Source organism: Lactuca saligna, chromosome 2, assembly GCF_052625555.1.
Source record: "Lactuca saligna cultivar CGN05327 chromosome 2, ASM5262555v1, whole genome shotgun sequence".
NCBI classification, from domain to species: Eukaryota; Viridiplantae; Streptophyta; class Magnoliopsida; order Asterales; family Asteraceae; genus Lactuca; species Lactuca saligna.
In genome coordinates this window covers 190,312,875-190,384,963 of record NC_136418.1, presented here as the reverse complement: position 1 = coordinate 190,384,963, position 72,089 = coordinate 190,312,875, and the positions used below count along the sequence as shown (strand labels likewise).

At 32.3% G+C, this 72,089-nt stretch overlaps 3 protein-coding genes and 1 pseudogene across 3 annotated transcripts; 2 read left to right on the top strand and 2 right to left on the bottom strand.

The window, feature by feature from the left end:
* The first annotated feature begins 20,656 nt into the window (after nucleotides 1–20,656).
* LOC145028611 (uncharacterized) lies at nucleotides 20,657–23,971 on the top strand. The gene is made up of 3 exons (XM_078977304.1): nucleotides 20,657–21,207; nucleotides 22,900–23,046; nucleotides 23,139–23,971. The coding sequence occupies exons 1-3, from the start codon at nucleotides 21,052–21,054 to the stop codon at nucleotides 23,877–23,879; spliced, it is 1,044 nt and encodes a 347-aa protein (XP_078833430.1). The 5' UTR covers nucleotides 20,657–21,051; the 3' UTR covers nucleotides 23,880–23,971.
* A 1,379-nt stretch (nucleotides 23,972–25,350) lies between these two features.
* On the top strand, nucleotides 25,351–26,266 carry LOC145028610 (putative membrane-associated kinase regulator 6). Its single transcript, XM_078977303.1, has one exon. It carries the CDS (start codon nucleotides 25,405–25,407, stop codon nucleotides 26,020–26,022), a length of 618 nt encoding a protein of 205 aa, XP_078833429.1. The 5' UTR covers nucleotides 25,351–25,404; the 3' UTR covers nucleotides 26,023–26,266.
* Nucleotides 26,267–35,946: 9,680 nt separating this feature from the next.
* LOC145028609 (S-type anion channel SLAH2-like) lies at nucleotides 35,947–39,340 on the bottom strand. Its single transcript, XM_078977302.1, has 5 exons — nucleotides 39,142–39,340; nucleotides 38,379–38,544; nucleotides 37,756–38,244; nucleotides 36,863–37,633; nucleotides 35,947–36,496 (listed from the first exon to the last, which is right to left on the bottom strand). The coding sequence occupies exons 2-5, from the start codon at nucleotides 38,526–38,528 to the stop codon at nucleotides 36,086–36,088; spliced, it is 1,821 nt and encodes a 606-aa protein (XP_078833428.1). The 5' UTR covers nucleotides 38,529–38,544; nucleotides 39,142–39,340; the 3' UTR covers nucleotides 35,947–36,085.
* A 9,966-nt stretch (nucleotides 39,341–49,306) lies between these two features.
* Nucleotides 49,307–49,798, bottom strand: LOC145030531 (F-box protein At5g46170 pseudogene; annotated as a pseudogene).
* Between the last annotated feature and the right edge of the window lie 22,291 nt (nucleotides 49,799–72,089).

Here is a 72,089-nt window from a genome sequence, read left to right as displayed (position 1 = left end):
TTGTTACCTAGATGTGTACAAAAAAAATAGTTACCCAAATATGAACAAAATGAAAATTAAAAATTAAATTACATGAATGGTCCCTGTGGTTTGGGGGAATTTGTGGTTTTTGTCCCTAATTTTATTTTTTAACTTAAATGGTCCCTAGTATTTATTTTTGTTGCGCGTTTGGTCCCTGTCTTACCTAAAAATACTATTGTGCCCTTATTAATTTATTTTTTTAATTAATTTTCTTATCTATGTGTTTATTTTATACATATTTAAAAAAATTAATAGACCACACATATTTGTATCTCCTCGGATGATCTCTACTGTTTATTTTTAATTAATTTTTTTTTTTTTAACTTGGATGATCCTTACTATTTATTTTTGTTACGCGTTTGGTCTCTGTCTTATCTAAAAATACTATTTTTCCCTTATTAATTTTTTAAATTAATTTTCTTATTTATGTATTTATTTTTTACAAAAAAATTAATATACCCCACATATATGTATCTTATCACCGTAAACCTAAAATCACATTTGAGAAATTTAATTTGAGTCTTACCATTCACCATCTTATCTCTGATCCTTCCCATCTTCTATTTCTTTTCCATCTTTAGTAACATCAACGTCTTCACCGTCCTTTTTTTTGGTACTTCAACTCTGGAGAACCAACACCATAACCTACTGTCTCTTCATATTTAGTGGGTTGTAGTGTTGTTTCGACGGAGTTGAAGGACCGAAAAAAGAAGTGATGATGAAGACGTCGATATCACTAAAGATGAAAAATAAATAGAAGTTGAGAATGATGAAAGATGAGATGGTGAGGAGATACAGATATGTGAGGTCTACTAATTTTTCTTAAACATATAAAGCATAAGTACATAAACAAGAAAATTAATTAAAAAAATTAATAAGGGCACAATAGTCTTTTTAGGTAAGACAGAGACGAAGTTCGTAACAAAATTAAATAGTAGGAACTATCCGAGTTAAAAAATTAAATTAATTAAAAAATAAATAGTAGGGATCATCTGAGGAGATACAAATATGTGTGGTATATTAATTTTTATAAATATGTAAAAAATAAACATAGATAAGAAAATTAATTAAAAAAATAAATTAATAAGGGCACAATAGTATTTTTAGGTAATATGGGGACCAAACGCGCAACAAAAATAAATAATAGGAACCATTTAAGTTTAAAAAAATAACTTAGAGACCAAAACCACAAATTCCCCCAAACTACAAGGACCATTCATGTAATTTAATTTTTACTTTTCGTTTTGTTCATATTTGGATAACTATTTTTTTGTACATATCTAGGTAACAAACTTATTAAAAGCGTTCACATTTAGGATTTAACCTGCTATAGCAGGTCATAATGGTTATATGTGAACACTCCCAAAAAGTTTGTTACCTACATATGTACAAAAAAAAGATAATTACCCAGATGTGAACATACCGAAAAGTTAATTACCTTGATAAGTCATATTCCCTAAATAGATAATGTTTTGGTACCAGTCTGAAGATTTAATGGACCTTGTACATGACATTTTCTAGGATGTGTAGCACGATTTACGTAGACTCGTAAACATCTTTAAGTAACGGACTTGCAAATTGACTTTTGAATTAATAAATAAAAACTTGCAAATATAACATGCGTATTTAAAATGTCATTTAGCAATTGGACTTATCTTATTGAGTAAATTACACGAATCCTCCTTATACAGTGTCAAAAGACATGTTCGGTCCCTATTTTTAAAAATTATCTTGGATCGTCACTGATATGTTTAACAGATGCACGTTTCGTCCCTAGTTTCATTAACCAGATCTAAAAAGACAAATTTACCCTTATCGATTTCTTTTTTGAGTTTTTTTTTTTAATTTTATTATTAACAATTAAAAAATAAAATAAAATGGGCCCACTAATTAACCTCTACTCTACCACCCACAACCTTCATCACTTCATATTCGGTTGCATCACATCCTTCATTAGAGGTTGACCCAGATACAATATAAACTTCCTTAGAGGGTGTGGTGCTATCGAAACCGCGCTCTCTCCCCCGCCACATCAACATCATATCATTTTTTACCATACAAGTGTGGTTTCTTGTCACACCAAAGGAGTGGTGATACACTTTCAAAAGGCAAAAAAGAAAAAAATAAATAAATAAATAAATAAATTCATTTATGCCCCAAAGGTCACACCCACCAACAACTGATCACAAACCACGATCTTCAAGGACCGCACTGCGGTCTTGACTGCACCTAACCGCACCCTGGGGTGGTGTTCCCTGACCACGTGTCACCATCACGGTTCCAAACCGCATCCACGTGAAGCCTTATTATCACCACAACCTGTCAGCTTCAACTTATTACTCGTCGATCAATTTTTTCAAAATCCATGTTTGAAAACCCTAAGAGATACAATAACAATGATACCTGATAGGGCTCTGGTGTATGATATGTGGATATGAATCTATTTCCTCAGCCACCGATCGACACCAAGAACCAAATCTGATTTAAGATTCTTTCGATTTCAATTCTATTGAGAATTTGGGGGTGCATAATGTCTTGTACAAACAAAAACACCATCACAAGCTTCATCGAGATGATGTTCTTCTTCCTTTTCTTTTCTCTTTATTGATCTCACTTCCCTCTTCCTAAGGTCCCCAACCACCTTAAATCCACTAACATCCGCTAGCTTTCCGAATACCACCAGTTTTTCGATTTTGAGCACTAAAATTATCATCTCCGGCTGGAATCGTCGTATACTTTCCGATGACCACCATTTTTCTGAACTCTGGTCCAAGCATAACCAAAGTAGGGTTAGAGATAGGGACGTCTTGGACAAAAACTGATATGCAATCGTGACAGTGATGGAAGAAGGCTTATATATATGAAGCTTCATGAGTTCACCTGGGATGACTGCGAACATGCAATCGACACTCCTCCACCATATGTTCCCTCAATCCAATCTTGACACCTGCACCACTCATTCCCAACGGCTGAAATTACATGATGAAGGAGAAACAAAGCAGCCATGGCCGAAGCTGTAGAATAAGAGAACCAGGGTAACTGGTGACGTTTGACCGGAGTTGCACGAGGATGGAGAAACAGAGCAGCCGTAGATGAATTGCCAACAGTGGGAGAGTTCAGATCGCGTATGAGGGAAATTTCGATGGGGATTACAGGCTTTTAGGCGTTCAAATACCGGAAATAGTAAAAAAAATGGAAGGTGTTTTTAAAAAATATACATAAAAATGGACTTTTCTGGATATAGACATGTATTCTGCGGAGGTAGCTCCACGGAGCTCCGTGGAATCTACTGTAACTCTGCGGAATGGCAAAATCATAAATAAATCAATGTATTAAAAAAAAAAAAACACTAAAGATCCATTCCGCGGAGTTACCTCCGAGGAATGGATCTTTAGTGGTTTTTTTTTTTCACATCGATTCTTCGGGGTTTATATTCATTCCCCCAATTAATTATTTTTAATAAAAGATTATCATACTATTATAATCTTTACTTGAAAATAATTAGTTGGGGAATTAATATAAACCCCGAAGAATCGATGTGAAAAAAAAAAAAAAAAAAACTATTCCGCGGAGCCACAGTAGATTCCGCAGAGCTACCTCCGCGGAATGTATGTCTATATCCGGAAATGTCTATTTTTGTGTCTATATTTTGAAAAAAACCCCATTTTAGATAATAAAATATCAATAAATAAATAAACAAATATCAAACAAATAAAAATAAATGAAAAAGAAATAGAAAATGGCAATTTTTGAAAATAATAGTTGGGGAATTAATATAAACCCCGAAGAATCGATGTGAAAAAAAAAAAAAAAAAAAACTATTCCGCGGAGCCACAGTAGATTCCGCAGAGCTACCTCCGCGGAATGTATGTCTATATCCGGAAATGTCTATTTTTGTGTCTATATTTTGAAAAAAACCCCATTTTTTTTACTATTGCAGGTATTTTCCCTTATTATTTTAGATAATAAAATATCAATAAATAAATAAACAAATATCAAACAAATAAAAATAAATGAAAAAGAAATAGAAAATGGCAATTTTTGAAAATAATAATTGGGGAATTAATATAAACAATTCGTGTAACTTACTATATTAATTTCATACTATTACAGTTACTTATTACTTAAAAAAGATATATATATATATATATATATATATATATATATATATATATATATTAAAAGTATTTAATTTATTTGTTGAAACATATAATTATCAAAAATATTTACATAGCTTAATAGTTAAGACTTAACGGTGTGGTGGTTATTTTACTGGTGACGTACGTACGTGGAGGGTATTATCGACAGTAAACACCATTATTGCCTGCATCAATGAACATTCATCTTTTTCTCTTTCTTATCTTAACGTTCAAATTAATGCCTCTATTCCTTGTTTTTTCATACTTCTTTCTTTTTAATAATTGATATACTTCCCTTTTTAGCAATTGATTTCTTTTTCTTTGGTCATTTTCTAGTTATATCAAGTTTTTTTTTTTTTTTTTTTTTTTTTTTTTTTTTTTTTTTTTTTTTTTTTTATCAAATTCAAAATGATAGTATTGAACCATAAAAAAATTATTAAATCAAATAAATTTCAAAATATAATATTTAATATAAAATTCAAAGTTTTAGATAAGGGTTTCTTTAAAAAATAATATCAAACATTTTAATGATTTAATCTAAAAATTAAATATATTTTATCTTTTTTGTATCATACAATAGTACATGAAACCAAATTTTGGTACATTTAATATAACGCCCCAAAATCATTGATAAAATTTTCATTTTTAAAATTAATCTAAAATCATAACAACCTCAAACAAAATATGTGAACATGAGAATAATCATCAGAGTACAAATCAAATCATAAGGAAAATGCGGAACATGGGTGGATACGCTGCAATTATGCCGGACCCTTTGTTTTTGTACCGGAAGTACCTGAAACCATAAACATAATTGTAAGCACAAAGCTTAGTGAGCTTCCCCATAATACCACATGCAATAAACATATACATATAATAGCACGTGGTTGTGTCAGGTTCGTATCAACCCCATATGACAACATGTAAATGTGTCGGGTCCGTATCAACCCCCGTGTCTATATCAACCCGTATGACAACAAGAAGTTGTGTCGGGTTCGTATCAACCCCTGGGTCTATAATGACTCGGAGCACATATTGGCACTATTTTCATCATTCAATCATATCAAACATAGTCACATAATCACATACAAATCAGTGGGCCGACATTGGTACCTTCGGCCCTTTAGTGTGGTAAGAAGACTTACCTCCAAAAGAAAATAACTGAACCACACACTTTAGTTGCTGCTAACACAACTCCTCATACTAATCATATTCCAAAAAAAAAAAAAACCTTAATTACTAATCAGGGTTTTAACCCATAATAAAGAGTCCAAATAATCCATTGTCCTAAATAAGGGGATAAAGGTCATTTTGCCCTTCATATTCATAGCCCAACCTAATAATCCAAATTCCTAATTGTCTAAGGCCCAAAAGTTGAATCCGAGTAGTGCGCCCTGCGAACAAGCATCTGATGCGGAAGAAAAGACGAGGTCGAGGTGCAGTACGCGCAACGTACTTTAATTTACACCTGGTGTACGCACCATGGTTCAAAACTTCTATTAAGGCCTTAAGACCTGATGTCCAAACTTCAGATATAAGCTAAATAAAACGTCTAAGGCCATAAAATTGCAACCTTTATGCCTTTGCATGACTACAAGGAGCCCAACATCAAAAACCTAACTCATTCAACCATTTACCAGTCCATAACTAATGGAAGCAAACCAAGATCCAAGCTTGCATTTTATGACATAAAATACCCTAAAACATTTGAATGAACAGATTAAAGGCTTTGGAGTATTTCATACTCACAAAGATCTAGGTTTTGGGACCAAAAGAGTGTAAATCTAAGCTTAAACGATATCTAAAGAAATATGCATCAAGGTTACAGCTTTATACATCTAAAAGATGCACAAGGATGAGAAATTGTTGGACCCGAAGACTTAAGAGCAAAATCCCTTATTTGATGATCTTCCTTCACAAAAAAGGATACACAAAACTCACTCAAAAGCTTCAAATCTCACTCCCAAGCCTAGAGTTTCGATCTTAGGGTTTAGAGGGAAGGAGTCCAAAGGTAAGGACAGGTTTGAGGTCATAATGACATTTAAATAGGGTCCAAGCCCTAAAATTAGGGTTTGCCCTAACGCAAGTACACCTAACATACCACATCGTACACCCAACATACGGGTCCGAGTCCGCGATCACAGAATAAATGAGCTACGCGGGGCGTAGCTCCAAATTACGCTTAGCGTATGGACTAAAATGTAATAACTTTGGATTTGAAGCCATAATTTGAAATGTACCCGGCACTGAATGCTACATTTAACTATTAATTTTACTTTAACTAATATTAATAGTAAATGTTGCATTTTTTTTAATTTAAAAAGAAAAAAAATAGGCAAATAAAAACATCACCATACCCTACTCATAAGTAAATTGTGACAAAAATGTTAAAAGTTTTGGTGGCGCCTATATGACACACTTTTACCATTAGCAAAAACATCACCATACATTTTAGCATAATACGGTAACACTAACAACTAGGACGGAAACTAACCACCGTAAATTGGGATTAGAAGTCTTAACATTTAAATGAAATTCAATACAAAATACATTAATATATAAAATTAAATTTAAGAGATGATTGATTTAAAATTTAAATTTTGATATTATATATATATATATATATATATATATATATATATATATATATATATATATATATATATATATATATATATAACAGTATCATACCATTCATAAGCCGACTTTGTCTATTCGGCTCCGGCTAACAATTCCAACTCATCGACTTCTTTACTTCTATAACTGATACGTGTACTCCTCCTCCCGGTGCTTATGACGATTTAAGGTATGTTCTTCCCTCATCATTCTCTCTCACCACCACCAACTTCTAATCCAAATATGCTTCGTTTATCTCTTTATACTTCTCAATCCTCCATTGCTTCCAAAACTAAGCGTTTTCAGACGGAAGCAAAAAATATCATAACACCGTCAATCGTCGTCTTCTTCAGTTTTTTCCTCATAACTTTCAACATTTTGGTTTTGCTAAAGGCATACCAAAATTGCCTACTTATAAATCTTTATGTGTATCTAATATTATATTCGTGCCCGCACAAAGCGTCGACGACAAATAACTCATTTGGCAAATTGTTTTATTACATGGAATAGTTCTTGACATTATATTTTTTTATGGTTACTATTGAAAATAATCAATTAAATTTAATAATATTATTGAGCAAACTATAAAATGGATATTGTATCATGGTCTACCTGTATGGCATCTTCCTCCGCATCCTCCCTATGGTATCGACATGTTTAATTATTGTAGATTTAGGGTCAGTTCGATAGTTGTTGTATGAGAAAGTTTACTGACTAAGAAAGAAACCATGATGTTTGATTGTACATATGACTGACTATGTTGAATGATGAAAAATAACCATATTACCCTGTTGTTATATACTATGATGGATGAAGTTGCCGAATAATTATAAAAACATTCAAAATCAAAAATTACACAATAATAATTTAAAAATTCAAATACAAATTACACAAAATGTATGTTAAAATCAGAATTTATAATTGAAACTTTATATATGAAATGGTCCTCCAATCCTATGCTTGAACATCAAAAGAAAGAAAATAAGATGAAACTAATGAAGGTTCATGTCGGGTACTTTCCAGTCAGAAAAAATATATCAGAAAAAAAAAAGATGAGATGGTTACATGTGGGGCACAGCTGGTGGTTGCAATGATGCTCCGGCGGGAGGAGGCTGGACGGCAACAAATTAGGGAGCTTGGTGAGGAGGCGATGATGTATGATGAAGATAGCCGAAAAGAACAAAGAAAGATGCGAGGTTTGGGGCACAATTGTCTTGCCGACCCATTCAACCAGAAAGATATAGTTTGGGGTTTGTAGGAAAGACATATATTACTTGGAAAACCCCCTTTTTTATGCAAATAAAATAGTATTTCCGATCCATTCATCCAGAAAGATATGTTTGGACATGGAAAAATGTCTATCAAATGAGGTCTTATGTGACATCCCCAAAATCTCGGCCAGAAAAGACCGATTTCATTTATGCTTTTTAAAATAATTTTCAGAGTAAATCCTTTTAATTTTAAAAGAGATGCGGAATTTGTTCCCAAAAACAAAACATGATAAAATAGATATTTATCAAAACATTTCATAAAGAAATATGATTTCATTTCATATTCAAAAGTCGGGATGTCATGTTCCGATACAGGTCATAAAGCATAAACGATAACATTACAAGTCGTTCAACAAATATATACATATACAGACTTGTAAACAAAACAATTTGATGTTCGCCCATCTTAAGCTCTTGCGCCACTTCCTGTAAAATAAATCAACTGAGTGGGTCAGGCTTGGGAGCCTGGTGAGCATATAGGGTTTTCAACCCACAATAATTATATTTAATTTCAACAATCAACAATAAACCCGATTACCCATTCCCGTTATCCTCACCTTACGTTCCTAAAAATAACGTCTATTATAAGGAACCTATTTCAGGATTTTTCATCGGGATGGACATTACTGCAGAGGGGCTTCCTCAACATTAAGTGTCCTAAAGGCAACCATGTGAGGGATAGAGTACACCGGTGAACACGTCGTTCACAACACCTACAGGTAATGAGCCTGCTAGTGTTCCACAGGACAGTCTAGAATAGTCCGTGGTCGTCATCCATACTCTGCTGAATGACTAGAATAACACCAATAACACCGAGGCCTCTCATCTGTTTATTACACACCAATTATCTACCCATGTTCTACCCAACATATTAGTAGATAAAAAATATACGTTTTTATACATAGTTTAAAAACCTGTATAACATGCTTTAAGCAATACATATTCCACATAACAGATGAGGTATACACACATAACACGTATTTCATAGAGAATACATCAGATCTATAAGATAGAAGAGAGTGAATATACACTCACACGTATAACAACCAAGTATATACACATAACACGTATTTTATAGGAAATACTTCATAATATTGCGTTGGAATGAAAATAACTACACACTCACTTGATCAGAAGATGATCGGGCAGCACTACGGCTTGTAGGAGAGGTGTTTCTCCGTAGATCTGGAAGATCTTCACAAAACCGGGATCCTCGCGGGCAGCGTTTCGGCTCGGGAATAACGCTCTTCGGGATCCTCGGGGCTTCGGATCTTACTTCGGGGCTCGGGAATATTACCGGGGCTTTGGGGTATGATTGGCACGCAAATCGAGGCAAAACTTAGAGAGAAAGAAGAGTTTGAACAAGAGAAAATGGCTGAATTCGAGTTCTATTTATAGGCTGCTGGGTCTGGGATTACGCGGGGCGTACTCAGTACGCGGGGCGTACTCGGGTTACGCGGGGCGTACTTTGACGTCACTGCGTGCGTCGACTGGTGGCACTCGAGTATTGGTCAGACAAGTTGCATCCGACTGAGTACGCGGGGCGTACTCAAATTACGCAGGGCGTAATTGACTTGTCAAACTTCTAAATTGCGTAACTTCCGCATACGAGCTCCGTTTTCGACGTTCTTTATATCCACGCGAAGGTCAGACCATACTCTACAACTTTCATTTAGACTCCGTCGGCTAATTTTGACTTTTATTTTTATTATTTATTTTTAGAAGGCCGGGACAGAAAGACTTCGTTATAAATTCATAACTTCTTCGTCTGACGTCCGTCCTCGCCTAACTTGTCATCGTTTCGCTACTAACAACGAGATCTTCGATTCTCATTTAGATTGTTTCGGCTAAAAACCACTCGATCTCAAATCGAGTATTCGGGCTGTATACTGCTAAGTCGAAACTTCATAAAATCATAACTTCCTCATACGAAGTCAGATTTGGGCGTTCCTTTTATGCACGCTCTCGGTTTAACGAAATCTACGACTTTCGTTTAGATCGCTAAGGCTAAATATCGCTCTATCTTAAATTCATATCTTACGTCACTCGGCGTCGTGTCGGTTCTGTCGCGAAACTTCGACAGGTCATAACTTCTTCGTTATAACTCGGATTTTGGCATTCCTTATATCTCCGGAATCCTTGTTTCGACCACTACAACTTTATGCAAAGATGTCGGGCTTATCTCACACTTAAATTTTGACGCTTATTTTATTCTTAATTCATTAAATTATAAAAATTAAGAAAATACACACATAAATCACATAATTCAAATAATTCACAAATAATACATTCTTATTATTTCAAGTTGAGTTACAAGGTTAACCTAGACTATTACATTGCTAAAAATGGCAAGCCTAGAAACACGGGCGTTACATCTTACTCGTATATGAGCTCAACCCAATAGTTGTTTAGGTTTATGATTGTAAATACTTGTAGTCAGGGATTCCAACATAATCACTTATGAAACAATTAATTAATAGAATAGTTATGTTCATGTCGATCAAACCATGTTAATTCATTGTGTTATTTTAGTTTTTTTCTTGTGTAACATCATATCTTTGAGCATACAATATATCATTAATATGATTTCATTAAAATATTAGAAACAAAATAATTATTAGATGTTATAATTAATTCTTAAATAATAAGATAAATATCAGTTTTAACCAGGATATTTATGTTTAAACCTGATATCTATATTTTCGATTCAAACTACTAGTCTAAATTAATTAATAATGATGTCTATATTAAGATATCTAAATTAGTTTATATACATAAATTTAATATTTCAAAATTGTCATTTTGCAACTAACTGAATTTCATAATAACTTTCCTTAATTCATGTCTTTCAATTTTTGGCAAATATTAATGATTTATCTATGCTTAACTGATTTGTATATAAAACTTTCTAAGTCATACCACTTAAAATTCAAGATATTGCTAATATGCTTTATAATATAGTATAAATATAGATATAGGTTATATGTTGTTGTGTATATTTGTTGCTTTCTTATGCAAGGTACCTACAAGCCGATACAAAATGTTAGAACAAGTGAAAATTTACCTTCAATATAGTTCTTGAAGGTATATAATGACTACTAATTTACAAAATATCGTCATGGTTGATGAAACTTGAATCCCAAATGTTGCAATCATAGGAATTTGAAGATATGAACTGGAAAGGGGTTGAGGATATGATAAAGATTATAGGCAAAGGAGTAGTGGAACTCATAGATTATAGTATCATAGGATTCATTGTAAGTACTATTTTTTTTCCTTTATCTGTGGAGTCATTATAATCAATAGTTATCTTCTTCTTTACCCAAGTGTTGTTTGTGATCTTGGATTTTTATCTTTTTCATTGTAAGTACTAACGTTTTTCGGTATTTGGTAGGTTTTTTGCTAATCTTGTCACTAAGTGGAAGCTTTTAGCTTTTGACTCTTGGTTGAGTAGAAAAGGCTTGGATCCTTCAACATACATGAAGAATTTGGGCATTACTGGAAACAATGATGATGCAGGCATGATGCAACGCCCCAAAAACAACAAGTATAATTTTCATTTTTAAGTCGACCAAAATAACCATTCTTTCATTCCAAAATACCATCAAAGTATAGAATTGTATCATATATTTATCATATTACAAATCATAATATAAATGCAGACCATTGGTGGATGCGATGCAATCACGTTGAGCTCTTCCTTTTCGTATCGAAAGTACCTTAAACATAAACATAAATTGTAAGCACAAAGCTTAGTGATTTCCCCAAACTACCACATATCATACATATTTCGGACCCCGCCCAACATTCATCAGGCCCTACTCGACATCCCTTAGGCCCTGCCCAGTTAACGAGTCTATTCATAACATGTAGTGGTCCCCACCCAACACATATAGCGATCCTTGTCCAAACACACATACAAACACATGCAAGAATCACGAAGACAACTATCATCCTATAAACATAATCCAATAGGCCGACATTGGTGCCTTCAACCCATAAGTACAGTGAAGAGAATCACCTCGTGATGCAGCTCAAAAGTTAACTCAATCTTAAAATCCAAAAACAGGTGCTAAACGCCACCTAGATAAACACACCAGGAAAAACCCTTAATATACCTTTCTAAAATAGCAACTTGACCAAAAGTCAACCCATGTCAACAAGTCAATGGCCAATCATCAAAATCCACATTAGTCAACCTCCACGTTGTGGCCATCCTTCGGCTACGTCGTGGCTAATAGGTCCAACCCAATCAGAAACTTGGTCCCAGATACACTTAGATACACACAAATACACTACCACGTCGTGGCATTCACGTCATGGCATCCTATCACTACGTCGTGGGAAACGTCTGAAGGCAATTTTCACGCCTAAGCTCTTAATCCGTAAATCCTTCTGTCCAAAATTTCCATAAAGCTTCTAGGGGCCATAGTGATCCCTAAAAATGTAAACTTTATGGACATGCATTCCCCATGTGTAACATCCCAAAAATCATAAGTAGAAATTTCATTTTTAGGTCAACCAAAACCAAAAAGTATTCATATAAACCATCCATAAGTATGTCAATGTGAAAATAATTATCAAAGTAGAATTCCAAAAATCATAAAAATGATGAAGACGGGTGAATGTGTTGAGACCAAGTCAAGCCCTTCCCTTTCGAACCGAAAGTACCAGTCACACCCCCGAACCAGACGGCGGAAACGTCCGAGGGCTGTCGTGACTCAATTGAATACCATAACATTGAATATATATGAAACATAACATCATACATCACCATGCATTGAGATAGTACAACTGGTAGAGTTTACACTTAGTACATTGTTTTAACATTACATTCCCAAAAATAAATTGTTCGATAATAGATAAACAAACTGCAAGCCATCACTGAGTACATTTTTCCCCTTGGTTTACCTGTTACCTGAGAATACAAGTATTTTGAAAAACGTCAACATATGAAACGTTGGTGAGTTCATAAGCGGTGTTTGAAAAGCAATGTTTTGTATTGTTTTGAAAACTACCAGAAAATCCGATATTTTCTAAAAAGAATTTATGAAAAAGTTTGTGAAGATCCATAAGTATGCTTGTTTGTTTCTATAATTGTAGAAAGAGTTTATTAAACTTGGTGTGCATCTCGTAACTGTATGTATTGAATAACCCTAGGAAAAACCCGATGTTTCCCTAACACTTTGAATTATGTATAGTTGTTGTACCATCGTGGTATGTGAAGTCATTGATTCCAGGCGACATTGGGTTATTGCGCATGGTGAATTGTTATAAACACGCGTTACACAAACGACCAGTTTACAACTATACTAACGATCCCTTAGGCATTGCTCGTACTATTCACGTAACCCAACCGCCCTGACTTCTTGTAGCCCCACGACCGAGGAGAAAATAGGGCACGAAGACCTCAATAATCCTATTAGTCGGTCGAGGCTATAGTGAATGCGAAGAGCCCTTGGCCCGACTCGCATTTGGTGAATTCTCGACTTTACTAGCAGTACCAAAGGACCCTTGGGGCCCAATAGTATAAAAGCCATTGAAAGTCCTTTTACGCTATGTTGGATCATGTAAGACCCAACAACTCGTAAGGAGGTTGTCTTCGGGCCTAAAGATCAGGTCATTGGGCTAGCTAGGCCCAACAAGCAAGATTTAACACTTTTGAGCCCAAAGATGGTGTATCGACGTCTGTTTATTCCCACGTGTGTATTGAATTCCCGAATTTTCCGTGTATGTATCGAGTTGTCGTCGTGTTAGTAGTTTCAGGTTCGTTATTGATTCGAGACCGAATCAATTCGTTTGATAACGATTTTTGGTGTTGATTGTGTATTGTGATTTGTCGGTAGTCGCGGTGTCAGTGTTTTATCGCAACGGATTTATTGATTAAAACATTGAAGTTTTTCTGTTTACAGCCCCTTTTCTTTTGTAAATTTACATTTTTAACCCTTTGAATAAAATAATTTCTGATTTAGTCCTTAAACCATTTTTCTTGGCATTTTAATATCAAAACTTGTTGGAAATGATATTTTTCAGCACATTTTCATTTGAAAAAAGTTTTAGTCCCTCAAAATATAGTTTTCTCGGCTGTAACCTCATTTTTCCGCAACTTTTACACTTTTGGCCCAAATTAGAAATTTTTGCATCTTTGGTCCTTTTTAATTATGAAAAGCATTTTTAACCCTTGAAATGGACTTAGAACACTAATAGTTCCCTATTTTACAGAAAAATACAGTTTCATCCCCTCAATTTTGAAAATCTCGCATATTGGGCCCTATTGGGCCGAAAATGTCATTTTTGGCCCATTATGCTTAAACTTTTACTTTTTAATCCTTCAAAATGGTATATTTCCAGAAAATACATTATCAAAACTGTTTTGACTCATTACACCCATCAGAATTCGTATTTTGTCATTTTGGGCCCTTTAACTTTATATTTTTAACAATTTGAGTCCAAAAATGAGTTTTTAGCCCAAAGAAGATGTTATCACACAACTTGGTTATTTTTCTTGAAATAAATTGTATGTAGTAATATAATTTATGCTAATATCATATAACACAAAGTAAATCTCGATTTTTAAGGGCTTTTGACTAGATCCAACATCATAAACACACAAAAACACAAATATAAGCATAGAAATCATACAAGGCATACAAATACACATAGATCTACACTTTCACTTGTATCCCCCCCCCCCACACACACAAAACTTATAAAACAGAAAAATAGGGAGTATGAAGCTCACCTTAGGGTGTGGTATCGGTTTTGGAGAAAAGATGGAAGAAAATGAGGTGATTTTCAGCCCTAGCACATTTTGATGAAGATCTCGACCTTGAGGTGGTTCTAGGATGCAAGATCATGATTTCTTATGAGTTAAGAAGATATTTTTGATAGATCAAGGAACCTAGATCATAGAATTAAGTATAACCTTACCTTGGATGGTATTTTTGTGAAAAATCTCCTTGGAATGCCCTTAAATCTCGAAAATTTAGAAGAAGGAGGGAGGAGATGTTCTTCAAAACTTAGAGAGGATGAAATGAATTTTTGTGAGTGTATGTGTGTTTGTTCGGCCGAGAATGAGAGAGAGGGAGAAGAAGAGAGATCTTGAAGTGATGTATGCATGGATATATGAGATAAGATGCATGAAAGAATGAGATATGTTGCATGGCGAACCAAGAGATAATAATGAGGTGGCAATCCATAAGTCAACTCTTCACCCTTGGATTTGGGCTTTTGGGCCGAGATTTTAAAAGGAAAGGAAAGTTTTGGGCTTTAATGCCCCTAAGCCCAATATTAGAGTTAGTTTGGATGATTATTGGCCTTACAAAATATAATTGTGATTTTTATGCTTTATTAGGCTAGATTAGGTTAATTATGGCCCATAATGTTTCATGAAGTTGATTTATTCCATTCTAGTCCCAATGTGGCCCAAATTGTTGGAATAAATGAAAGTAGGTCCAATTAGAGCCTATTTAAAGGTTATAAACCCATGGTAGTCAAGTTGGAAGCTTATTGGTCCTTTGAGTCCAATAAGGAAGTCCTAGTCCAAAAATGGACCTAAACAAGAACTTCTAGGGTTTCCAATTGCTTGTTGACTATTTGAATTACTTTTATGGTGTATTTGATTGAAAATTTTGATGTCATATAGTAAGCATCATACACGCTCTTAAGTTTTGATTCAACATTTTACTTGAGTGTAATGATTACAAGACATAAAAATTTCTAGTTGTGACAGTACCTAAACATAAACTTAAACTGTAAGCACTAAGCTTAGTGAGTTTCCCCAAAATACCACATACTATACATACAATGGGCCTCGCCCGATATCCATCAGGCCTCCCCCGACATTAGGCCCCGCCCAGTATAGATCTATCTGTAACATGCGATGGGCCCCTCCTAACACACTCATCAGGCCTCGCCTGGTATACATACAAACACATACAATACATGCAAGAGTCACACAAACAACTAACATTCTAATAACAATAATCAATGGGTCGGCGTTGGTGCCTTTAACCTGCCAAAACATTGTGAGAAGACTTACCTCAAATTGATGATAACTGAATCATACAAGCACCGCTTCCACAAGGCTCCTCGAACATATCCAAAATCACCCCTAATCAATAATTAAAATAATAACCTCATCATATTCTATCATGCTAAGGGGTAAAGGACTATTTTACCCTTCCTATACTTGGCCCAATTAATCATGGCCCAAACTAAAATGACCTAAAGTCCAAAATGGCCCATAAAGGCTTCTGGTGAGTACCCTCCGCATACGAACACTGTACGCCCAACATACCGCATGTTCGAAGAGAGGGTAACGGGATGAAACCCATTACGTGCAACATACCACGAGGGTACGCCCAACGTAACTCACTATTGCCCGGACTCAATTTTAAGATCTTAATGCTTAAGCCCAAAAACATCCAAATCACATATCTAACTCTAAGGGACGTATTAAGTTATAAAGTTCCTAGCTTTAAGACTTTGCATGGCTTAATGGAGCCTAAACCAAAGCCCTAGATTCATAACTTCACCAAAAGACCATTAAATCATGCATGGAAGAGATATACCCATCAAGATTTGATTTTTATGACTTAATGACCTAAAAAATGACTAGAAATGAGACTTGGAGGTTATGGAGCAACTTCTACTCACAAGATCCAATACATTGGACCAAAACAAGTTCATAATATATCCTAAAACTAGATCTACATAAAATAACCATCAAGATTGAAGCTTTATACATCCAGAAGAAAAATCAAGGTGAATAAGGTCTAGATCTACAAGCTCCAAGACAACCAACACTTATCCAATGAACTCATTCTTTTCTAATATGTACCAAGAACACTCCAAATCACTCAAAGGGCTCAAGAATCTCAAAAATATGACTAGAGTTTCGAGGGAACTGCTTTAGAGGATGGAGGCAAAAGATAAGAAGGGTTTCCAATAAGTTAAGGTCTTTAAATATGGTCCAAGACCCAAAAATTAGGGTTTGACCCTGCCTCGCTTACACCCACCGTACTCCAGGCATGCCCAACGTACGAGGGAGAAACACCGCGACTATTTTAAGCCTAGTACGCTCAGTGTACATGCCATGTATGCCCAACATACAGGACAAGACCCATTGTCATTCTAACTTGGCATGCCACCACTTTCTAAACTCTTGATTCCTTAATTAGCTGAATGTTTTGTCTGATTTATGTTATTGGATGGTGGTTATGCCCTGTGATGATAATTATATTTCCTTAACAACAATTTTAGTAGGCAATCATATGTATGTTGCTAAAGTTGGAGATTCTTGAACTGTCATATCAAAGGAAGGAAGAGGTAATTTTTGGATAGCATATTTTTTCCTTTCCTATAAATGTTCTAGTTATTTTTTTGTTAAGTGTATTCATATTACTCAATTGATAGCTACTCCTCCTTCTGATGATCACAAACCAAGTAGAATTGATAGGAGGAAGAGAATTGAAAATGTTAACTGGGTTGTGATGTGCACATGTATGATGGTAATTTTGTTCAATTTTTTTTACTTAAGTGATCAAAATTTTCAATATATGTTTTACTTCAATGTTTTTATTTTTCTCACGGTGCTTGGAGAGTTGGAGGTGCTTTAGCAATGTGGCTTGCATTTGGAAATTGTTTTTCTTAAGCAAGTTATTTGGTGGAACCCGAAATCCATGTAATTTTCGCAATATATATATATATATATATATATATATATATATATATATATATATATATATATATATTATAGTTTTGTATAAATATAATTCAACTCAAATGTATTAGTTAGTTCAGAACATAATTTCATTTTCTATTGATGGATTAATGAGGTAGAATTCATTCTTACGTTTAGATTAAATGTTAGAAATAACAATGAACTTTGACTGATATGTTTATTACATAATCTTACTCCTATTTCTTTCAATTGCAATGTTATATTTCGACCATTCTATCCGACTAAAGGTAAGAACTGTGATTTCGCATCTACCATAAATTTAGAAAATAACGAAAAGGTTAGAACACATATGCCTACATACATTGAACTCATGCTAAAAATACCCATAAAGGGTTTTCCAGGTTCAAACATAATCAATCAGAAGCTGACATAAGCGATTTACTTCAAATTATCAATTGATTTTGCTTCAATTTATTTATAGAGAGGCGTAATTGAACCCCAAAACACATAAAACATTTAAATAAAGAGAACTCCAAATTATCAATTGATTTAGCTTCAATATCAAGAACATCCTTGTTGTTAGGCACGAATAATTGATGTTTGAAAACATTCTTCTAAAAACAAAACATGAGTGTGAGTAGGGTTGTAAACGAACTGAACGTTCGGCGACGTTCATAAACCGTTCGGTGGGACGTTCGTTTATGTTCGTTTATTTAGTAAACGAACGAACATGAACAAGATATCTGGTTCGTTTAGTTAAACGAACGAACACGAACAATGCTCTTGTTCGTTCGTTTATGTTCGTGAACGTTCGTTTACGTTTGTTCAATTACGTTCGTTTATGTTTGTTTACGTTCGTTTGTTTATTGAAGGATTGGCTAGAAGGGAAATGATTTTGTCTTTTTGAAGTATTATTTGGTTATTTTTTGTATGGAATGACAAACAACTAATTAAAACTTTATTGTAGTGTTATATTTTTGTCGAACAACTCAGTAGAACGTTATTATTGTATGGAAATGTTGAACACATATTTGTTTTCGCTTAAGTTCATGGTTGTTTATTTATGTTCGTTTAAGTTTGTTTGTGTTTGTTTTTCGTTTAAGTTCGTTTGACTTTGTGTTCATTTATGTTCGTTTATCAACTAAACGATCGAACATAAACAAACACGAACACACTAAATTGTTTAACAAACGAACACGAACATAAAAAGTATTTTCGTTTAGTTGTTCGTGTTCGTTTGTTGTTCGGTTAAAATTAAACAAACAAACACGAACAAGCCTCTGTTCGTGTTCGTTTGGTTCGTTTACAACCCTAAGTGTGAGTGTGTGTCGTGGTCAATTCTAGTAACAAAAGGGCGTATGTGCGTCTATGTGTTCCCGTGCTCGGTGGATTCCAATAAAAATGGTGTTTGTGTGTGTGGCTTTGGATCTGTTTTTTCTTAAAAAAATGATTTTGGTCGGAAAAGATGACCAAAAACTCATAGTCGTAGATGCTGCCAAAGATGTCAAATAAGCATTAACATACACTCTCAAGTCAATAATAGTATATCGCGTACAAAAAGATACTTTCGATGAATGAATATGTACACAAAGAATAAAATTTAGAAAATTAAGTTTATTAGAGGATCCATGACATATTTTAGAAGAAAAAAGTTCAATAAAGAAACTATTAAAAGTTAAAATGATTATAAAAAAATTTCAAACTAATTTTTTCCCATTGTTAATTAACAAATTCGATTCTTAGACATGGTCTACAAACCTCTTGTTTTTTCCACTTTCATGCCAAAAATTAGTGGTCGGTTTGTGTTGGTTGTGAGGTGAAAACGAACTCAAACCGATAATTTTGTTTTTTGGCTTTTGAAACCCATTGGGTTCAGTTTTTGGGTTTATGGGTCGGTTTATTCGATTTTTGGGTTCAAAACATGGGTTTTGGGTTTAAACTCACGTGTTTTAAGTTTCAACCCATCTTCCAACAATTCTCAATAAAATTAAACATATTCGGTGCATCGTCATATTCTTTGTGTTGAGACTCGAGAGCCTATAAGCGAGAGAAGAAAGCCTTTATCTTGTTTGCGTCTTAGTCATGGATCAACTAGGTGATTTATTGACTTGGGGATATGATTCGTGCCTTCCTAATATAGTTGTGATCGTGTCTTCCTAATGCACTTGTGATCGTGTATGTGAAAAGATGAAAGAATAAGATGAGATGAGATGAACGTTAGCAATAAGGTTGAAGTTTTGAAACTTTTCTATATTTATTGTTTTAATAAAACATAAAACATTTATTAAAAATATATTAAGTAATTAAATAATTAATGATATACATTGGGTCACTTTCTTTGGTTTGAGTTGGTTTTTAACCCATTTGGTCGGTGTTAGTGGGTTGGTTTTAAACCGAAAATTGAACCCAAATCAAAATTATTGGTTTTGAAAAATCTAAACCATAACTGATAGTTTGGGTTCGATTTTGGTTTTTCGGTTTAGTTTTTATTGGTTTTTGCGGGTTTAGGTTTTTGGTTTCGCTTTTGCTAAGCCTATCAAAACTTATTTAAAAATGTTTCTACCATCAGCCTTTAGGCTGTGAGGAGTGGTTACAACCAAACCACCAGCCAATTCAGCGCCACGTAAACATTTTAGCATTTCACAACCAACCCACTAGGTTGTGGAAATGGTGTTCATCAGTGGGTTGGTAGTGAAGGTATAAAAAAGATGAGAGAAAATGAAACTCACGGCTTTTGATTGGGTGTCTTCATGCATCTTTAACACCACTACAACCCACTCCACACGCAACCCACTAACCTATGGGGCGGTGTTCACCAGTGGATTGGTGTGCCAAGATGCCACATAGGAAACTCACGCTTGATTACATTCCCACACCGGATAGCCTTATATTTCCACGTACAACCCAAAAGTTTCATTTCGATTTCCAGCTTTTGTGAACCTCTTAATCGAATGTTTGACCAAATTCTCTGCATTTTCCCTCTTATTCACGGATAAACGTGCTGATGAGATAACGTTTGCAGTTTTTGGCCATCTAGGAGTCGCGAGTTTCTAGAACATTCGAACAAACACCACCAATACCACACCATGATGTCTTCTTACCCTTTCCTTCTTCCTTGCTCCATCTTTCTCGCCTTCGTCGGAGCTTTCTTCTCCTCCCCGCCGCCACCAACCTATCTCCTCCTTCATTAACCTAAAACCCAGACTAATCCTTCACCTCTGTCGTCGCAACCCCTTCAACATGTGTGAACGACCTCGCTAGGGTTTAAAGCCGCCTCTGATGCATCAGCAGCAACAATCTCCGGCAGAGCCCCATCACCATGTCCACCACATCACCTTTCTGCCAACCAATTTCTCTTTGCCCATCGCTTCCTTCAACAGCCAGAGCTAAGTCTAAAGTATATAACACCAATAGTTCACTTACTGGAACCGCTCGCCTTTTAGCATCTTCGTTTTCTTCAAGGTGTTTGAGAAATGTAAGTTGAAACTCACAAATTTTAATCTATTAATTAAATCCTGATCGGAACTGATGTAGTGTATATTGGTTTTCTCTATGAACCATAAATATAATCCAAACCATGACTCGATTTGTAGTAGCAAGAAACATACTTACCATTGACTTAATGAACCATAAATATATTGGTTTTCTCAATGAACCATAAATATAATCCAAACCATATTGAATGTATTCATAGTCTGTTCAACATATTTCTTCTGAGACAAATATGTTTGCGTAATAACTTAACTCCATGAAACAAGAAACATACTTACCATTGACTTAATGACTTCTTAAGATCAGATATAAGATGCAAACCCAAGTATGATTATAATAAGAAACCTCTGTAGCAGTAAGCTTCAATAAAATTTTAATAAAGGTCAAGTCCATTAAACTCAAAATAGGGATTATTAGGGGTAACAAAGATACTAACTCTAACCTACTTCCAGGGACATGCTCTTTTTCATAGCTTTTATCTTCACTTAGCACATGTTTAAACGAAATGGTGGGAGATGCTCTAAAATGTGCTAGTCAACCACCCATGACTCATGCGAATAGATGAAAGTTGAAAAATGATCATGCTTTAAACTAAAAGAATATATCTCTTCAAGAGATAGTACTTTCAAAAGATGTTCTCATCAACAACCAATAGAAATGCACATTTAATTATGTGAAATGACAAGTAAATGTAATTCGATCCAAGCACCTGGGGAATGACTTTTAATGATTTAGGATTGATATAATGTGTTAGAAACAACGTTCTAGCACATAATTTACTCCTATTAACTATCAGATTCGAATTTGTCAATTAATTTAATCTTCATCATTTTAAGCTCAAATCTCACCAAGTTGACCACTTTCAATGTTTTTTCTTCACTTAAATGGACATAAGGCATTAGAGTCTATGTCCTAACACCTTAACAACATCAATTGGCCCATCTAAATTTGTTTATAAGAAAAAAGGATGAACCTCAAAAACTCAAACCAAACACTTACAGGGAAAAATGTTACCATGAATGACCTCTTTTGATGGAATTGATAAGGAGGAATATCAACCTAATTCAATCCCTAATGCTCAAGTTCAGATCTCTTTCACTGATTCTGTGGTTTCTCTCCTCTTTCTTTCTCAAAAGCAATTTGAAGGAATGCTTGGTAAACTATAGGGTCTAGCCTCTCGTTTAAGTTTCATTCTCTACACATTTGGCCCTCTAAACTTGGAATTTGTCTGGATCCCCCTCCCCCCGAGCTGGCCTATTTCTCGCATTAGGTGTTTCTAATTTATACTTTGTACCCCTTAGGCCCTTATAACCTCACAAATTCGAAATTATAGTCCAAAGTCTAGTGAAATGACAACAGGTCAGGTAAAAGCTACACACCTTAATTTCCTATATTTGAAACCTCCAACATCTTCATTCTCATGTAGCACCTATACACCTGATATTTACCAACTAATTATTTGATAAAAAATGAAAATGAAATTAATAAGGATAAAATATCTAACCCTTGCTTGAATCCGGGTGTTATAGTAGTACACGCAACATTTTCTTCAAAACAATCCCAGAATTATCATTACAAACGCATCTCCTTGTATAAAGCAACCAATGAGCAACAACTTTTATTTATTTATTTATTTATTTCCTTTAAACTGATAATTTATGATGTTATCGTGTAGAACTGGAGGTTTTTATGCTTTAAAGATGACAAGTCTTCTTTGAATCATAACATTCTTAAGACTGAAGAAGATTCTTCGCCAATGGAACCAGAACCGGAATCAAATCAACCAAATGTGAACCATGGTTGGCTATTAAACCTTAGACGGGTAATTATTTAACATCAATATCCCTTTCTCAATAATCAAGAGAAAAGGAAACATTACATTACAATTACAATGCAATTTCATGTTGTTTTCAGATATTTAGGGCAGAAGCAGAAGCAGAAGCAAAAGAATGGACAGTGCCATGGACAGGCAAGACCATTGTTCAAGTAATGCTCCTATGGATGGCCTCTTTTTGGTTTGTAGGCTCATGGATTATTCCATTTCTGGCTCATACATCCGGTTTCAGAAAAGACGCCTTAACTTTCAGAGGCCAAGCATTCTACAGCCTCTTAACCGATGTAGCCGAAGGCATCGCTGGAATCGGAATCCTTCATTCCTGCCTCGCCCCATTCCGTCCGCTTTCACCCAATTGGTTCAAATTCAGCCTCAAAGGCAACTGGCAGCTGGATGTGGCCTTAGGCTGCCTCATGTTCCCTTTAGTCAACCGTCTCTCACAAGTCAACCTCAATCTCTTCCCAATGCTCCCCCCTGCCCCCGTCACCGTCTCAAACGTGGAACGGTCGATCCTTGCGCGGGACCCGGTCGCGATGGCGGTTTATGCGGTTGTGGTGTCGGTCTGTGCGCCCGTTTGGGAGGAGGTTTTGTTTAGAGGGTTTCTTTTGCCTTCTTTAACAAGATATATGCCTGTTTGGTGCTCCGTAATTGTGACTTCTTTAGCTTTTGCATTCGCGCATTTTAACATGCACAGAATGTTGCCACTTGTGTTTCTTGGGATTGTTATGGGTGCTGTTTTTGCACGATCTAGAAACTTGTTGCCTTCTATGCTCTTACATAGCCTTTGGAATGCCTTTGTATTCATAGATCTTATGAAGTGACACCCACCCCATTATAATTATAATTACTACTATTAATTGTACAAATACACAATATTTGGTTTAATAATTCAAATTTTGTCATTCGGAGTCAATTGTCACAGTCTGAACATTAAGGATGGGCTGTATATGAAAAGAAGATGAATGTAGTTGTCTGGAACATGAATCTGGTTTTGGCTTGGTGTTGAGAGTCATTTTCTGCTTCTGTTTACCGCCATTCCTCCCATACTTGATGTCAGTTTCTTTCCCCGACAGCTGAGGGGACCAATGTCGGTTGTTTTTGTTTCTTTAGGGTTGGTTGAGAATATATTATAATTTAATGTAAATAAGTTTTGATTCAATTCTTTAGCCACACCAGTATTATTTTCTAGAATTAAAGATTTCCTCCTTTGTGGGGTCCGGGTTATTGTGGTTTAGAATGTGTAATGGATCACATGCGATAGGTCTATTGTCGAGTGTCTAGTGTCTAGTGTCTAGGTAGGCATTCAATAGATACCTACGTTCTACTTGGTTTGGTCGTTTAAAAGTTACATGGATAGGCTCATAGGCTCAATCATTATATGATGTGAATTGTGACTGGTGAGTTGTAATGAGAAATAAAATTTATGAATTATGATTGTTGGACCTCACTAGTCCCTTGCCTTTAAATATCTATATATTTTAAATAAATAATGCTCGATTCAAATCATTCGTTTCATAAAGTTTTACTAAAACAAGCTTGTTACTTGTTAGAACATACCAAAACTATAAATCATTTTCACTACAGTAAATCGTAGTTTTGACGCATTTGCCTAAAAGTAAATGGATTTGGATTGTATGTAATGGCTAAAACAGAAAATAGCCACCAAAGAATCGGTCAAAGGCTGTATATATAGCTAACTTTCTATGTTATCTATAAAGTTGAAAAGAGTATAAAGAAAAAGTAATAATGATTCAACTTAACATATCTTTGAATATACCAGAGTTTCAGATTTACGATCTAAATATGGCTGTATATATATAACTTTATATGTTATCTATAAAGTTGAAAAGAGTACAAAGAAATAGTAATAATGATTCAACTCAACATATCTTTGAATATACTAGAGTTTCAGATTTATGATCTAAACATATTTTGATACAAGTCGTTTTGATACAAGTCGTTTATTCAATTTGCAATGGGAATTCAATACCTCCTGCCACCTAACCTACCTATGCACTATGGTTTGGTTTATGATATATGCCACCACTCACTAGAGCCTAGAGTCTATATAGGGTATTTTCTTCTACAAGTGTTTGAAATAAAAATAGGCAAGGTAAGGGGACCAATGCCTCCTCTTTTCCAATACTAAAAACATAACATGCGACATTACATCATGTGTAGGGTTAACATTTGTCGTTTACATTCCTCTTATTTCATGGTAGCAAGGACCACTTCATAATTGTGTCCTTCTTCTTGTTATATATATATATATATATAAGTTCAAGACGCCTAATAAACATATGCACTATTATTCTTTCAAATTTGAATCATTTCCATTCACAATTCATGGAAGCTTCACAACCAACTTGGTTATCAAATCCAAACCCAAACCCAATCTCAACTCTCATTAGCCCGAATTGCTCCTTTAGAGTCTCATTTGATGAGGCTTCCTTCATTGAAATGGATCCTAACCTCACGCCCTCCAAAAGATTCCTCGTTCGTCCAGATTCTGATTCTGGTTTTGATTTTCCAACATCGCAAGCGCCTTCAACACTTGTCCATGCCGATAAGCTCATTTCAAACGGGACCTTGCTTCCCATGAAATCACATGGCCCATCCGGCTCGGTTCCCAATTCACCTCTCTATCCCACCATTCAAGACAACAATCGTCTTCGTAAAAGCCGTTCTATGATGCTACGTAGGTGTAACCGACTCCCGAAAAGAATCATACAAAAATACATGGATTTGGTTCAACCGATTTGGTGTAGACTGAGACGGGGGAGGTCAGATAGTAGTAGGGTACAAGGAGTTGAGAACTGGGAATGTTCGTCTGCTTACGGTCCCGGTCCTGGTCCCAGGACAAGTGGTGCGTGTTGGGTAGATAACCGTCGAAGATCTTGCGACTCTGAGAGCTCGATTCATGAGGCGGTTGTCCATTGCAAGAGAACCATTGGTATGAATTGAGAATTTGATGATGTGTTTCTATGTAGTTAATTTTGTAAAGTCTCATTGATAGTACATTAAAGGAAAAATGAATTAATGCCTTCATGTGGCAAAAAAATGTTACATTGTATCATACCAATGATTGCATATTTGCATCACATGTATTGTTGGTCATATGTTTTAACTTGATATCGTTTGGCCAAAATTGTAAAGCACTAAACCTAAAGGCTATTTTCTTGTTTTATCTTATTATGAAAGATTCAGACGTGAATTGTGACATCACCTACAAACTAAAAAAATGTGAGCTTTCTTTTGATATATATATATATATATATATATATATATATATATATATATATATATATATATATATATATATATATATATATATATTATAAGAAATGGATTATAGGGTCATGATTAAGTTTTGTTACGATTTAAAATTGTTTTTAAGGTTATGGAAGTAGATAATAATAGTAGATTCGTTTGTCCCACCAAAGCAAAACAACTAAGCAAAGATTGGATAGGACCACACGCAAATCACGTGACTACATTTTTAACCTTATTTAGAGCGAGACCACTCATGGGGGCACATAATTGAAATCGACAATGACAAAATGTGATAGAAAGATACAACCATAGAAAAGCTGTATTGCAACGTTTTTGGTCGACTAATGTGCCAAAATTCGTTATCTTTTATTTGTTATCTCTCTACAGTGTAAAGTCTAATGATAGAAATAATTAAAAGGGAAAAAATATATATACATAAATACGATCCAAACATAACAAAATCACTTCTTGGATGATATCTATTCAACAAATGTACTATCGGATCAACAATGCAGTTGACATTGCAGGATGTGTATAAAATAACCGAAACTTAATCCATTATTCTTAAACATACCGGAATCCAATTCATTTCCAACTTGAGGGCTGAGGCGGAAGTGCATTGAAAAGATTGTCTAACTTATATCGTCAAATAAAAAGACTCGAAATAAAGCCTAAAGTATATAAGGTATTTCATCATTTTCATCTTTAATAAAGTATACTTTAGGTGTTTTTGAGAGAATATTTTCAAAGAAAATTATATTGAAGGATTGTCAAATAAAAATATGTTAGATTTTGGGTCTAAGAATATCAATATATACTTGAATAATTGTAGGATCATGATTACAATCACTTTCTAAAATCTGTGATTTCGATCATATAGTCGCGGGGGGGGGGGGGCGGGGGGTATCACGAAATCAGATTTGAGATAATCCAAAACTGATAGTTTAAAGTCAAGCCACTTCTAAATCTGAAACACAGAAAGTACACTATTGTTTGTGTTATTGAGAGATCCAACGAATCCGATGATCAATTTAGAGTATGAGAAAATCCAAAAAAAATCTGGAATATATTCTATGTTCGTGAAGCTTTGGAGCACTAGAAAGCCTTGAGAAATAGAGCTTTCGGTTTCAAAGTTTTGCTCGCGTAATGTCCGTTTTTTCGTCAAACAACTTGTAAGTTGTGGTATTGTTTTAGTTCGTAAACGTTACTATGAACTTACAAATAAGATTTATCAATAATACCAATCGTTATACTGACTGGTCTATTTACGAGAATGATATCAATGCAAGATCAATGAGGTGTTTAAAGTGAATTTTCCAAATAATATATTTATATGTCAAACAGATCCTACAACTGCTACGATCTTACCATGTTGTTTATTATCAACTATATGTTAATGTTCTTTTGGGATTATTAATAAATATGATAACAAACATTATAACAATTTAACTTTATAAATACGAATAAATACTAAGACATAGTAATATTTGTGTTTAGGTCGTTTTAAAAATGAAATTTGAAATGTCAGTCAATGATCTAATTTTTCCGTGAGTCTTCCACCTATATCAAGTAAGCGTATGGTTACTTTCAAGAACATGATTTTAATACGATGTTATTAGATGATAATCTTAAAAATAGGTATTATTACTTAAAAGATTACTATACATAAAAATATCAGATACCATGTGCTAAAATTATACAGAGTTAGTATTGTCTAAGTTTAAAACTAAGACATATAAAAAATAAATTTAAATCTAGTTAAGTTGGATAAAATAATAGTTGTATACTCCATTGCGATAGTACGGTGTAAACATGAAAATGGTTTGGAAATCCATTATAAGCATTATAGTCTTACTTAATAATAAACTAAGATTTATAAAGGTTGCTTAGTTCGAATTAAATTAAAAGAGTGTTTAGTTACACCCTATATTGTAAAAATATTACATAGACATAAAATTGTGTTGATTACAGGTTTGTAATCTTGTCTAGTTATACATTAGGACTTAAAGGGATGCTTAGTTCAGTTAAGTTTGGATTTTGGGTGGTATCATATTAAGGGTGTGAGAAATAGGAAAGGAGAGTAGAACTTGTTCTATGACATTATCAAGTGTTGATGGTACCAAATACGTACTAGAGTATAATAAAGTATTCTTTTGGATGACCGAAATGGTATAACAATATGTCTGGTTATCTCCCAAAGTAAGATAACAACACTTGATCATTTTAGATGGTCTTGTGAATTACGTTGCTAGTGTGGGATCATAACCTACAGGCGTAGATGAAATGAGATATCATATTCATCAAATACTCTGATGGCTCAAGTGCCTTTACGACATATACCAGCCAAGGAATCCCCTAGATGTGTAGTCAAACCATTATTCTCAATGATTCATCAGGCAAGTTGATAATCATGGACTAGAATTTGTGAGAATCGGTTGGGATGCATATGAATGGGTGTAATGTTTTATCGATATCTAAGTTGAGGGATATATCTATATTGTTTGGTAACATTTGGTTTTGCAGGTTTGATAATTACAATTTATTATTATAATAATATTATGGGATTGAAAACCCTATGTGGCTCACTGGGTTTCCCCACCTGACACACCCAATTTATATGCATAACATGTAATAGGGTTAAAGCCATTGGAACTTGTTTAGGATGTCGAGTGATTAAAAGATAACCTGCAATAGTGTTCATGACCATTAGGTCTTTACGTTGTAACAATGTTATGTATTGATTATAACATCCTGAGAGTTTGTGTATTTTGAAACAACATCTTTACTCAAAGATATTTTAATTAAATGAAACAATTTCTGCAAAATGTTTTATTATACTGGGATTTACTGCAAACAACAATAATATGCTTTTTTTTTAAGTGTAAAGAAATTTTTTTTTTGTTCTGAAAAATAGGGGATGTCGCATACCATGCCATGGCTATCAAGGTTTTTGAGATCCATATATTTTTCATCAAAAAATCCAAATTGACCACTCCTTGCATATTCGGGTTAAGTATTCTCTGGTGTTGTACAACCAGCTTTGCGTCTTCTTCGATAGTGATCTTATGTGAGCAATAAGAAGGACTTATTTCTTTGATGTCGGTAATTCTCCAAGCAATTATGTTTTTGTGTTTTCTTTAAAACTTTGAATAAACTCTCCTTTTCAGCGGGTAATGTAATTTGGATGATCCGAGAGTTCGATTTGTGTTTTAGAACCAAGGGGTATATCGCTAAAGTGTGAGTTCGGGCTTTTTATGAATTTTAGATTTTAGTTCGATAAGTTTAAGGCAAGGATGAGTTGATAGAAGTGTAGAGCTTCTTGTTACCTTTCCGTGGATATATGAATAGTAGAAATCGGGCTTAGAACGGGGAATATATGGCATTCAGAAGTTTGAAGGATTGAGGGTCCGCCTAGTACGTGGGGGGTACTAGACAAGGGGGTCGCGAGCACTCCTTGGAGTACGCTGGGCGTACCAGAGTTACGCATAGCGTACTCCAGTCTGATCCAAACCCTAATTTAGGGTCTTGGACCGTATTTAAGCTCCTTAACTCAACACCATAGCCTATTATCTTCGGCCTCCATCTCTTTAAACCCTAGAATCGAAACCCTAGAGTGATTTGGTGAGTTTTGATCTTGAAAGAGTGTTTGTGGGTAGTTTGTGAAGAATAAGAAGAAGAAGAGCACTAGAGGAGATAGCTTGAGCTTGTAGATCCAGGATCTTTTTCCCATTTGCAAGCATTTTAAGGTAAAAATATCTCACCTTGATGGTCTTTGGTGTTAGATATAGTTATGGTGTATTTTGTGCACTTATGGAGACTTTTGAGTTAAAGAAGAGCTTTTGATCTACTCCAAAAGTAATGGATGCTAGATCTAAGCTCCATTTAGGTCCTATGTTCATAAAAATGCAATCTTTGTGGAAGATTTTGGTCCATGCAAGCATTAAGATCTTTATTAAGGTCTTTTTGAGCTTTTGAGTCCCTTTAATCCATGCATGAGTGTAAAGTTTCCAACTTTATGTGTTAAGACCATTAAGAGCTTTTGTGGGGTTTTGGCTTTCCGAAGAGTACACTGGGCGTACAGGTGTACACTCAGCGTAATGAGGGTGACATGCTTTAGCAATTTGTACCTTGTGCTTCATGGGTGAGTACGCAGGGCGTACCATTCTGGTACGCGGGGAATACTCCAAAAAATGTCATTTTGGGCCTTTTAAGGTTTAGGCTTTGTTGGGACATTGAAATTCGTACCTTGATCCATGGATAGCCTGTGGTCTTTCTTGGTATTGGTCCCATGATGGTTTTTAGGCTCCATTTGGAAGATTGAGCCATATTGGGCTTTGGAATACCATTTAGGATATAGGCCTTCGGAGTAGTTGAGTTGGGCCTTGGATTTAGGCCAAGTTAGATAAAGGGTAGAATGGTCTTTTACCCTTGTTAGGTCGGAAACCAATTAATAATTGGATGTCATTTGAGGATAGTGCGGGGATTCTCCGAACCAACAGTCAAAGATTAATTCGAGTGTTTTAGCAGCTACAAGTGAGTCTTCCTTCGGAGTATCCGTGGGTCGAAGGCACCAAGGCCGACCCATTAGTTTATGTTGTAGTGTGATGATTGTCTTTGTGACAATTGTCAATTATGTCTGTATTTGTTTGATGACTCTGTGATTTCTATTATGATATTATGTAGTATTAGTAGGGGTGAAATAGACCGAAGGGGATTGCAAGCACCCAGATATGGTTGATAGTATCTAGTTGAAATAAACCGAAGGGGATTTTAAGCACCCATATATGCTTGATAGTATTCGGGTGAAATAGACCGAAGGGGTAGGCATGCACCAAAATATACTTGGCAATATCCATTTGAAGTAGACTGAAAGGGTAGTCAAGCACCCATATATGTTTGGCAGTATGTTTGTTTAGTATGTGGTATTTTGGGGGAACTCACTAAGCTTTGTTCTTACAATTTTTTATGGTTATGGTTTTAGCTACTTCCGGTTCGAAAGGGAAGGGTCCGACAATATCACAACGCATACCCTTGTTTCCGCATTATGATGATTTTGAGATTGTACTCTGATAACTGTTTTCTTATAAAGTACTTTTGAATATTTAGAAAAAAGATAATGGATGTTTGACTAAAAAATAATTAGTGTTTTGGTTGAATTAAAAATAAAATTTTTACCTCATAATTTTTGGGACGTTACATAAAGAGTGTGATATATCTTTATACATCTAGTGGTAGTAATTTTTGAGGGAAACTATTTTGTGCATTACAGGTGCTGGATGAAATGCTTAAGAGACTATTGATGTTTAACTTAATTACATTTTATTTGGTCTTACCTAGTACATGTCGAGTAACAAATGCAAATGGTTAAATGGTGAAACGGTCTTTGCTTGTGCCTGTTACGAAGCTATTAGCACATCTCTATAACTTATTTATAAAAATGTAAAAATATGATGTATTTATGCTTGTAATTAGAAGTATTATGGTAAAAATGTGATGTATTTATGCTCTCACACTTGTATTTGTGGAGCATGTGAAGCAAGGACATACATGAGTCAAGAGAATGTTCTTCCCAGTGTTGAATCAACATTTTGTAAAGGAACTCCAAATCAATAGCAATTTGAAGAAACACACAAGGACATTATTTAGCTGAACCAATATAATTTTAATGTTAATTCATTTATTTGTAAATAGTGTCAATATTATTTAATAGTATTGAATGCTTTTATAAAAAAATGTTATGAATTTTATTTAAATGTTGTAAGAATGGAATTTTTAAAATTTTGGTGTTGAAAAATTATTTTAGTTTTATCGAATTAGTTTATTTAAATTTTAGTTTATTATATTAGCCTAAAGAGGTTAAAAAACAAACAAACTTTTTATTACATGCTGCAGTTGTTTGGTTCACCGCCGACTTCCTAAATTTTTGTTTCGAAAAAACAAACAACACATAAGTCATATTGTAACGACCCAAATTTTCAAAAGAAATTTTCATTTTTAAATAGTCAAAACATTTCCAGTAAACCACAGAATCTCATGAACAATTGTTTTCAAATTCATAACATCTACAATTTTATTTCAATTATTAGAGTGTCCCACAAAACCGCCTGAGAAAGAGAGAGAGAGTGCACCGGCCCCCACACAGTCATCTTGTCGTGGGAACCCCCATACGGTCTTTACTACCAAGAAATAACATACAAATCGCACATGCAAAGATACTAGAATATCATGGAAACCCTCCAAGGTCTTACACATAAGTGCCTCGGGAACCCCCCGAGGTCTTTCATGCGAGTATCACAAATAACTAGCATACCGCATATCTCATAACCAACTAATCATACTCATAACAACAATTGGCCAGCCTGGTGCCTTCGAACCATTGGTATGGTGATGAGACTCACCTCTCGAGAATGTTGAACTGACAAGATATGATCTGGATAAGTCCCAACGCGCAACTCCAACTCAACTGCCTATAACCATCATGTGATTAACTTGTCAAAATCCCGAAATACCATAAATACCCTCAAATTCAACCCTTGTCAAAGTCCAAGTCAACAGTCAAGGTCAATGGTAACCTAACTTGTCGAGTGCATCTGGTAACTCGTCGAGTTCCTTCAGAGTCTAGAAAACTAAAATCTCGAGTCAACTCGCCGAGTCACCCGAGTGACTCGTCGAGTTCTTCGGTGTCCAAGGGTCGAAAACTCTAAACCGAGATCTCTTGACTGAAATCTCTTTGTCAGCTCACCGAAATCACTCTGATCCCGAAAACAGGAAAAACCTACCTGACTTGTCGAGTTGACTAAGCACATCTTCGAGTCCTTTCATTCCTTTTTGTGTTCAGTACTTTCTAGTGGAATCCAGGGCTCAAAATTAGAAATCCAACCCCTTATGGTGTAGTTACCACGTTAAGTTACAAACTTTACTTGCATGTAAGGCCTCCCAAGGCTAAAACACTTACATTAGGGTTCATACAACACTTAGGACATGGAAAAGGGCTCAGAGTAGGTAAAGGAAGTAACTTTATGTCAGTGAAGACCTAGAGGTGTCAGATCTGGAACCATATCCTTATGACAAGTCCAAATCCGAGTATGACACCATTTTTGCACCAAAAGTGACCATATTCTTCCATAAGATGAGATCTAAGCAAAGAGAGATCAAGGTAGCAACTTTTTACCTCCAAATGGATGCTAACAACAAGTAGATACCAAATCCAAAGCCCTCTCCTCACTTCAATCTCTTCAACCTTCAAGTTTCCTTCTAACAAGCGCAAGTTTCACTCTCCAAGGCTCTCACACACTCAAGAAAGCACCAAAATGTGTCTAAGGTTTCTCTCTGGACTGTAAGAACGATGAAAGAGGCTATAAATGAACCATAAGTTCTTTAAATAGGGTACAAACCCCTGAAAATTATGGTTTTCCTTTACAATGCCTACTCGTCGAGTCTGGGCCTTCCGATTCGTCGAGTAGGATCTAAATTCCGCATCCTCATAAATGATCTCTACTTGACAAATTGGAGCTCCCCAACTCGTCGAGTCCTAGCACAAAACCATAAAAACTCAGAAAATTAAATGATACCTGGAACAGACATTACACATGTAAAATTTTATGTAAATTTTGACTGAATCGCAGATAACTAAACGAATTCAAACTCAATATTTTGTTTCATCATGACCCTACTTTGTAGGTTGTACCAATGTCCATTAACACGTAGATACAAATTGATATTCCTACGAGAAACAGTCCAAACGTCATATATAAAAAAATTGTATTGTATAATTTTTGTAACCTAAAATCATTTCTTGTTTTGGTTCGGTCCAAAATTTTATTGCATATTTTCTAAGGTTAGTACTAGTTATCAGATTATAACGTGGTTGATGCTTTGTTCGGAAAATTTTCTTAAGTCAAGGTTGTCGAAATGGTCAAATGGAAGCATTTCTTGGATGTTAAGCTTTCATCAAATGATTTCAGTGTCGTGTTTTCAGTAGGGTTATAAAACTTGCCATATTTTTTTTTACATCGAACTTTTCTTCTACTTCGTTCAAGAATCAAGATGCAATAATTGATATTAAACCAAATACCTTTGTTTCGGTAAATTTACGAACTTCTACCGTAATGACATTTGTTTAGATTTTGATCTAGAGTTATCTAGTTGTACTTATAGAAGTGGAAACAAAAGATTGAGTGGTTGCCATTTTGATAATGAAAATTTGAGAACTAAGTCGAAGGTATAATATTGCGAACAACGTTGAGAATAGTGATTTTTTCCCGTATTTGGAGCTTGTTGAAACCAAGTGCACCAAAACCTATTAATAAATTGGTCATTTTTAGGGTTAACGAGGCCATAGAGCAGTCATATAACGACTATATGGAAGGTTAAAGAAAAATGTTTTTTGCCCATTGATTAGATCCGAAACCATGTATTTTTCCGGAGAAAAAAGTTTGGCCCTCAAATCTGGTTTCAAAATCTCAAAGGAATTAGCTCCTTAACCGGCGTATAAGATAAACTCGAAACGGATATATTCAAATCCGGTTCAAAACCGGTTCCGCATAAGAATAGTTGAGCATTGGGTAGAAGCAAGATCTAAGTTGGGCTTTATATTTGGACATTGTGTAGAAGCAAGATCGGAACTTACGAAAGACTGCACTTAACCAGGGTCCAAGGCCTGTGTGGGACTGTGTTGGGAATTGGTCAAGACAAACCCAATACGATATAGTCCGGCTATCATGGATCTACAAAGGAACAAAAAATGGATTAATGGGCCTTAGTTCCTATTCCTGGGCTCCTGGAAAGTGGAAAATGGTGAAATGGTTCTTCAGATTTGAGGATTTAATAAAGGTCGATGGTTAATGCTTCAAATCTTTAATGGAAGCAGTAGATGAGATGTCAAGATGGACGTCGGAGATGTCAAGATGGACGTCGGAGATGCGATGTGCTGGTAGGTGAAAAGCCGAAAAGGGTTTGCTTAAATATTATTCTATACATTATATTGATTTTGAATAAATAGAAGTTAACTATTTAATGGTATCCATTATACACGATGACATGTCAACGTGTATTTAATGGTATCCATTATAAATGATACGTCAATGTGATAAAACATGTCACATATACCTATTCTAATAAAAGAGTAGTTTTTAATCTCTTTTTGATATGTGTCACCATATTAAACCTCATAATTAATGCATTTTTTTTTGCCATGTTCATCTTATTATATATTATAATTAATGCATACCATTTGTCAACATATTGATTCTCCATTTCAAATTTCAAATTTTAAATTTCTCATTCTAATTACATTAAATCAACAACATTAGAATAAAAATTAAAATAAAATTAATACAAATTATAAAGTGATATAATTTTATATATTTATTTTGATCAATGATTATAATTTTATATAACTAAAATACATCTTAATTAATAGTTTATTTAAAATAAGTTATTAATAATTTTAAATTTTAACTATTAAAGTTTAATTAATTTTATAACCGTGGTTTCCACGGATGATAAACTAGTTTGTTGATAAAAGCATAACTATAAATTTGTAGTTGTTTTTTGCACTTTACCTTTTCATTTATGATAAAAGAAATAGTAAAATGAAACGTTCGAACAAATAAATTTCAACAAAACAACAACATGCTTATATTTTATATTTTGTAAAGCCAATACTATATACATCCAAGTTCATTGGAACTTTTCTAAACTAAGTTCCTCCTTTGACTAATCACTCAAACCGTGTGTATCAGTTACATTACTCTTATTGATATCGGTTAACATTTAATCCTGAAAATGCCACCGGATCCTCCTCAACCTTTTCATCGTTGGAGCTCATGGATTTAAAGGGGTCTTCAACATCTTTGACTGAGCCACATGTGCCCCGGTGAAACCATTTCCGTTGTGTTTTGGGTTTCCGGTCACTAATTGCAATCCCAATGTCGTTCGGGAAAAGGTCTCGTAGCACAAAAGCGTGAACAATTGTTGTTATCAGTAGCCCTGTCACTGTAACCGTAGCAGCTGTTGACAGGGTTACTGATAACGACTTGGTTACTATGTTCGAGACCTCACTTGAGTATCTAATTGTGGCGATTGCAGCTCCAGTCATTGGGAATGTGTAAGCCCACCACGCCAATGAGAACCGGAACCCCCTAAAGAAATTTACACGAACCGCCTACAAATATATACATATTAGAGCAACTCTAACCATACTTGGAAAACAAAAATTAAGGTTAAAATTTATAATTTGTATGCATTTTGTGTTAGGGTTGGAGATGGGACTGGTGAAATTTGCAAACTCCACATATAAAATTTACAAATTTAATTGAATAAAAAAGGGTAAAGCATATGTCCATATTGTTGGTGGTCCCACGATGCACATGTCCAACGACTATCACGTGATAGATAAATCGCAAAACACCAACCGTCAAATGAGTCCGAGATTTGAAAATGAGAAGCCTTTATAGGGTTCCACTTCCCAACCATTGGACTCCTTTTGTAGGGCTATAAATTTAATCAAATAATGATAATTTGAACTTACCAGTGAAAAATAGAGAAACAAGGCAATGAAGTATGCGATACGCGACCCATAATCAAACGATCCATTGATTTTGGCCCAAGCCATCGAGGCAACACTTGGAGCGGCAACAAATAGAAAGAAAACAGGATGAAGCTCTTTCGGGAGGGTTTCGTTAGTTGGAAGTCTTTGATACAATGTCACAAACAAAACTGTATAATGAGCCAACCCAACCGCAAAGAAGAAAATCGGGCCTTCCTTTAGTCCCATTGATGCCCCCAAAAGAGCTCCGACAAAGTTCCCAACCACCGATAAGTGGTTGGACGGGTTCGCCACCTTGGACAACCGCCGTTGCCCGCCGGACATCCATTGCCCATAAATCTTGAGCTCTAGACATAAAATCGGTGTCATTAACATGTACCATAAAGAGTGAGGCAACTTTGTAGTAATACTATCGGGAACTCCAATAGACAAAAAGAGTAACGCGATCCACGGGGCAAAAAAGAAGTTAACTCTAATTGGGTGGTAGTATTCTCTTCGAACGGCTTCAAAGTAAAAGATCACTTTTAGAAGGTATGTTGAGGCCACAACTGCGAAAAGAAGGATTGATATGCACCATAGAGTGTAGTTTACTCTAAGGCTTATATGAAGGAAATGTGTCGAAGCGGTTGAGGCTAAATGCTTCCACATTACCGCTTGGCTACTAACACCGAGACATATACCAAATGATGAGATCGGGTAACGAAGAAGAAACGGCCATTTTTTATCTTCGGGGAGCATTATTTCTTCAGAAGGCTGTTAAACAGAAATTATATTTTTAAATACCGATTTGTAATAAAATAAAATCAAGATCCACGTTTATTTATATAAAATTATTTCAAATTATTTTGTATTGAACAGAAAGGATTTGAGTATACCCTAAGAGTCTCCAACTCCGGTCCTTCTAAAGCATCGAAGTATCTGTCTACAGATAAACTCTCCCCTTGAAGGTTTTGGGGAGGGTTTATCTCTAGATCGTTACATGATTTTCCACGTAAAGTGGAAAGTTGTCTCTCAAGTCGACCCGACCATGTTTTGAATGAGTTGTATCTGTTGTCCTTCAACCCATCCATCCTAGTGTTCTTCACTGGGAGGATGAAACGGTCCGGGGATTTCCTCCGCCCCGTCTCATCAATTCCATAGCCCGTCGTGTCTGTCACGACGGACTGTGGATTAAATTTAAGCTCATGGGTGTTAGACATGATGTCTGGATTTTTCGGGCTATGGATTCCGGTTGCTTCATGTTCCTCTTTAAACAAAACTCTTTTGGTATCGATTGGCGAAGGTGGAATGCTAACCGAAACAGATTGTTTTCTTTGTTGATTCGAAATGTCATCCGGGCTATCAATCTCGTTTCCATTGGGCTCCTGCCAAAATTACAACCTTAAGTACAGATTTTTATAGTAAAAATATTTGAGTTAGCCGGTCAACAATTTTTATATTACTAAATTAAATTATAATCTTCACCGATTGTTCTAAAAATTTTATGTTAAAAATATACCATAAAATGAGAATTTGAGGCATTTTGGTTGAAAAGATCACGATCAAAATTCAAAATATGGTTGGCATCTGCAGATCTGATCAGTGATGGAAGAAGCATTTCAGGGGAATACTGTTTTGACTCTCCACTAATCTTCTTGGTGTGTGCCATTACATTCAACTTGTTGCTGTAAATTAAACAAAATAATAATAACAAATTAACAACCACTAATTTTAAAATTTAAGTCATTAAAATAAAATCAATGAAATGTAAATATTCTCATATATATATATATATATATATATATATATATATATATATATATATATATATATATATATATATATATATATATATATATATATATATATATATATATATATATATAATCTTTTGAATTGTTTAACATGAAATGCTATTTCATTAGCGTCTAAGCGGCATAATTTTATCATTATATAATTAAAAAAGATGTTATGTTAAATAATAATGTAATGAAAATATGTTGTTATTATTTGTAATTAATTATTAAAAAAAAAAACCTTTAAATCAAAAAACAACTTAAAAGTTCAGAAAACTAAAAGTTATTTGAACTACTAGTTTCTGGCTATCGGTTGAAGTTAACAAATTTTTAGTTTAGTCCCATCAAATTATAAATATAGAGGTAACTAAATTGTATATCCCAAAAAAAAAAAAAAAAAGTTGTAGTGTTCAAATATAGTGTCACTTAAAATGTATTAAAAATGGTAATCAGAATAAATCTCGTAAACGAAATTATTTACAATACCTGCTGGGGACTTCTAGAACTGCCAAGTGTGTGAAGCTTATACACTGTAGATGCAGAAAAAGAAGAAAAACTTGTACTTTTGGGGTAGTAAGACATGCATCATTGAGTTGTACCTTTAAGAAATAAGAAAGAAAGGAGGAAGAGGAAGAGACAGAGTAAGAGTAAGAGGAAGAGACAGAACCAGAAAGAAATGAAAGAGCACACTTTCCCCATCTCAAATGCGAAGCTGTTTATATAGCACTCACTGTCTGTAGTCTACCAAATATATTGTTTTTTAAGAGTTAAAAGTATACATCCCAAATTCCCAAATATAAAAATATACTTTAAAATATCTTTTATTTACCATTTATAAAACTTATTTTATTTATCGCATAGTGCCAAGTTGCGAAGACGACCGGAAAACCTGATTCTTTTATTATTTACTATAATTGTTTGTTTATATTTGATATATATTTTTTGGAATGTTATATCTTATATGTATTTGAATAATTTTAGCAGTTTTTTAACATGTTTTACTTACAGTTAAATTTTAAAAGTTAGTTGATTTTAGCAGTTTTTTAACATGGTATGGGGTAAATTTGATCCCTAACTTATTTTTTTAACTCGTAAGGTTCATATTGTTTGTTTTTGTTACGCGTTTGGTCTATGTCTTACCTAAAAATACTATTTTGCCATTGATTTTTTAATTTATTTAAATAAACACACCATCAACCTCATCTCTCTCACCTTACCTTACATACTCTTTTATTTTTCGCTATTTAAATAATAGCCTTTTTAGGTAAGATATGGATCAAACACGTAACAAAAACAAATAGTAAGGACCAAACGTATGACAAAAACAAACAATAGGAACACTCTAAGTTAAAAAAATACGTTAGGGACCAAATACTCAAATTACTCCACACCGACCATTCGTGTAATTTACTCTAGAATAAAACAAAGAATCTAATTAAATAACCTATAAAAATAATTTTCAAAAAACGTGCTGCTTATTTTATTCTAAGAGATCAATTTAATGTAACCTTTATTAAAAACTCACGGTATGGTTTATTAATTTAAAACATATTTAATAAGGTTTTGCAAACCGGATCGGAGACCGAACTGATCGTTTTACTGGTTCGATGGTTCAAGTGGTCCAACCGGTCTAAAAAACCGGAAAAACCGGATGATATCATAATTATATTTAATTATATAAAAAATACAAAAAATGAAAAAAAAATATTTTTTAAAAATTTCCGGTGTAACACCGTGAATTTCAAAAAAAAAAAAAAAATTAATTTTCGTAAAACATAATTCAATTAATATTCATAAAACAACCATATTAATTATCCAACTCAAGTCAATACAAAATCCCAAGATCACAAATGTATAAACTCCGTGTGTGTACGGATCAAGCCGGCGCCTTCCCGCGGTCGTCACTAGTACCTGAAACAACAACATCAAACACTGTAAGCACAAAGCTTAGTGAGTTCCCCAAAATACCACATATAACACATATTAGCCACTCGAGGCTATAACTCTGTGGGTCCGTGCACCCAAACTCTGTGAACCCTCAGGTTCTAACTCTGATAAACATGCACCACATAAATCACATAGAAATAATGCAGTACAACACATAACATACATAGCATACAAATACTCTATCACATGACTCTGGTTACCTACTCAAGGTAAAGTATAGTGAGAAGACTCACCTCGCGTATCTCGGTATCTCACGAATCCTGGAAATCCCTTGTGCTCGATCCTCTGAGCTCTAATCCTCCTATAATATCATATGTCTCCGATTAACACTTTATATCTCTAAGGTTGACTATCCCTAAGAAGTCAACACAGGTCAACTCCGGTCAACGGTCAACGGTCAACTTTGACCGAACTCGGCGAGTCTAGACATTTTCACCAACTCTCTAGGATTCCCTTCCTACACGTCGAGTACTCCCCCTGACTCGACGAGTTCCACCTGGAAGAATCGCGGGGCCACCCCGACTCAACTCGCCGAGTCTCAAGAACAACTCGGCGAGTCCCAGTTCGACTCAATCCACCTGTCGACCCTCTTTAACTCACCCTGACTCACTGAGTCAACCTATGGCTCGACTGGACCACTCACTGAGCGAACTCAAGGCAATCTTCAAACTACTCGCCGAGTCTGTTCATCGGACTCGGCGAGTCCATGCCATGCAACCACTCCAACTTGCTTCTAAGGTGAGATCTGCTTCCATAATTTATAGATCTGGCCTTCCTAGACTGATTCATCACGTAAAGCCCCTAGCTTGGTGTCCATAACACACCCCATGCCTCATAAATAGCATTTTGACTTAAGGCATAAGGATTCCAATCCAAAACCTCCATTGATTCCCAAAAAGCTTGGGCAAAGGGACACTCTGGACCTCCAACGGTCCAGATCTATGGTTTAAATCACTTAAGGGACCAAGGAAGCACTAGATCTAGCCACAAGAGGGTTCAACAAACCCTAAATCAAAATAAACATCATCATGGAGAAGGATAACTCGAAATTATTACCACAATAGTGATGCTCTGAACTCCAAACTCTCAGAAAATGGTTCCACTTGCTTTCCCTTAGCTGGTTCTCCCTTTCCTTGCAAAAATGACACCTCCAAGATCAATAATGGCCTCCTACTTTGCTCCAAACGCTCACACTCGATTAGGGTTTCACTCAAGGGACTGGTGAGTACAAAATGACGGCCATAAGGCCCTTTAAATAGGTCCCAAACCCGAGAAATTTGGGTTTCATTACACAGCGCGGACTCGCCGAGTCCATATCCTGAACTCACCGAGTCCAGGCGCGATCCCGCAACCAGATCCGCGATCCTACTCGGCGAGTCTGAGCTCCAACTCGCCGAGTCCCCTCTCAGAACACCAAAATCATAAACATAAAAGATACTTGGAAATCCGGGTGTTACACCGGTTTTGACCGGTTCAACCGGACCGGTTTTTACCGGTTCAAACAAATACCGATTTTTTGACCTTTATGAACCGGATCCGGGACCGGTTCCCGGTTGAACCGGTCGAACCGGCCGGTCCGGTCCGGTTTTCAAAACATGGATATTTAAAATTTTATAAAATTTGAAGGAATTTGAAAAGAGCTTTAAATCAAAACAATAAATTACAACAAATGAAATTAGAACATTATATATACATGAAATTTAAATAAAGATTATTAAATTTAAAGTCTCTTATCTATTTATCCCGCTGAACAACAGTTGATGATAGACAAGTTGTTTATCGGTCATCTCCTATATATTTTCGTACATATCATATAATCATTTATGGATTTAAAATATGATATTAGGAATTAAAATGATAAAAAAATAATTAGTCAAAATAACAAAGCTTTAAAAAAAAGCTTTAAATGTTAAATAAAATAAAAGATAAAATGAAATATTATTATTTAAAAATAGTTAAGTATGCCAAATACCAAATATTATTCTCAAAAAAAGTATTTAAGATAACCTAACTTGTTTATATTATTGTTTTAAAAAATAATTGAGTTCAACGGTAAATAAAAATATTCCAAATTGATTATTAGTATATGATTTTTCCATATTAAAGATGTTGGATTATTGAGGTTATTAACCCATTTTATAAACAAAACTACGTGAATACCCGCGCGTTGCGCATAAATTCCTATATAGTTGAAGTATTTACAAATATATGTTTTTTTTTAAATATAGCAATAATGTTTTTGTTAAATTTGATATAATAATTCGTATACTAAATTGATATAATATATTGATTATTTTGAATTATATATATATATATATATATATATATATATATATATATATATATATATATATTATAACTGTATAATCTCAATCGTTTGTGACTTCTATCCGTGAGTTACACATAAATAAAGTTAAATATAATATATGATTTAATGTTATTTATAGTTGTTATTGTTAATTACCTTTTTAAAATTTATTTGCTTAATGTTTTAATTTTTATCATTATAATTATTTAAAACATGAAACATTATTTTTATATTTTACAGGTAACAATATAATCATTTATATCGGTTTATTTTTAATTATTTTTATTGTAAATTATTTTAAACTACTTATTTTTAACGATTATAAAGTATTTACAAAGTATTCTTTGGTTTTTCAAGTGAAACTGAAGTTTATATTTAAGTTGATATTGTAATATTATATTTAAATTAACAATTTAAGTATTTTGTCCAAACTGTTCAAAAATTGTAACTTTAAACTGTTAATGATTTACATACAATAACATATTAAATCTAATAAAATAAGTATAATATGTTAAAAGTTAAAGACATGAGTTTATAAGCAGAAGTAAATATATTATTTTAAAATTGAAATTTAGTATATTTATTATTACACTTTAGGTTTGATATTTATTTAACCGTATTAACCAACTTATAATCATTATTAGAAAGACACTACAATTAATCACTTTTAACTATGTATAAAATATTCTTTGCGTTTGTTTAAGTTAAACTAAAGTTTATATTTAAGTTGATCCTATAATATTAATTAATAATTTAAATATTTTATACAAATTATTGTGTCTTTAAAATGTAATGGTTTACATCCAACAATATATTAAAACTAATAAATTAAGTATAATATCTAAAACTTAAAAAAACATAACTTTATACGTAGAAGTAAATATATTATTTTAATATTGAAATTAAGTTTATATATGATTACACTTTAGATATGATATTTATTTAACCTCATTAATCAACTTATAATTTTTATTACAAAGAAATTGAAAAGTCATGGGAGTTTCAAATGAATGTGGTGAAAGAAAAAATGCATGTGAATTTTAAATAAACTGGGAGAATGTCCGCGTGTTGCGTGTGATATAAAAAAATATATTTTATATTAAAAATAGTTAAACCATTGTTGTTAACAATTAAATAATAATTTCATAAAAAATGATTTTTAGTATTGTTATTATGCTGAACTATATTATAAGATATAAGGTTGGAACTTGAAGTTGGTTTGCATATACAAAATTATATGATTAGAATAGAAAAAAATTAATTTTTAAAAATAAATAAATCGTTATTGTTATCTATTAAATAGTAATTTCATATTAAATTAAAATGTTTATATTAAATATTATCATTATGCAGAAAATACGATAATAGAGACATCTTTTTATCTATCTTAAATTTTATCATTTTGTACAACATGATGATAGAAACAATTTTTTTATCTTAAATAGTAAATACGATAATAGAGACATCTTTTTATCTATCTTAAATTTTATCATTCTGTACAACATATGATAATAGAAACAATTTTTTTTATCTTAAATAGTAAAAAAAAATGTTTCGTATCATAAATATTACCATAATTATGTAGAACATATGAAAATAGTGACGTCTTTTATAAGGTTGAAACTTTAAATTGTATTACATACATGGTTGTAAAACTTGGCTAACACAACCAAATACTCGGCATGTTACTTAAACTCGACCTCCAATGGAAGCGAGTTTGCCTAACTCAGCTAGAAGACACTCGGATCCTTATTAAACTTGATCCAAATCTAAAAGATACGGTCCAAAATCATTTTCGAAATTCTGAAATTTAATTGGTCACTTATTGACAAAGACAATCTCACCAAAGAATACGCTCAACATCCTACAAAGTTAGATGAAAGGAAGATCTCATGGCTTAGTCCCTTTAAAGTATTTCACAACCTTTCCTATTTATAGAGGAGAATATATTCTCTTGTTTACTCTCACGATCAATGTGGGATGAAGATATTTTAATTAAACTCATTTCTTTATTTGTCAATAATTCCATTTTGTTAAATTAAATATTAAATAATAAAAATAAAACTTTATCCAGAAAACTTATTGTTCAATAGTTCCATTTTTCAGTTATTTCATAAATTGTTATAAAAAATTAAGTTTTTTATTGATTAACTTTTTGATAAATCCTAAAATCATAAATTCAGTTAGCTACTTAATATACAAAGTTTGTTTATATGTATTTTCATTATTCAAAATGTCATTATAAAATGAATTCATTTATAAAATATAATCGAGTATATATTCTGTGCTTTGGAATCAAAGTGATTTTCCAAACAATTATAATATTATATTTAAGTAGATTTTTTTTTTTTTTTATATTTATATAACATTATGTAACTTATAATATTATTTTAAACAATTTGAATAAGAATGAGAGTTTCAAATGTATGTGGTAAAAGGAAAATGTTTTATTTATCGGTCCAAATTGATCAAACTCGGATCGATTCAGCTTAGTATACCAAACTACATAACGTTTTTTCTATTGAAACCCGGTTTGTATATATTTTGTGTTTTTGAATCAAATTTATTTTTCAAACAATTATAATTTTTTGTTTAGGTAAATTATGTATAATATTATTAGAAACAATTTGAAAAATCACGGGAGTTTCAAATGTATGTGCTGAAAGGAAAATGCTTCCTTTATCGGTCCAAATTGATCAAACACATATCGATGCAACTCAATATACCAAGCTGCATAACGGTTTTTCAACTGAAACTCTGTTTGAACCTAAAAATATCTTGTTCAAAACCATTTTCGGGATTCTAAAACTTAAATGGTTAGTTGCCAATAAAGACAATCTCACCAAAGAATACCTTCAACAACCTAAAAAGGTAGGCATAACGAAGTTCTCATAGTTTGCTCCCTTTGAAACATTTCACAACCTTTCCTATTTATAGAAGATGAAACGTTCTCTTGTTTACTCTCATCATCGATGTGGGATGAAGACATTGAAATAAAACACACTTTCTTGTTAATAAAGCATTATTCAACTTATTTAGTAAAACACATTTCTCTTGTTTACCCTTTCTTTATTGTTCAATAGTTCCATTTTGTTCAATTCTAAAATCATAAATTCTAAAATCAACTTTTTGTTCAATTCTAAACATTATATACATATAAACATTGTAATAAAACACACTTTCTTGTTAATAAAGACAATCTCACAAAAGAATACCCCCAACTTTTTGTTTAATTCTAAAATCATAAATTCAGTTAGGTACTTAATATAGAAAGTTTGTTTATGTGTATTTTCAAGATTCAAAAGTTCATTATAAAAAGAATTTATTTATAAAATATAATATGTGAATATACTTCGTGTTTTTGATCAAATCGAATTTTTAAACAATTATAATTTTATGTTTAGGTAGATGTTTTTTTTTATATTTATATAAAATTATGTAACTTTTAAAAAATATCATTGGAAACAATTTGAAAAATCATGGGAGTTTCAAATGTATGTAGTGAAAGGAAAATGCTTCTTTTATGGTCAAAAATAGATTAAACTCGGACCGATTCAACTAAATATACCAAACTACATATTTTTTTTTTCTTGTGAAATCCGGTTTATATATATTTCGTGTTTTTGAATCAAAGTGATTTTTCAAACAGTTATAATTTTAAGTTTAGGTAGATGCTTTTTTATATTTATATAAAATTATGTAACTTATTTATAATATTATTAGAAATAATAAAATTATGTAACTTATTTATAATATTATTAGAAATAATATATTAAACGTTAAAGACATAACTTTATATTTATAAGTAACAATATTATTTTAAAATTGAAATTTTGTTTATTTATGATTACACGTTAGATTTGATATTTATTTAACCTTATTAACCAACTTATAATCATTATTAGAAAGACACTACAATTTATCATTTTTAACTATTTGTTAAATATTCTTTGGGTTGTTTACGTTAAATTAAAATTTATAATTTAAGTTGACCCTTAATGTTATATTTAAATTAATAATTTAAGTATTTTATACAAATTTTTGTTCCAAAATTGTATATTTAAAATGATAATGATTTACATCAAACCATATATTAAAACTAATAAATTAAGTATAATATGTTAAAAGTTAAAAAAAAAAATTATAAGTAGATGTAAAGATATTATTTTAATATTGAAATTTAATTAACCAAATTATAATTATGATTAGAAATAAATTGAAAAGTCATAAGAGTTTCAAATAAATGTGGTGAAATAAAAAAAAAATGGGAGTTTCAAATGAATATGGTAAAAGAAAAAATGTTTCCTTTATTGGTATACTAGGCGAATGCTCACTCGTTGCGCAGAAATACCTATATCGTTTAATACTTTACAAATATATGTATTTTTTAAATATAATAATAACATTTTTGTTAAATTTGATATAATAATTGTACACTAAATTTATATAATGTATTGATTATTTTGAATTATATTATAATATATACATTTATTATAACTTCATAATTTCAATCGTTTGAATGACTTCTACCTACGAGTTACATATGAATAAAATTAAATATAATATGTGGTTTAATATTATTTATAGTTTTTGTTGTTGTCAATTAATTATTTAAAATTTATTTGCTTAATGTTTAATTTATATCATTATAATTATTTAAATCATCAAACATTATTTTTTGATTTTAAATGTAACAATATAATCATTTATATAGAATTATTTTTAACCTAATTTTATTGTAAGTTATTTAAGCTACTTATTTGAAACATTTTAACAGTTATAAGAATATCTTTGGCAAATAGTTTAGTTAAATTGAGATTAAAATTTAGTTTTTTCCATTTTTCACCACAATTTATCACTTTTAACTATTTAAAAAATATTATTTGGATTTTTTAGTGGAAATGAAATTTATATTTAAGTTGATATTGTAATGCACAGAAACATCTATACAGTTGAAGTCTTTATATATATATATATATATATATATATATATATATATATATATAACAATAAAGTTGTTGTTAAATTTTATATAATAATTTGTAAAATAAATTGATATAATATATTAATTATTTTGAATTATATGATATCATATATATATATATATATATATATATATATATATATATATATATATGATAACTTCAAAATCTCAATTTTTTGAATGATATCTTCCCGTAAGTTACACATTAATAAAATTAAATATAATATATGGTTTAATATTATTTATAGTTGTTATTGTTAATTAATTTTTTAAAAATTTATTTGCTTAATGTTTTAATTTTTATCACTATAATTATTTTGAAAAATCAAAGATTTTTTTTTTTTTTTTTGATTTTTAACGTAAAAATATAATAATTTATATAGAGTTATTTTTAAATATTGTTATTGTAAGTTATTTTAAGCTACTTGTTTGAAAACTTTTAACAATTATAAAAATATATTTAGAAAATATTTTAGTTAAATTGGTATTATAATTTAGTTTTTGCATTTATCACTATAACTTATCACTTTTATTTATTTAAATAATATTCTTTGGTTTTTTAAGTGGAACTTAAATTTATATTTAAGTGGACATTGTAATATTATATTTGAGTTAACAATTTAAGTATTTTGTTTAAACTGTATCAAAAATTATAGCTTTATATTGATAATAGTTTACATATAATAAGTAATAACATATTAAATCTAAAAACTTTAGTACAATATGTTAAAAGTTAAAGACATAACTTTATAAATTGAAGTAAATATATTATTTTAAAATTAAAATTTAGTTTAGACAAAACTTCAAAAATGGTCCCTGTGGTTTTCAAAAATATCAAGTTTAATCCCTAAGTTCAAAAAACCTCACGGATCGTCCCTTTGGTTTCAAAACTTTTAACATTTGGTCCTTCCAGTTAACTCCATTACCATTTAGCCGTTAAGTCATGGGTATTTTTGTCATTTCACTCCTCAGGGACCATTTATGAGGTTTTGTATTCCTTTTTTTTAAATAAATAATAAATAAATAAAATTTAATATGCAAGGGGTCCTTTCTCTCTCTCTCTCTCTCTCTCTCTCTCTCTCTCTCTCTCTTCGTCCTCTCCCCCTTCCTGATTTCCATTGAAAGCAAATGTGTGTGCATTTCCATAACTACAATCCATCGAAGAAATCCAAGCATTTGCCGACTTCATTAATGGAAGTGTTCACGGAATTCATTACACTGATCATCGTGAAATCGGAATCCAAATCCTAAATCTACAACACGAACCACCACTGTAAAACCACAAGATCATATATATATATATATATATATATATATATATATATATATATATATATATATATATACATATATATTAACAAAAAACAATGATATTTCATCAAAAAACAATGATATTCTTCATCCTCCTTAATCTACAACTCGATTTTAAGGAAACGAATCTGTTCGAAGTTTTTGAGAACTTGAGTGGGAGAATGGTTCGTAACTCCACCTCCATGTTCAAGATCATCATCAGCATCAACATTGTTACCGACATATAAGGAGGATGAAGATCTCTTGGGACCCAAAAAGTTTCCAAGTGCTTGGATGGGCTTAACGATTCCACCAAAGACAAGACGAACAAGACTGGAAAAGGGTCCACGAGATTTATCTGAGGCACCAGAGGCGGAGGTGGCATCATCGTCGGAGATAACACAGTCGACACGAACAACAACATTTTCGACATGACAAACAAGGGTATGAAATCGCTTGGAAACAACGCAACAACGACCTAAAGCCTTGGCATCACCGATCTTGCTGAAGACCAAGAGAAGGAGAGAGTCCGGAAGATGGTCGAAAAGGTCGAGGGGTCCCTCCTCCGTGTAGGGGTAGATTTTGGTGGTGAGATTTGGGCGTAGAGAAGACATCATAGCTAGCTAACAAGACGAATTAAGAAGGAAAAGGAAAAGGGATCTGGGATTTGAAGAATCGAAAGTATAGAGGATTGGAATGAAACTGTGAGGGAGGATCTGGTGATGGTGGCAAAGTGTAAGGCGCATTGAATAGAAAAGAAGAGAAAGAGAGAAAAAGAGAGAGAGAGGGAGAGAGAGAGAGAGAGAGAGAGAGAGAGAAGTGGGTGGGCCCCCTTCATATTAAATAATTACATATATTTTTCTTTTTTTTAAATGAGGCAAAACTTCATAAATGGTCCCTGTAGTAATGAAATGATCGAAATTCCCTTCACTTAACGGCTAAAAGCTAACGGAATTAACGAAAAGGATCATTTGTTAAAAGTTTTGAAACCACAGGGACGATCCGTGAGGTTTTTTGAACTTAAGGATTAAACTTGATATTTTTGAAAACCACAAGGACAATTTTTGAAGTTTTGTCTTTAGTTTATTTATAAGTATAGTTTAGGTTTGATATTTATTTAACCTTATTATCCAACTTATAAAAATTATTAGAAAGACACTAAGATATATATATCTTTTAACTATTTACAAAATATTCTTTAGGTTGTTTTAAACTCAAATTTTATATTTAAGTTGACCTTGTAATGTTATATTTAAATTAATAATTTATGTATTTTATATAAATTGTTTCTAAATTGTATCTTTAAATGATAATGGTTTATATCCAACAATATATTAAAACTAATAAGTTAAATATTATATGTTAAAAGTTAAAAAACATAACTTTATAAGTAGAACTGAAAATATTATTTTAATATTAAAATTTAGTTTATATATGATTACACTTTAGGTTTGATATTTATTTAACCTAATTAACCAAATTATAATTATTATTAGAAAGAAATTGAAAAGTCATGAGAGTTTCAAATTAATATGCTGAAAGAAAAAGTGCATGAGAGTTTCAAAAGAATGTGGTGAAAGGAAAAATGCTTCATTTATAAGTATATTTGGCGTAACCTCGCGCGTTGCGCAAGAATTCATTTAATTGGTTAAAATAATTATGGAAAAAAATAGAAATATGTTGAAATTTATGTTTTTAGTCATGTTTTGGGTATTAATCGAATCAAATAACATAAAAATCCATCAACTTATATTTTGATACTCTCTAATATAGCTCATACCTTATAAATTTTACATTTTTACTTTTATAAGATCCAATATATATTATAAGTTTTTGTATAACATTAATATAATTTACTTTTCTTATGTCCGATAATATTTTTTTGGATAAAATAAGAAATAAGTTGTTTTGAATGAGCTATTAATAAACAATATTGAACTAATAAACTTTGTATTACACTATTTATATTACACCAAAACATCCAAGGTTTCATATATGAACTTTCAAATATTAAACATTGAAATTAAGAATGAAGTCATACGAAATATATAATTATACATAAATGTCATCAGGAGTTTAAAAATAAGTCGATTAGTAAATATGATATTTAATTTTAATTACATATTTTGCAAGGTGTAAGTTTTACTTTATGTTGGTACGCCGAGAATTCTCTTCCTTAATATGTACCGAAAAAATTATGGTAAATAAGAATATAAAATAGATATTACTAAGCATTAATATAAATAATTGAAAATGATATCTGGATCTCTTACCACCGGTTAAAGATAACATACCTCTCTAGTGGTATCGATTTCTATGTGAAATTACAGTAGTCATTCTTTGTACACCTTGTTTTCTAATTACATAAACAAATATGAGTAACCAAACATAAAAATGTTATCTTTATGTTGGAAAAAATATTTTAGTTAACTAACAAATTAAATAATATAAATTTAAGAGTTATGAGTCTCAAAACATTAATATTTTTATTAATCCATTAATTAAGTAACACATGTTGAAAATTTTACAATCATTATTAAAAAGCATTTTAAATATTAGATTTTTAAATGAATTTTGGTTTAAGTGTTTTGACTTCTTTTATTATTATTATTATTATTATTATTATTATTATTATTATTATATATATATATATATATATATATATATATATATATATAAATATATATATATAGTCGTTATGTATTGTGGTTTAATCGTTAATATATTGATCATATGTTATATAGGGTGATATTGAAAATATTTAATTAAATATTTTAAATATATTTTATAACTGTACCGTTTCAAAAAGATAATTAATTAAAACTCATACATATGTTATATTTTCCATCTCTTTCTCTCTCTCTCTCTCTCCATATATATATATATATATATATATATATATATATATATATATATATATATATATATATATATATAAGACCTCAACCCAACACAAAAACTTTAAATTTTTTTTTTCTGAAATTTGTACATAATTTGTATGCATATCTTCCCAAAAGATTGACCTTTTTGTAGTAAACTTTTCACTAAATAACATTAAACATAATATAAGTTATAAAACTTTTGAGTGTTAAATCATAATTAAGAAAACTTTTGATTTGCATTAGTTAAAAAAGAGGGTTACAAATGAATGTGGTTTGAGGATGTTAAAAAAGAGGGTTTCAAATGGGAAGTGATTCGTACACAACAGTTTTTTGTCATACACAACAGTTTTTTGTCATACACAACAATTCATGCATTATATAGTTGTACAATACAACATTTTAAAGCATCAATTATTATGTATGGAGAAAAATTGTTGTGTACAGATCAGCTCTCGTTTCAAATGCATGAGATTCAAGAAAAAATGTTAGCTTTATAAGTGTGTATGATAATGAATTATTATTAGAAAGAAATTGAAAAGTCATGGGAGTTTCAAATGAATATGGTGAAAAGAAAAATGATGAGAGTTTCAAATGAATGTGGTGAAAGAAAAAATGTTTCTTTTATAAGTATATAATGATAATGATAGAATAGGAAGATTTAAAGGTAGCATCTCTCTCTCTCTCTCTCTCTCTATATATATATATATATATATATATATATATATATATATATATATATATATATATATATATATATATATATATATATATATATATGTAAACCCCATGCTTTAAAATTTGAGAAAGGTGGCTCTTGAGAATTTTGTGGATTTTTAGTTGATTTTTGTTGATTTTATATGGATTTTTGAGGATCATTTTAAGCTCCAAATCAGCATTCCACTTTCTCGATTTCACATAAGATAAGAGATTTTTTTGTGGCATTTTTATGAGAGGATTTTCACTCCAAACCCCAAGGTCCAAATCCTTTCTATTTTCATTGTTTTTCATATTTTCTTTAATCAACAGGTTCTATGTGATATAGTGGATCGGAATATTACTCATTTTTTTTAAAAAAAAACTTCTTCTTTTTGTTTTTTTCTCTGTTTTATTACTTCAAAACACCTCATGTACCGTTTTATTCCAAACTTAGCAACTTGCTTTGTTTGGGCTGTTATTATATATATTATCATTTGCCTTTTTTTTAAATGTCTGTCTTTTTTTTTTCTTCGAGTCATTAGCTTAAAGAGATAAATTTATGACATCTATCCTCAATTACTGCCTTGTTTTTCCAGGTTATATTCCCCCTACCACCACTTCCTTCCCCTAGAGGCCCTTCAATCTTCTCTCTACCAAATTCACATTTTTTCTTACATCCACCATTACAATTTACAATCACCTCCCTCTCTATATAAGCAACCGTCGATCTAAGATGTTCACCACCTACTTCAAGTGGTTACTTCTTTCTGCTCCGTCACTACATCATCGTTGTATACCCATTCCATCGCTTACACAAACGACTCAAAGTTTGATCTGTCCTCCATTTCCCAAATAAAATAGAGATATTGCAATTGCTTCTAGCGATGGTAATGTCAACCTTCTCTCTTTTGTCTCCATGTCTCTATTTCCCCTCACCACTTCATTTACTCAGTTCATCTGTGTTTTTTTGTTCTTCCCACAATTGCCCTTTCCGCCTTCCGTTGCTGTTTCTCAAAGCCTGGTGAACAGTGGATGACTATTTGCAAAAGTTATGGATCAAATACATTATGTAAGGTCATCAGCGTTTGAATACTTGAGTTGATTCTCGTTAAGATTTTAATAAGAGCTTTTGGGTTTCTACAGGTGAGCAGGTCCACCTCCTCTATTGTAGAGTATAAGCCAACGATGCATATGATTGTTTAGTGTTGGTAAGTGATTTCTTGATATTGGTTGTTTTGGGTTGGCATACTTTAGATTTTCTTTTTCATATTATTCTCTTCAATTACTAACGGTCAACCAACTATGTCTTTCTTCTTTTTGTTCATCTCAAAATTAGGGCTTCATTTTGTAATAGATTTATTCGATTTAATCTATCATATGCGGTTTATTGGATTTCATTTATTAAGAACGAAATCTTTTGTTTGTTTGTGTTCAATTATGCTCTCAAGAACCCTAAACCAAAAATCTATTCTATTAGCATTGACCATCTCTAACTCTTCATCTATCCCTTCTTCAACCTCAACTTTAAAAATGTGCACTTTAATCATTTAGATGTAGGCTTTGATCTAAGGGTCTCTGTACTTTCTTTTAAACATAACATGTATTCCTCTCTTTTTGTTGTTGCGGTTTTTTAGTGGCATATAGTTAAACTCATTATTAGATTCTTATGGTTGCGTTTTGTGATCTCAAGGATAAAGAAGTTAATAGCCGGATACTAGGTAAAGGAACAAAAATAGTAAGCTACATTTGGCTTCTTATGTGAAACGTATGAACTTAAAACCATCACAAATGGTGTCGACATGTGAGGTTTGCAATCTGGATTTTGTATGGATTGTCCTTGACCAATATGATTCAATTTTCAGTGTGGATTCTAACAATTTCTTTATATTATTGTGAAGTTTAGTTCTTGCATTTTTTGAAACTTAAGATTTAAAATTATCAATGTGTGAACGTGGGAATCTGCAAATTTTGATTATTCATCCTGCTTGGACTTCAGTAATTAGAAAGATGAGTAATTGGTTACATTTTTTATTGGACATTCCTAAAATGCAAGAAGAAACAACCTTCGAATGATTAAAAAAAAAAAAAAAAAAAAAAAAAAAAAAACTAAAACAACCCCCTTTTTTTGTGAAATGTTATGTGTATTTTTTTTCTTTGTATAACATAGTGGGTGATGGAAACATCAACATGGGAGAGAGTGATGAAGGTTAAAAAACTCAACATAACAAATCGAATTTTATAGAACTATATATGTTTCACCATTATTTCCTCCCTCCAACCAGCTGGTATAACTTCTCTTTTTCTCGCTCACACACCGACACAGAGTGGCACAATACTGTTCATGGCAAGGAGAGCTCACCATGAGAATACCTTCCACTGAAAGGAGCATTAATCCGGTGTGCTTGATCAGAAGTGTCTGCACCACTTCTTGCTGATTGAAGTATAAGAGTCATTCAACATCATTAGGCACACATATTGCGTTGTGTTATATTTTTATGTAAATGTTTCAAGTCGTTAAAGATACATATATGATCCTTATTGTTTTATCAAGAAATACTGAAATGGTTTGCACAAGATTAGTTGATGCACGTAATGGGCAATGTTGTCAGTTCAGGTTTTCTAATCCTAGATTGGCTTGAAAGCGTGGGTTTTATTGAAAACTTCTTGTGGTTCAATGTTGGATCAGTACAATACTTTAGCTCTTTTTTGATATATGGGATAATGACTTAGGAGGGTAATAACGTTTCCTGTTTTTCCATTTTAGGTCCCTAACATATTTTTTGTACGTATTACACCATTAAGGTTATTATAACCGTTTACAAATAGTCCTTTTAACAGGAAGAAACCGGTAAAAGGATTATTTATAAACGGTTATAACAACCTTAATGGTGTAATATACACAAAAAATACGTTGAGGACCTAATATGGACAAACGGGAAACGTTATTACCCTCCTAAGTCATTATCCCATGAAACTATAAACCCCTATAATAAATTTTTACTTTTTAAATAAGAAACTTGTAGGTCTTGGGGTTGGTAGTTTGGATGTTTTTAACCTCGGCTTTCTTTATAAATGGAAGTGGCAGTTTCTTAATCACAATGGAGCTCTTCGAGTTAAAATTGTCAAATTTTGTCATGGGGAAGGTGGTGGTTTTGCGGACGATTTGAGAATAGGAATTGGAGGGGGTGTTTGGCAAAAGATCGTAGGATCCATTAATCACCTCCATGAGAATGGTTGTATTCCTTCTAATTACATGTATAGAGTGGTGGGGGATGAGACTCAAACGAGGTTCTAGAAGGATGTTTGGTGCTTCAATATTCCTCTTAAGGAGCGGTTCGGAGGCTCTTTGCTTTGGCCTATTGTAACATCCCAAAATACGACCTAAAAAATTTTGTCTAATAATCACTAAAATCACCATGATAATATCATAAAGTAAAACTCATACGTCAATATCCCAAAAACAATAGCAAAGTTTTATGAGTAAACTGTATCAAGACTGTATCAATCACATCTATGAAAAACCAAAACAACTCCCAGGACAGCTGAAGTTGTGGTGTGTGCGATGCCATCAACCCGAACTCTTCCCTTTGCTTGCGGAAGTACCTGAAACCAAAACTGAAACTGTAAGCACGAAGCTTAGTGAGCTCCCCCCCAAACGACCACATACCATACAATACATATAAACACATACTGGGCCTTGCCCACTGCATCTGACCGAAGTCCAGAAACTGCATCGGACCAAAGTCCGGAACTAACCAGGGCCTTGCCCTCTGCATCGGATCGAAATCCGGAACTACTGAGGCCCTGCCTCCTGCATCGGACCAAATTCCAGAACTAACTGAAGCGGACCGAAGTCCGGAACTGACTGCATCGGACATAAATCCGGAACTACTGATCATAGCATCACATCAGCATATCAACTAACATGGGCACATATATAGCATACTATATCGGGCTGTAACCCGAAACACATAACACAGAAATTCTGTTTGAGCCACGAAGGCATCAAACATACTAAAATCTGCATCGGACCGAAGTCCGGAAACTACTACTAGCTAAAAGGGTCGGCATTGTGGCCTTAGACCCGTTCCTACTGAAAGGAAACTCACCTCGTGATCTAGCTGCTGAGTGTGTGGCTCCGGGAACTATCTGTTGCTGCTCTGGTATCTCCCCGGCTACAATTCCAAAAATACACTCAATCAAATACTAATAATTGTATTGGGGTAAAATGACTCTTTTACCCCTGGCTAAAGTCAACTCTCCTGGTCAAAGTCAACTTTACAGTTGACCTGACTCGCCGAGTTGGGCCGCCAACTCGCCGAGTCCCTACTCTCATTTCTCAACCCAGCTCGCTGCTACTCGTCGAGTATGGCATACACTCGACGAGTTCCCATTCTATATCAACACTCAGGCCATCTGCATCCGACTCGCCGAGTCGTATGAACAACTCGACGAGTTGTTCTTGAATCATAAGAAGATTGCCTTGGACTCGCCGAGTTGTATGAACAACTCGTCGAGTCCCTCCATTGCTGAGTCTAACCTCTAACTCACTGAGTCCATACACTACTCACTGGTCCCCACTCGGAATCACTCAAAGGGGAAGAATCGGGGACTCGCGACTCGACTCGCCGAGTCCGAAGAACGACTCGCCGAGTCTCATGCATGCAACTTCTAAAAACTCGATTCTGCTCAAAACCACTGCATACAATATATAGATCTGAGCTCCTAAGGCTGGTTAACCACGTAAAGTTCCCAACTTTACGTGTACAAAAGCATACAAAAGGGTATAAAGGCTAGAAAGGCACTTGGAAGAGTAGATCTAAGGCTATCATGCGAAATGGATCCATAAAGTTGATAGATCTACGTTTTTGGAACTGAAACATGGCTAGATTCGAAAGCTAATACATCCAATATGATTTCTCTACAATAAACAAGCTAAAAAATGGGCTAAATATGCTTAAAAAGGGGAATCTATCAACAAAACGGGAAGAAACTGATCATTACCTCAAAGTACTCTGAGATGGGTGCAAGGACTTGGATCTTCTTCTTCTTCTTTGGATTTAGCCTTCTTCTTCTCTTCAAAACTTCAAGAATTACACCAAGAATGCTCAAAAACTCAAAGGGATGATTAAGGTTTGCTTAGATAACGTTTTGGGGATGAAAGAGGCGAGTTTGGGGCTGATAAGGTGGTTTAAATAGGGTGCAAACCCGGGGATTTAGGGTTTCTACCTGGCAAGCCGACTCGCCGAGTCCCGAATATAGACTCGCCGAGTCGCCGATCTATAAGCTGATCAAAATCGCGACCCTACTCGACGAGTCGGGACATAGACTCTCCGAGTTCCTCTACAAACTTCAAAATAAATACTATAAAAGCAACATACCAGAGACGGGTCGTTACACCTATAATCAAGATGCTCGAGTAAGTGAATAATCGGATCCGGGGGGGATGTAATTTTCATTGGCGTCGAGGGATTAAAGGAATACATCCATTCCCATGGAGGTGATTAATGGATCCTACGATCTTTTGCCAAACACCCCCTCCAATTCCTATTCTCAAATCGTCCGCAAAACCACCACCTTCCCCATGACAAAATTTGACAATTTTAACTCGAAGAGCTCCATTGTCATTAAGAAACTGCCACTTCCATTTATAAAGAAAGCCGATGTTAAAAACATCCAAACTACCAACCCCAAGACCTACAAGTTTCTTATTTAAAAAGTAAAAATTTATTATAGGGGTTTATAGTTTCATGGGATAATGACTTAGGAGGGTAATAACGTTTCCCGTTTGTCCATATTAGGTCCTCAACGTATTTTTTGTGTATATTACACCATTAAGGTTGTTATAACCGTTTATAAATAATCCTTTTACCGGTTTCTTCCTGTTAAAAGGACTATTTGTAAACGGTTATAATAACCTTAATGGTGTAATACGTACAAAAAATATGTTAGGGACCTAAAATGGAAAAACAGGAAACGTTATTACCTTCCTAAGTCATTATCCCTTGATATATGGTTAAAATTTTTAATTTTTATTTCGTCTGAACTTTTGTAATTACATGTAAATAACTATGTATATTTTATCATGTTTAGTCGGTGTCTTCATCTTCCTTCAATGTACTTGCTCCATCAGGTCTGGAAGTTTCCTTATATATTCTTCCTGAGCTGTGCTTAGCACAACCTTTACGCTTCCCTAATATATATATATATATATATATATATATATATATATATATATATATATATATATATATATATATATATATATATATATATATATATATATATATATAAAACAGATTTTTATTTTAAAGTATTATATTAGATATCATATTTTAAATCTTTTATTATGATTACTTAAATCAAGTGACAAAAAAAGAAAAACAAATTTTAAAAAGCTAGAAAATATGAGCGATACACAAGTCTTATTTTTTGAAGAATCTTAAAGACAAGGAATGCCTTTATATCTTTTTTTCGAAAGGAGGTAATTCTAAAAAAAATACACATCAATAAAAACCACTAATGTTACTTTCAGAAAATGATTTTAAAGTCTGCTATCTGAAAGATAAATATTTTGAAAATATGTTTTGGTATGCAATTTGCCCTTGATTGATCCATATTTTTGTTTAACTTTATCATTCTTAAGAGCAATGGGAAAGTCACTTTTTTTAACCTCGATATGCATTGTTAATAACGAATCTTTTGGGTATGGCACTATAAGGTACAAGTTTGTCGTTTTCACACTATAAATAAATTCTGAGAAATTTATTAAAATAACTAAAATTGTTAATGAAGCCATATACGGCCAAAAAAAAAAAATATATTACTGAAATCATCCCTATGGTTTGGTAAAAATTACATGTTTGGTCCCTAACTTTATGTATGTAAGGGACGAAAAACGCAACAAAATCAAATCACATGGACGAAAAACGCAACAAAATCTAACTATAGGGACGATCCGAGTGCAAAAAAAAAAAAGTTAGAGACCAAACGTGCAATTTTAACTAAACCATAGGGACGATTTCAGTAATTTACTCAAAAAAAAATCAATTTGCCCTATTTTTTAGGATATGAAATCACGAAAGGCTTAGATCATTTGGTATGGGTCGCTACAACCGCATTAAGGCTGATGTGGCACACCCAAAACGCCGATATAATGCCGGAAACACCACCCGCGACTCCCGTTAAGGTAAGTCTTGTTGTAACGACGACGGATTACAACTCCATTTTCTTCCCTCATCTTCCTCTCTCAACATCATTATGCATCTTGAACACCATCCCCTGATCTATTTGTGGGGAGAAGAAGGTGACGTGGTATCGTTATGGGTGGGTATGGATGTTGCCCATACCCAATACTCTTATAGCCATATGCAGTTTACTTTCACGTCATCTGTGGCGTCCCCTTATTTGAAAGAAACTAAATATGAATGCCCATTTGTGAAGGTAAAAGTTCGTAATGCATATTTTGTGCATTTGATGACATGTATATTTGCAAATGTTCTTAATTGACTAAAATATCATTTTAATTAATTTAGATGGTGTTTTTCTGTTATCTTTAATTTAATAATAATTATTATTCAGTTATTTAAAATAAGTAAAATGATTGGTATTCAAAAAATCACATATATATATATATATATATATATATATATATATATATATATATATATATATATATATATATATATATATATATATATATATATATATATATATATATATATGTGTGTGTGTGTATGTTTTATCGAATTAACTTCAACTTCATTTTCTAAATGACCTTTCATCTTTTGATTTTCTTTGAAATAACATTAGGCCGTTTAGATTACGTAAAAAACCTCAAATATATATATATATATATATATATATATATATATATATATATATATATATATATATATATATATATATATATATATATATATATATATATAAAGAGAGAGACTTAAGTTATTTTGTTTTTACTAATTATTATGTGTTATAATACACATATGTAATTAATCAATAAAATGATTTGAGAGTGTATGATATTACAATGGGATAACATGTACCATATAATCACACAAAGTTTAGCAAAAGGGTATTTTGGACAATTAACCACATTTATAAAAGGAAATTTTCGGATTTTTAAGGATAAATAATTTTCCTAATTTTAAAAATCTGGTTTTTTTTAATTAATTCAATTTTAATTCAAACGTAATTTGTAAACATAACTGATTTTATTCTGTCAGATTTTTTTTTTGTTAGAATGATGTTCTTTTAAAATTTTATTTTATTAGAATATTATTGAAGAATAACAAAATTCTTGAATCTGAGGTTAAAAAATAACAACATTCTAATATATTTTTATACATCTGAACTTAAATACAAATTCATATATATTTTTACAAACTAAAAGCCTTATAAATTTTAATATAATTATACATATTCTAAAAGAATATATAAACAAAAATGAATAAAGTTCTTAAAAAATAAAACATTCCTAAAATGTAAGTGTAATCAATCTATTATGCATTCTTCAAGTTATTCCTATCACGACTTCACTAAGAATTGTTAAAAGCATATACACATTTTTCCAGTCATTTCTATAATAGATGCAAAAAAAAAAAAAAAAAAAAAAAAAAAAACTAAGAATTGTTAAAAGCATGTTATCACTTTATATATTCTTCCAAAATATATAAAATATGACAAAATATATACAATATATTTACAGCAAAATACATAAAATACATTCTAACATAATGAAGTAAAAATACATAGCAAAAAAAAAGTTATGAATTAAAAATAAATTAAATCGACACAATATAACTAAGATCATAAGCAATAAAAATCATTCGTATGTTTATAATAAATTACTAAATACAGTGGCACATAGGGATGTTATTCGGGTCGGAACCGAACCGAACCGACCCGAACCCGAATAAACCGAAAACCGAATAAGGGTAATTGTATGAACCGAAAACCGAACCAAATAAGTAATACGGGTTCGGTTCAGTTCGGGTATTATTCGGTTCGGTTCGGTTCCAACCCGAATAACCCAAATAACATGTAGAAGATGATTAAGGAACCAAATAACCCGAATAAACCGAATAACATTTACAAATAACATTTACAATGTGATTATAAATATTGTATTTTGTATGACTTGAATGGAGTTTGATCATAGTAGAAACTAGAAAACAACGATGATCAGACGATTATTTTTTCCAGACGCAAGGGCCGACTTTTTTAACTTATCGTGAATGGACTTTGAAGTTTGAACTTTGAACCGGTGATGATCGATCAATGAGTCCAGGTTATCGTAAGTCGCAAGGGCAGTAGCCGCAACTGTCGATCAAAGAGGAATGTCGCAAGGATGAGAAAACCTCAATCGATCAAAGAGTAATGTCGTCGACTCGTCGATTTGGTGTAATACGGATGATCGAATTCGATTGCGTTGATTTTTTTGGTGTATTACGTGGGTTTTGTTGGGTAACGATCGATAGACAAGAAGATCGAATAAGCAATCATGTTAGAAAAAAAAATGTAACTTTTCATATTCGGTTCGGTCCTTTTGGACCGAATAAGCCCTTATTCGGGTAACCCGAACCGAATAACCCGAAAACCGAATAAGCCTTATATAAATACCCGAAAACCGAATCGAATTGCTTATTCGGGTCTAATTCGGTTCGGTCCGGTTCAGTTTTTGGTTCGATTCGGGTTTTCGGGCCAAATTCTCATCCCTAGTGGCACATGTGGAATCGCAAATAAGCACAAAAGTTAACCATATATGTAAATGATGATATGAATACCTGGGAAGTTGTCGTTCCATTTGCATATGTTGCCTTACTTTTGAGCAATAATTATTTTCTTTTTTGTGTTGGAAGAACATGTATTTTCTATCCAAATTCTTCTCGATCTGTTTTTTTAACGAGCGGCCGCAATGATAATAATCAGACATAGGTTTTTTAATAGGGTTTTTGACTTTGATATCTTAAAAGGATAAAATATTTTAATTATCTACCATAATTAAACATAACAAATATTACTATTATACTCTTAAATTATTTATTTAATCATTTATTATTTTTAAATTCTTATTGGTCCTTCAATGCAAACAATAGTTGTTATAAACATTTGAACCTAACTTTTTTTTCTCTTTCTCTCTCTCTCTCTCTCTCTCTCTATATATATATATATATATATATATATATATATATATATATATATATATATATATATATATATATATATATATATATAAGGTGAGGTTCAATAGAAAAAGTATAATTAACCAAGGAAAATATCGTGAACATTGGAAATTATAACGATCAATGGCCAAGAAAATAAATGTACATTTTTATACTGGACGCACACACACTGGATTATATCAAAAAATCCACCTTTTACAAAAAAAACTCATCACTTTTTTTCGTTTAAAATTTTTTTTAGGTCATGTTTTTTATCAAAAAAAAAAAAAAACTCGAATATACCGTTGTTCACGATTTTTCGTCCTCTTTCCATAGAGATCCATGCTGATATATAAAAAACGAACTTTTTTTTTCGAAAAAAACCTATTTCATTTTCTTTAATGAAAAAAGTTAAGGTTTATATTTTATAGAAAAAAATTAATAAATATATCAAAATTCATATTTGTTGTACTTTTTAAACATAGATTCATATTCATATTAAAAAAAACGATATTTTAGTTCAGATTCACATTGTGAACTTTTTCAGATTCATATTGTAAACCTGTACAGATTCACATTGTGAACCTTCTCAGATTTACAGTGTGTATAATAATAAATCAGATTCACAATTTGAATCTGAACTGATCGGAGTTTTTTCACATTGTGATTGTTAAAATTTGAAATATTTACAGATTAGATTCACAATGTGAATCTACACTAATCGAGTTTATTATTATTATTATTATTTTTTTTTAATCGGTGTTGATGTTTATTAATAGTGTACAAAAAATTAATATTTTTGGTATAATTAGTTTTTTTTAATAAAAAAAAAAAGCTTAAATATTAAAAAAAATAAGAAAATTAAGTGGGTTTTTTTCGATAAATAAAAAGTTCGTTTTTTTATATATCATCATGGATCTCTATGGAAAAATGACGAAAAATCATGAACAACGGTATATTCGGATTTTTTTTCGATAAAAAACTTGGCGTAAAAAAAAATTTAATGAAAAAAAAGAAAGTGAGTTTTGTTATAATCCGATACATATGCATCAATTATAAAAATTTATAACATTTCCTTTTGCCGTTCATCGCTTTAAATTCCAACACTTTGGATTGGCTCCTTGGTTCCTTAAATAATAATGGTTTTTTATTGAACTTTTATATATATATATATATATATATATATATATATATATATATATATATATATATATATATATATATATATATATAGGTTCATTTGAGACCATTCTAATTTTGTGAGACTGTGATATCAAATCTAAAAATAAATTTAAAATGCAAAATAAATGGAAAAATCCAAAAAAAAAAAAAATTTAAATATTATTTTCGGAACTTGAACTAACTAAAAAAAATAAAAATAAATAAAAACAAATAAAAAAAATCCGTTTTTTTTAAATACGTGAAATATTCTAATAGAACATTACACTGACATATTTTAAAAAATAATTTTAAAATGCAAAATAAATGGAAAAATCTAAAAATTGTTTTTTTAAATATTATTTTCGGAACATGAATTAACTAAAAATAAATAAAAAATAAATAAAAAAACCCATTTTTTTTAAATACGTGAAATATCCTATTAGAATATTACACAATACATATTTTAAAAAATAATTTTAAAATGCAAAATAAATAGAAAATTTCAAAAAAAAAATTTTAAAATATTATTTTCAAAACTTGAATTAACTAACAAAAATAAACAAAAATAAAAAAATAAAAGAATGCGTCTCACGGTCTCACAAAATTAGGTCGTCTCACATAAACCTCTCTCTCTCTCTCTCTCTCTCTATATATATATATATATATATATATATATATATATATATATATATATATATATATATATATATATATATATATATATATATATATATATATATATTTGGGTAGGGGGCTACTCCCATATTTTGGAAAAGAAAAAAAAACTGCTACTAAAAGGCCAAATCGTAATAGAAATGATTAAGTGAAAGAATGCAAAGTTTTTTAAAAAGGAAAATTGAACTTTAGTCTAAAGAAAAATATGATATTAACCATTTAATTATTTGTCTACACTTTCTAGAAACGAAAACGATCTTATCCAAATAGATCTGACAATTTCAGAAACGAAGACACGAAAATATGAAAGACACGATACGACACGATACGAATACACGACACAAATACATCTTAAAAATTGAGATAAAACTTATTTTTAATCGTGTAATCGTATCGTGTCAAATTCGTGGTTGATACGTTTTCATGACACGAATACACGAATTGTCAGGTTTATATCCAAACCAATTATATGCCAAAATCCTTTCTAGTGATGCCATCATGAATGTAGGGATGCAAACGAGTCGAGCAAAATCCATCCCAGGTCAGACTTAGCTCGGGTTCGTTTAAGTTATATGAGGTTTGAACTCTTCTTATACTAAGCTTGGATCGAGCTCGTAAAAAAGTATACAAGCTCGGCTCAGGCTCGAGTTCGACTCGTTTTTTTGTCTAACGTACCTAAATAAGGTTAAGTTCGGTTCGAACTCGTTTGCTAATACCCTAAATCTCTAATTCCACATATATTTTCTATTTTAATATATGAAAATAATAATAAATTATATTATATATAGGCTCGTTTATGCTCGTGAGTCTAATCGAGTTTAATAACATAGGCTCGAGCTCGAGCCCGTTTAATAAATGAGCTTAATACGAAGCTTGATCTCTCGGCTTGGGCTCGTTTGAAATTGATTTCGATTCGTGCTTTTAACGAGCCAATCTCGAGAAGCTTGACTTGTTTTCACCCTACATGAATGTTATAGAAACATCTACCAATTAACATGTAACAAATATAACTTATGTTTTAAGAGACGAACATATAAACACATAAAGATATGTGATATTCATTGATTATTTTCCATTGCCAAAGTTAACTGCCTCTTCATTACAGAACATAAAAGATGGAGAAAATGCAATTTTGTTTTTTACAATTTTCCTTTTTACGTATCAAACTATTGTATAAAAAAAGGTTTTGTTCAGTTGAAATTAATAGGTACGAATAAACTTGAATGCAATTAGCAGTAATCAAATATAATGATTACATAAGGATGCAGTTTTTAATGTGGAAAAACACCAAGACATACACATGAAACAAGAAGCAAAAAGTATGCAACTTAAAAATATCAATAGATATATAGTGAAGTTGAGTTGCTAATTTTTAGTTTATTGTGTTATGTGTATATGTCTTGGTGTTTTCTCACTATCTAATATTTGATATTTCAAGGTTTGTTGAACAAATGGTATACGTCTTTCCATTTCAATATGATGTTTAATTCAACATATCGGTTTTGACTTTAACGACAATATAATTCCTTTGACAAACCTTATATTCATCTTCATACAAAAATAGATCCTACAAACTACCTTTATGTGATTGTGACTGATTCTAACTTACAGGACTTACTAACATTAATGTAAGTAAAGCATACAATTTTCATTCATATTTTGACATATTACTTAAAAAAATTATATTTCTATAGTTTGTTTCTTTATATTTCTGGTCATATAAAATGACACATTCTATCCATATAGAATAATAACACGTGACACAACTAATTCATCTCTTAATTTTGATACTTATCATCATGGTCATATAACTAGAAAGATGGATAAAACAAAAGATAGGAAGATATTTGATTTCTTTTTACAAAATCTAGAGTTTTTGATAATACTTTGATATATATATATATATATATATATATATATATATATATATATATATATATATATATATATATATACATAGGAGTAGGAACAAATGAGAACACCTAAAATGTTTAGTACGCGAGAATAGATATGGACCATCTAATTTTTAAGATGTGTGGCTAAAATTAATTGTTATTTTTCTAATTATTAATACATTTAAATTTTAATTTTTAAATTAAAGAAAATTATAAAGGCTATTAAGTTAAATAAGCATTACCCTAATTTTGTAAACTCCAATAATTACTCGCTGCCTCTCTATTTCTTGACCTAATCACATATACCATTAAATCGACATCTTCAACATATCACCGCCTCATCCCTACACCACCATCAGACCTTGCCATCACCAAGACCTCTCCATCACCAAAACCCTCCAAGGCTTCAACGCCAACTCGCCCCCTGTGTAACGCCCGTAGATCATGGCTAATCAATTAAGAAACGATAGGCGTCAAAAATGAATTTTTGATGAAAGATTATTTAGAATGAATAATCTTAATTAATTTATAGTATATATTACAAGGTTTCCGTGCATATAAAGAACGCCGAAATCCGAGTTATAACGAAGAAGTTATGACCTGTCGAAGTTTCGCGATAGAACCGACACGACACAGCGCGACATAAATAGTGAATTTACGTTAGAGCGATATTTAGCCTGAGCAATCTAAACGAAAGTCATAGATTTCGTTAAACCGTGAGCGTGCATAAAAAGAACGTCCAAATCTGACTTCGTATGAGGAAATTATGATTTTTCTAAATTTCAGCTTAGTAGTATGCAGCCCGAATACTCGATTTGTGATCGAGTGGTTTTTAGCCGAAACAATCTAAATGAGAATCGGAGATCTCGTTAATAGTAGTAAAACGATAAAAAGATAGGCGAAAACGGACGTCGGATGAAGAAATTATGAATTTATAACGGAGTTTTCCAGTCCCGGCCTACTAAAAATAAAGAATAAAAATAAATTCAAAATTAGCCAACGGAGTCTAAACGAAAGTTGAAGATCGTAGTCTCACCTAAGCGGGGATATAAAGAACGTCGAAAACGGAGTTCGTATGAGGAAGATATGAATTTTTGAAGTTTATTAAATATTTTCGATATTAAATTTAAATATAAATTTTCGATATTATCCAAGGGGGGGGAGTCACCGGGATTATCTAAGTTACGCCCCACGTAACCTAAGATTACGCCCAGCGTAATGTGGGTTTCATCCCCCTATAAAAGGAAGTCGAGGCTGCCTTATTCCTCTGCTCATTTCTCTTGTTTCTCTCGCGTTTTTGCATCGTTTTTCGTGCCGGAATTATCGCGAAGCCCCGATATCATTCCCGAGGCCCCGAAGATCCCAAGAAATGTGATTCCCGATCCGAAGCTCTGCCCGCGAGGAGCCTGGTTTTTGTGAAGATCTTCCAGATCTACCGAAGAATACTACTTCTACAAGTCGTAGTGTTGTCCGATCATCTTCTAATCAAGTGAGTGTGTGGTTACTTTCTTCTAACGCATAATTATGAAGTATTTTATACGAAATACGTGTTATGTGTATAACTTTGTTGTTATGTGTGTGAATGTATATTCACTTTCTTCTATCTCATAGATCTAATTTATTCTCTATGAAATACGTGTTATGTGGGTCTGCCTCATCTGTTATGTGTAATTGGTATTGAATGAGAATGCTATACAAGTTTTAAACGATGTTTAAAAATATATATTTTTATCTACTAATATGTTGGGTAGAACATGGGTAGATAGTTGATGTGTGATAAACAGATGAGAGGCCCCGATGTTGTTGTTGTTGATCTAGTTATTCAGCGGAGTATGGATTAGACCAAGAGGTTAGTTTTAGATCCGGGAGTATGGATCAGGTAAAGAGATAAAACTTGTTTTTAGTCTGGGAGTATGGATTAAGACTAAGTTAATTGTCCTTAGTCCGGGAGTATGGATTAAGACTAAGTTAATTGTCCTTAGTCCGGGAGTATGGATTGGGCACAATTATTGATCCGGGAGTATGGATCAGATCAGGATTAAGGTATAGTTAATTGTCCCTATTCCGGGAGTATGGATTGGGTACAATTATTGATCCAGGAGTATGGATCAGATCAGGAGGTTAGTTTTAGATCCGTGAGTATGGATCAGGGGAAAAGGTTAGTTTTAGATCCGTGAGTATGGATCATGGGAAAAGGTTAGTTTTAGATCCGTGAGTATGGATCAGGTGAAAAAGGTTAGTTTTAGATCCGTGAGTATGGATCGGTGAAGAGGATAGTTTTAGATCCGTGAGTAGGGATCAGGTAAAGAGGAAAATTTTAGATACGAGAGTTTAGATCGTGTCGTTGTGAGGATCGATGGGGTGGGATAAGAGTTGCCTTTATATGGTGAAATTGTACAAGTTTGAATGTTCTATATTTATAAATATATGATATAACATTGTAGGATGAAAACCTTATATGCTCACCAGACTCCCAAGCCTGACCCACTCAGTTTTCTTTATATCACAGGTATCGATACAAAGACATATTTCACAGAGAGATTTAAAGGAGATATAAATCATTAGTGTAATTGAATGTAAGTTCGTTTATGCTTATATGTCTATATCGGAACATGACATCCCGGGGTTTTATTATTAAATGAAAATACATTCTCTTTGAGAAATGTTTTGATAAGTTATTATCATATCTTGTTTCGGGAACAAATTCCGCAACCGTTTTCTTTAAAAGATCACTCTGATTTTATAAAACAAAGCATAAACAAATCTGTCTTTTCTGGCCGTGAAAATGGGGATGTCACACCCTGCAACTCGATCTCCAATCGTTCTCCTACAACTTGATTTTAGTTTATCGATATTCATTGGAGATTCTAGACCTGCATCCTTGAATTCGATGAAACAGAAGCGGAAGGGAAGAGAAGATGACGACGAAGATGTTGAAGATGACCACATTGAAGAAGAACAGAGAAACAACAAGAATACAAAGGGGACGAAGAGAACAGTGGAGCAGGAGGGATTAAAAAAATTAGCGGTTCATGAAAGGAGGATCAAATTCGATATGGAGGATCGAATGAGGTATTATTCACTTGTAGTACCCTGACTTCATCTTAAATTTTCTCATAATTAATGCGTCTATGAGGAATGAGATATAATTGGAATATTTGACTCATTTGAGATAATGTTTAAGTTCAGTTTTGATTAATAGATGTTTATTATGTCTTGGCAGTTCACGTTCATACTCTTACCTGTGTTCTTTTTTTCCCGCTAGTTAAAAACCATATTTAATTTGTATATGTTCTGAGAATCTATGAGGTTTGAAGCATTCTTGATCTATTGCTCTATGATACTTTGTTTACTGCGGTTCCCATTTTAGCACTAGAATTCTGATCTTTTTTCTGCTTCTCTGTTCGTCTCCCTTGATGCATTAATCTTAGAGAAATGATTCAGAATTTTGTATGATTTCATTTTCATCCCTTCTTACTGTTCTAGCTCTTGTTCATATATTATGAATGTGACTGTTAATTTATCAATATAAATTTAGTTGTAATCTTATATGAATACAATGTCAAATATCTTATTTTGCAGTTAATCATCAATGAATATAAGTATATTGTAACTGCATGATTTTATACATTAATGATTTATGTTTTGAACAGGTGTAATTTAGAGCTTGATGTTTCGAAAAAGGATAATCGTAAAGCATGGAAATGCAACGCTCTTCGTTTCTATATGTATGATAGCAACAAGATAATTGGAAGAGAAAAAACAATGTTATAGGAATTTATTTAAGATTCACTTTATATTCATTTATGAATATAACTACCGAACATATAGGAATTTATATTCGTTTCTATATTTATGATCCACTCTTATGAACTAAATAGAATATATATATATATATATATATATATATATATATATATATATATATATATATATATATATATATATATATATATATATATATATATATGGAAAAGTGAATATACCCTTAACGGTATATAAGCTTAGGTACCCAAACTCACCATACTATGTCGTTTTCTATCATATATATACATTGTAATTGTCCAACGTTCTTATAATTCAACTTCTAAGTCGATTATACTTCTAATATTTATATAAATTCCACGTTTATCTTCCACTTGTATAATTTTCATTTTCAACTATTATATATATAGTCTAGTAGATGTTCGGCAAAAAGATGTGATATAAGAGGAGGATAATAATGAAATTTACAAAATATTCAAAGTAAATAAAGTTAGTGGTTGAAGTTTTAAAACATTATAAAGAATATATCAAAAAACGTATAATTATGGTGGGTTTGAATACCTAAGCTTATATACCCTTAAAGGTATATTTACTTTTCTCATATATATATATATATATATATATATATATATATATATATATATATATATATATATATATATATATATATATATATATATATATATATATATATATATATTCTATTTAGTTCGTAAGAGTGGAAAAAACTAGATCTTTCTCAACAAGTTCTATAACATAAACTAAGTGGTTCTTTTTGGCCTGATTAAGCAACATCTTCCATATTTTTCGGTTAGCTTCTTTTTACAGCATATTAGCAAAACCTCGAGACCAAAAAAAAAATGGTTGTCATAAAGGTCCAAACAAATGCATTGTCTATGGTCTACCTCTTTTTTTTTTTTAATCAATTATGGAATATAAATCGAAACACCGCTTATCTGTTATTACCCGGCATTATACAGAAATAATTTTTGTGTAATTATCTTTAGAAATAATTGATAAGGCAACACCCATCTGCATTTCAGATGTAATTTTTCTTTTTAAATAAAATATTATGAATAAAAACAAATGCACATGAGAGACATTACCTGTGGGCATCAAATTATTTTGCTTTAAAAAATAATATTAAAATCACGGGTACAATATGTGGGACACCTTATTTAGTCTAGACTCGGCACCAAATCATGATCGAAATCGAAAACGAAACAAACAAGGAAGCTCACATCGATCAGCCAAACATTGTACGAAGACACCAAAGAGTGTTCTTTTTCTTCTGGAATGGTTAAACTCGTTACAACTTTATAAAATTGCGTTCAGATTAAACATAAAAAATTGTCCATATATTTAAATGAAAAAATTGCTATTTTGGTACAAATTTTTTCGACTAGTATCATCGTCCAAAATAAGATTTTTATTGTGGTTTGGTCTTTGGTTGTTGTAAAAATACTATTTTGCTTTTATGATTTTCTTTTTCTATTTCTTTTTACATTTCCTCTATTATCTTTTAGATTTAAAAGAAAAAAAAAAAAAAAAAAACAATAGACAATACTACAAATGGGTCCATATACTATGTACTTTTCAGAAAATTGTTCAAACTTTTACAAAATTGGATTGATGTTCATTTTGATGTGTATATAATAATCTCTT

Bases quoted from the DNA above. Each gene is read 5' to 3' on its own strand.
- LOC145028609 (XM_078977302.1), bottom strand. From the start codon at position 38,528: ATGGCACACACCAAGAAGATTAGTGGAGAGTCAAAACAGTATTCCCCT. The intron at 38,245-38,378 runs GTATATTTTTAA...TAATTTTGGCAG, and splicing joins CCTCAAATTCTCATTTTATG to GAGCCCAATGGAAACGAGAT. The intron at 36,497-36,862 runs GTAAGTTCAAAT...ATATATTTGTAG, and splicing joins TGTTTCTCTATTTTTCACTG to GCGGTTCGTGTAAATTTCTT.
- LOC145028610 (XM_078977303.1), top strand. From the start codon at position 25,405: ATGGAAGCTTCACAACCAACTTGGTTATCAAATCCAAACCCAAACCCA.
- LOC145028611 (XM_078977304.1), top strand. From the start codon at position 21,052: ATGTCCACCACATCACCTTTCTGCCAACCAATTTCTCTTTGCCCATCG. The intron at 21,208-22,899 runs GTAAGTTGAAAC...GTTATCGTGTAG, and splicing joins CTTCAAGGTGTTTGAGAAAT to AACTGGAGGTTTTTATGCTT. The intron at 23,047-23,138 runs GTAATTATTTAA...TGTTGTTTTCAG, and splicing joins GGCTATTAAACCTTAGACGG to ATATTTAGGGCAGAAGCAGA.